This window comes from Neovison vison, chromosome X (genome assembly GCF_020171115.1).
Source record: "Neovison vison isolate M4711 chromosome X, ASM_NN_V1, whole genome shotgun sequence".
Classification (NCBI taxonomy): Eukaryota; Metazoa; Chordata; class Mammalia; order Carnivora; family Mustelidae; genus Neogale; species Neogale vison.
The window spans coordinates 44,129,972-44,202,060 of NC_058105.1; the positions used below are offsets into that span (position 1 = coordinate 44,129,972).

Here is a 72,089-nt window from a genome sequence, read left to right on the forward strand (position 1 = left end):
TTATGGTTGTGTGGTAAGTTGGCTTCATGCTTTCTGGGTCTAGCTGATGTTTAAAGCAGACTTTCATCTGAGGCTCCCCCACTGCAATGCTTGTGTCAAAAGCTAAACATTATATTGCTGTTTCCTCTTCAGCTCTGGGTTTTCCAGCTATCCTTTCCATATAGTTTCTCTGATGGAATCCTTAGCACCCCCAAACAGTTCTCTTCATCAGGCCCCTCAATACTAAACATTCTCCTGCATGACCCACTTTCGGTACATGAGAAACACCCATATATCTTTTGCCCCCAACAAACTGGAAGTATAGATATCCTAATAGTCACCTTTCCTTTCCTCCCACCATCACCATAGTTGCATTTTCTCTAGTCCATAATATTTCTCATGCGGATCCCATTTCACTGTGCCTCCAAACTCCAGGAGATAACATATCAAGCTTCTTGGGATCCAGCTGAAACCTTGGGGTAAAGGAAAAAGCACCCCAACTCTTCCCCGCTTAGACGCGCATTCCAAAGAAATCCTCCTCACAAAAATTCCTTGTCCGTATCTCCTCTCTCTTGACACTTTTAGTCCTCCTTATAAGTTTTAGGGCTGCTTGGTTATTTCCTTTGAAAACCTGGCTTTAGAATTTCATATCTGTTCAATCTTGGTGCAAAAGAGGAAACTTTCAATTTAACATCCCTTATGCATATTTAAACCAACCAATCTCCCAGTCCTGGAAGGTTACCATCTAAAGTTTAAAAAAAATTAAATGGAAGGGGTGTGGATTTTGGGAGTATAATGAACCTAGGTTGGAATACAGCTCCACAACTTACTAGACTTAGGGCCTTGGAACATTCCCCAAGTTGTTTCTTCTTCATGTAAGGAATTATTTCTACCTGCCTTACAGGGTTCTTTTTTTTTTTTTTTTTAAAGATTTTATTCATTTATTTGACAGAGAGAGATCACAAGTAGGCAGAGAGGCAGGCAGAGAGAGAGAGGGAAGCAGGCTCCCTGCCGAGCAGAGAGCCCGATGCGGGACTCGATCCCAGGACCCTGAGATCATGACCTGAGCCGAAGGCAGTGGCCCAACCCACTGAGCCACCCAGGCGCCCCTGCCTTACAGGGTTCTTATGGGTTTTTTATTTTTTAGGATTTTATTTATTTGGAGCAGGGGAGGGACTACGAGCGGGGGTGGGGGTGGGAGGCAAAGGGAGAGGGAGAAGCAGAGTCCCCACTGAGCAGGGAGCTCAACATGGGGCTCGATCCCAGGACCCTGAGATCATGATCTGTGCGGAGGGCAGACGCTCAACTGACTGAGCTACCCAGGTGCACCTCTCATAGGGCTCTAAGAGACTCAAACCAAAACACCAAACACTGCATATGCCCCTTCGTGGGCATTCAAGCAAATGTTAGGTCCCTTCCCATCTTGCCTTTTCCATACCTTTGACACTCTCTACCATAAAGAACGTTCGTAAATGTAAAAAGAGGAGATACAAGTATGCTCTTCAGTGCCACTTCTATATTCCAGAATAAGCTGTCTAATGGATACAAGATAGAAAAATCATACCGATGATTTTTCTATCTTGTATCCATTAGACAGCTTATTCTGGAAAAAAAAAAAAGAAAAATCATACCGTTCTTATTTTGGGAGTTACCCATCCAATGGAGTTGAAGGTAGGGGACACAATCATGCCATTGAACTAGTTCACTGAACTTGAATTTTAACTTCTAGGTTAAAAATCAATAAAGCATACATACTTGGAGCTCCAGAACTTTAGTTTGAAGAGTTCAGTGCTCATGAATGGCTATAAAATCTGGTAATATCCTTCCCTTCTGCCTTCATCAGTCAAAGATGGTAAAATAGCTGATATTATTTAATATGTGTGAGACACTAAGTGGTCTGTACAATAATTCACATAAACCTCACAACAGCCCTAAGAGATAGTAATGTGACCATACCCTTTTGAGAAAAAGGGCACAGAAGGGCACCTGGCTGCCTCAGTTGGTTGAGGGTCTACCTAGGGTGGGGACGCGATCTCCGGGCCCTGGGATCGAGCCCAGCATCAGGGTCCCTGCTCGGTGAGGAGTTTGCTTCTCTCTCTCCCTCTGCCCCTCCCCACCACTCATCCCCTGTCTCTCTCAAAAAATAAATAAATTTTAAAGAGAAAGAAAAGAAAAAGGGCACAGAAGCCAAGGACACAGAGCTAAAAGTGGGAGACCTGGGACTTGAACACAGTTAAAGCTCTTTATTATACTAGCCTGCCTCTTGGAAAAGTAGTATAACTACTGAGAAATGTGAAACTTGAGATCTCATCTGTGAAAGTACCCTGACCATGTTACCACTTCAGGCCCTCCTAGCAGCAAATACCAAGACAAGAGTTGACATACAAGAGATTTACTGGAAAAAATACCTATAAAAGCTACAATGGGAAGGAGCAGGAGATGGGGAGAGCCTTCAGATTGTGATGCATGTCTCACACCTGTGAAAAGAGGGGTAAGGAGGGAGGTTTAGGCAGGAAGAGTCCCAGACTGTGGTGCAATAAGGAGAAAGTCTCTACCAGGCCAATAGAGAATAAGCAAAGATTAAAGGAGTCCGCCAATGAGCAGAAAAGGCCCAGCTCTAGCTGCACAACTGTCCTCAGTGATAGTGTGGGAGCAGTATGGGGAAAGTGTAGCTTTAGTGTAAATGTCAGGGGAGCTCCAAAGGTTCTTTTGAGGAAACAGCTGTGTGACTCCATGGCCCCTGCAGACCTGGTGACTTTTTCTTGACAGTCATCCACATACCTTCTACTGATTAGAGCCTAAATTTTTGCAAGGAACCTGAAGTTGACCTCTTCTATACTAAGACGCTGGAGGAGCTCCTACTCTTAAGCACTGTCACCTAAAAACCTGGGCATCCTGGTTAGCAGAGGGCTCCCTCCAGGAACTGGGATCCTCAATGCTTTCTGCTCTGGAGTTGGCTAGGCAAGTCACTTCTTGGACATGTGATGGGGATACCAGCCTTCTTTGTGAGCAGGGAAGTGGTGAGATCCCCAGAGAACCAGGCTCTGGTTGCTGCTGACCACCCATCACTAATGCCTCCAAAAGCATCTTCACACCAATTTACAATTGGGTGATGGCCCTGGCGCTCAAGCCATGGGCAGGGCCTGCAATGCATAGGGATGCTCACACAGGAGGTGAAACCCCTTTTCTCCTAAGTTGTTGTTGGACCACATACTTTTTGCAAGTTCTTTCTACCTGGAGTCTCTGACCCTGGGCCTAGGCTGACACAGACCTCAGAGGCACTGCAGGCACAGAGCAATGTTCAGGGCAGAGTCACCAACACAGGCTGGGGCACATCTGAGGCCCTCTGGGGAGTCTGTGCAAGGTGGGTCAAAGAGGGATGGGTGAGGTCTTGTCTGAGGTCTAACCCCATTTGTGGAAAAGCTAGTTCAGTAAACTCAAAAGGAGAGCCACGTGGCCTGGTCAGACCCAGGTCAGACATCTGCCCACTCAAAGACCATCCCAACCAATGTTTCCAGTTAGGAATCCTTGGAACTTTATCTCCTCCCCTACAAAAAGTTCCCCAAAAGAGAAGGGGGAAAGGAGGGAAAGGCAAAGTGCTCTGACCTGCAAGGGGGATCGTTCTTGCCCTCCAGGTAAGTGTGTCCAGGACAATTTGGCCACCAGCCTCAGAGGATCTGGTGCCGGCTGCAGGCTGGAACAGAGAATCCAACATCAGACCCACCCTAGAGAGAAGTGTGACTTGGGTGAGCCTTTCCACATCCTACCTGAGCACCGCCCCTCTGGAGTGGGGGTGGGGGGTGGATTCATTCTGTCTTGTCAAGCTGGTATAGTGAGCCTCTGGAAACTTATCTCACTCCAACTGGAATCCAGCCCAACCAGCGTCCATCAGGCTGCCATGACCTTGATGTGGTAATGTGAAGATCTCCCAAGACAGCATCATAGTGAAAACCAAGAGCGAAGGGCACATTCATTCTTGCTTTGCCTCATAGAAAATATTCTTATATTACACGTGTCACTTTTTCTTGTCATTACAATTTAATTTAATTTTCTTAAAATTACAATTTGTAATTTTTGTTTCAGTGCTTTGGAAAAAAAAATCCCTCTTGAATTCTTATGAATATTCCCTCTGGGCACACAGAAAACCATACTTCCTATCCCCATAGCACCCCCAGCCTCTTGCTGTTGGATAAAGCCACACGACTAATTTAAGCCAGTCAGCCCTATGCAGCAGTGATTTTTATTACTTCTAGACTATTATTTTAAGGAGTGAGAGATCTCTATGACACTCTCCACTTGCCAATGACCAGCAATATTCCAGGTAGTGGAGCCTCTGTCAGCTGGGATCCCTGGCAGACTATGGGAAGCAGAGCCCTCTCACTCCTGGAGTTCACCAACATATGTTGAGCATTTATTGTGTCCTAGACATAAACCTTTGCTTTGCTAAGCCACCGGGATTTGGGAGGTGGTTACCCCAGCATAAGTTTAGCTTAACCTGACAAATACAGCATTGACTCTCAAAATTTAGAGTGAAATAGTCACCTGTGATACTTGTTAAAATGCCTCTTGTGTCACAAAAATATACTGGGGAACAGATTTATGGCCTAGTGATGATTACTCTTTTAGCTGATTTAATAGATCCTTTAAAATTGTATACATTTTCATTTTTAACCTAATAGTATTTGTTACTCAGGTAATAGATATTTTCTTTGGAAAAACAAAAGACACAGTAAAAAAAAGGAAAGATTAACCTAAAAATCCAGAATTCTGCCACACACAGATACCGCTAACCTTCTGATGTTACTGTGTCAGGAATTTTCTTGTGAAAAATAGGAATGGAAAAAAAAAGTCTATAGTACTCCTTTCAGGAGAGCTGTATTAACTCTCCCTAAACAACCCCCACCCCCGACCTCGCTCGGGTAGCGCGCGCGCGCGCGCGCGCGCACACACACACACACACACACACACACACGGCAGGACACATACACACGCACGCGCAGGAGTGTACACCTCAGGGCGGGAGTGTAGGGTATGCTGTCCCAGAAAGAATTTGTCCGCCTGCCCCCACCCGTGGGGGCTACAGCTACCAACCACGCTTGCGCCCATCTGCTAGTATCCGGGGTGCTTACCTCACTTTCTCCATCTTTCGCTCGACACGTCCACATCCTCCGCATTAGGAAGCTGACACCCACGTAGGGTTCCCGCCCACCTCCCCAGCATTCCCCATTGCCCACCATTTTCTGAATCTAAATTGATAGAGGGTGTGGCTGTGGTGTGAGCAGTGCCGATCTTTACCTGCTGGGGTCCTTTTACCCTCCCTTTTCCTCTCCAGTGACTTGCAGGTGGCTCCCACCTTCACACTGACTTGCAGGGAACCCGGTCATTTTCCTTCTCTTTACCTGGGCCAGAGACCAGTCTGCTTTCAGTGCAATAGGGAGCTGGTACCCAATCCTGACCGCCCACAGCTCCCTCCCGAGCTCCCGCACCCAAGCCCACATTTTTTCTCCCAAATTAACCCGAGCAGCAGCAGAAAAAGGGTATAGGCAGTGCAATTCTGGACTCGCTTTGATGTTCGCCCTCGCCTTTGGATATCCTCTGCCCTTTCAAACCTCCTTAGATCCAGGGCAGGCGGTAGTCTTCTCCTATTCTGAGGCACAGAAGCACACCGCCTGCCTCAAAGGTAATAGGGAGATGGTGCTCAGGCGGGAAACAGGACTCAGACTATAGTGACTTAAATTCACGTCTGCCTTTTGCCCAGCGAAGCCAGTGTTATCAGTGAGCTCAGGGTCCCCCCTCCCACCGTTAACCCTTCCTACAGCCCTGCAGCTGAAGCCAGGTTGCCCCTCCCCAGCAGCCCCAACACCACCACAATCTGTTAGTCTCTTTTCAGTCTTTGCCAGAAACATGAAAAGTGTATCATTGCCCTGGAATTTATACTTTCCTTTCTCAGATTATGAGGGAGGATCAACCAGTTGAGGTTAATCGACCATGTCTCCTTTTCTTCTCTCCTGCTCCCTACACTGTCCACCTCCCCTCACCCAAGACCCAGAGATCTGCCATGTCGCTTGCAGTCCTGCCCAGGCACTTAAATGGGATTGAGGAAAAGAGGCTCAATGTGAGAGTGAGAGATTTATATTAGGTTTTTTTTTTAATATTTATCAGTTCTGTTCTGTATGATTATTATCATTACTGATAATAATATCCACCTACATCCAGTTTGTCATTAGAAAATAGAAAAGAGGGGTGCCTGGGTGGCTCAGTTGGTTAAGTGACTGCCTTCAGCTCAGGTCATGATCCTGGAGTCACATGATCCAGTCCCACATCAGGGAGAGGCTGCTTCTCCCTCTAACCCTCTTCCCCTCATGCTCTCTCTCATTCTCTCTTAAATAAATAAAACTCCTTTTTAAAAAACTACTTTAAAAAATAAAATAAAAAAGAAGAAAAATAGAAAAGGGCTATCTGTTGTAATTTGGGAAGCAGGCAGTAGATTCAAGTGTGTGGGGTGGGTAAACAAATAATCCAACCACATGTTTTCCCTGCTCAGTAATAACACAAATATAGATCCTTTAGGCAGCCACTTATTTAGGAGTTTGAAATGTACAGAGCAGCTGGAGGTTCCCCTTGTGGGGGAGGGGTGGTTTTCCATGAAGTCAGCCTCTGAGGTCCTATAATCTCATAACACCAAGGACACCTTAAAATACCTGGGTGGCTCAGTGGGTTAAGCCGCTGCCTTCGGCTCAGGTCATGATCTCAGGGTCCTGGGATCGAGTCCCGCATCGGGCTCTCTGCTCAGCGGGGAGCCTGCTTCCTCCTCTCTCTCTCTCTCTCTCTGCCTGCCTCTCTGCCTACTTGTGATCAATTTGTGTCAAATAAATAAATAAAATCTTTAGATCTTGTAAAAAAAAAATTTCAGATTTTAAAAGCTGGTCACAATGTTCTGGTCTTCGAAATTATTATTAATTCAATCTATGTCCCACTTGCCTACCACATTCACCTCCCTATTAACCCTTTACAATTGCAAACAAAAATTTTCTACTGCTTCTCCCCAGGGATTAGATCTAGGTTGCAGGGGCCTGAAACTTACAATTTGGGGGATGCTCTTTAAGAAAAGAAGGATTAGGGGCACCTGGGTCGCTCAGTCTTAAGCGTCTGCCTTCGGTTCAGATCATGATCTCAGCGTCCTGAGATAAAGCCCTGCATGGGGTTCCCTGCTCAGCAGGAAGCCTGCTTCTCCCTCTCCCAGTAGCCCTGCTTGTGTTCCCTCTCTCACTGTATCCCTCTCTGTCAAATAAATAAATAAAATCTTTAAAAAGAAAAAGAAAAGAAGCATTTAAAGAGTATGCATGATGTAACAATTAGGTACCAAAGTTAATATTTATTTATAATGAGCAAAGAAATGACAAAATTTGGACAGCTGACATATGTGAAACATCCCAATTTCCATAGAAATGTTGACACAAAATGAACAAACTTTTTAGAATTTATAAAAGTAAAGAAGAGTTATTCAAGCCCAAGTTAGGATGGCTGCTTGGGAAACACGCTCTTTGCAGGAAAGAAAGTGTTTAGGAGAATGAATAGTTTTTACAGGGTTATATACTTTTTACATCTTAGAAAAACTCAAAAGACTATATAGCATATTGTCAGGAATCATGAGTTTTATTGCAAAGGAATGCAGGGAGTAGGAGCAATGATCAATATCTCAAGGACAAGATGGTTTTTCCTTTAGGCTACTCGTTCACAAAGCAGTTGTACAATGCATGCATAGTGGGCCATAAATCAGGCTTTTGGTTTGAACAAAGTTTATATAGTCATGTTGACTTAGAAATCTAAAATGATTTCCCTTGTTTATCAGACTTTTAAAGAGTTTTTCTTTCATCCCAAATAATATTTTTATTAATTGCCTAGTACACTTCTGATTTTTTTCCCTACAATTTTATTGCTACAAATCCTTTGATCCTCTCTTCATATGACATCTTTGTAACATCATTTTCCCTAGAGAAAAATGTTAAGATAATTCAATCTTTCCTTTGCGTGGAAATCAAATTATTATGATTACATGATTATAATCAATTTATTATGATTGTTGGTAGAAGTTTCAACTTTACTACTCATTATTGGTGAAGGCAAATTTTTACTATTGTCAGATTTGAATAGATTGCTGCCAAACTCAAGTTTTTCTTATGTGGGCTTAAGATTTATTTTAAATTTTCTTGCGCAGATTTTATTTATTTATTTGACAGAGAGAGAGTGGTCACAAGTAGGCAAGCAGAGAGAGGGGGAAGCAGGCTTCCTGCTGAGCAGAAAGCTTGATGTGGGGGGTGCATTCCAGGACCCTGAGATCATGACCTGAGCCAAAGGCAGAGGCTTAACCCACCGAGCCACCCAGGTGCCCCTTATCTTAAATATTCTTAAAAATAATATTAATGATGCAGGGTCGTGCCAATGTCCTGAAAGGGAACAGAATTTGCCAAAGAATATGTCTCTTCGGCATATTTGGCATAAGTATTATTTTAAGCTGATTATTCTTTTAAAAAACAGTATCCACAGGAAAAGCTCTGAAAACTGAATAGAAGTTGCCCTTTTGAAAGAGGTATTTACATTTATAAGGGAAATCTCCATTTGTAACGGTGTCTCCCTCTGTATACCACAAAAAAACAGGATGACTAATTCTCTAAAAACTCTTGGGATAGTTGGCTGACTAAATTGGCGGAGCATGACAATCTAGGGGATCATGCGTTTGAGGCCCATGTAGGGTGTAGAGATTACTAAAAAATGAAAAAAAAAACCAAAAAACCCAAAACTCTAGAAACTCTTATCAAAGGGGAAGGCAAAGACCTAAATCTGCATCTGCGTAACAACCTTATCCTAGTTTACTCTGCTTTGCCTGGTACCCTCCCTTAAATGACTCCCCCACTCCCAATATTTCCCTTTTTCTTTAGCTGGAGTTGGTATTTAAGGTGATGACTTGGGCCATTTTGGGGAGTTACTCTGTTTTCCTGGGCTTCTCCCATGTATACAGGAGAAGATACATGTTATTAAACTTATTTGGTTTTCTCCTGTTAATCATTTATTACAGGAGCTGGAGGAGAGGGGTTCTCAGCCAAGAACCCAGAAAGGTAGAGAGAAAATTATTTTTCTTCCCCTACCCCCTTCAAGGTCATCCAGCTGGACTAAGAATTAGATTTACATGAGACAGATTAACAGGGGGAAAATAAAAGCTTTATTATGTGCACACAGAGGCCCAGTAATGAAAGTGAGACCTAAGGAAATGACCAAAGCAGCTACTTTTTATATTTTTTAGACAAGAAGACTAAATAAATCTGTGAGGAATTAATAGGACAAAGAAAACAACTTAGGGAGCTTCAATTAGTAAGGAATTCTAAATAGAATTTGGGCTGAGGTAGTAAATTAGTAAAAAGTAACAAGCTTTGTTTCTGTAGCCTTCTCAACGCTGAATTCCCTATCTCGTGATAAGGATGTTTCTTTACCTCCTGGAGACTTTCACGTGGGAAATTTATTTCCTGATACCAGAGGGAGAGAGGAGGATCTGAGCGTCCTTCTTGCACAGGCTGTTTCTTAAGTAACTTTTATTTAAAATAATCATATGCCAGGGGTGCCTGGCTGGCTCAGTCAGCAAAGCATGTGACTCTTAATCTTGAAGTCTTTTTTTTTAAGACTTTTTTTAAAAGATTTAATTTATTTATTTGAGAGAGGGACAGAGAGAGACCGGGAGCCAGGATAGGGGCAGAGGCAGAGGGAGAGAGAGAAGCCCATGTGGGGCTCCATGCAGGGTTCAATCCCCGGATCCTGGGATTACGACCCGAGCCAAAGGCAGACAGACACTCAACTGACTGAGCCACCTAGGCACCCCTTGATCTTGGGGTCTTGAGTTTGAGCCCCATGTTGGGAGTAGAGTTTCCTTTTTTTTTTTTTTTTTTAAAGATTTTATTTATTTATTTGACAGAGAGAGATCACAAGTAGGCAGAGAGGCAGGCAGAGAGAGAGAGGAGGAAGCAGGCTCCCTGCTGAGCAGAGAGCCCGATGCGGGACTCGATCCCAGGACCCTGAGATCATGACCTGAGCCGAAGGCAGAGGCTTAACCCACTGAGCCACCCAGGCGCCCCTAGAGTTTCCTTTTTAAAAAAAAAGAAATAGATAAATCAATCAGTCAATTATATGCATATTTTGGGGGCAAGCTGCCCTTGGTCCCCACAATGGTATTTTAGTCAATGTCAGTATTTCATGCCAAATCACCAAGAAATTAATGTGAACCTGTGTAGATATGATTGGGCAAAGCCACAAACATGGATGGTGTAGGAAAGACAGGAATCCATTTTTGATAAATTGTATTGTAGGACAGCAATGGAAGTCAAGACAAAAAAAATATCTTGGAGTCAGCTAATGAAGTAAGAAATAGTGTCAAATGCTGGAAAATGGCTGGTATTAAACAGTTATGCCTTTAATGTGAACTATAAGATTTGCTCATGGTGGGGTGCCTGGGTGGCTCAGTGGGTTAAAGCCTCTGCCTTTGGCTCTGGTCATGATCCCAGGGTCCTGGGATCAAGCCCCACATCAGGCTCTCTGCTCAGTGGGGAGCCTGCTATCTCCTCTCTCTCTGCCTCTGCCTGCCTCTCTGCCTACTTGTGATCTCTGTCAAATAAATAAATAAAATCTTAAAAACAAAAAAGATTTGCTCATGGTTCACTAAGCATACGAAATGGATTAAGAACACAGTTCATTAGCCTTAGACTCATACAACCCTAGTTTGAATCCTAGAGTTTTTACTCACCACCTTGTGAAGCCTTACTAGTAATTAATTAATTATATCTGGAAAGGACTGAGAAGCACATGGATAAATTATCCAGTTAAACCTAAATGAAATGTAATTCCAAATCATTACCTTTCAGTGTGGCACAAGACATACCCACATTCATCTCACCACCAAAAATGTGACAAGAAGACAGTAGTCTTAAATTGCAGTCAATATTCTTGCTTCAAGTAACTTTACAAAAATATATGAAACATTATTAGTTTCCTATTGCCATTTAAACAAAATACCAAACTTAGCTATTTGAAGTAACACCTGGGTGACTGGGTGGCTCAGCTAGTTAAGTGACTGCCTACCGCTCAGGTCATGATCCTGGAGTGCCAGGATCAAGTCCCAAATCAGGCTCCCTACTCAGCAGGGAGTCTGCCTTCTCCCTCTGACCCTCCCCCTTCTCATGCTCTCTCTCTCATTTTCTCTCTCAAATAAAAAAATAAATAAACACCTATTTAACTTGGCTCACAGTTTGGTAAGTCAAAAGGCCAGATGTATTAGGATTGGGTTTTCTGCTCAGGACCTGTTAAGGCTGAATTCAAGGTGTCAACCAGGCTGCACTTTCATATGGAGCTTAGAGCCCTTTTGCAAGCTTACATGACTATAGCAGAATTCAGTTTCTTGTGGTTGTAGAAACTTTGCTCTTAGCCAGTAGCTGGAGCCATTCTTAGCTTAGATGTCATATTCCTTGCCACATGGCCCCTCTATTTTCAAAGCCAAAAGTGGAAAAGCCCCCTCATGTTGAATCCCTTTCATAGTTCAAATCTCTCTGACATGAGAATGGGCCGTCTCTTTAAGGGTTCATCTGATTAGATCAGGCTCACTTAGTGACTGCCCTTTGATTAACTCAATGATTTGAGATTCTGATAGCATCTGAAAAATCTCTTTTGTCATATAATGTAACATAATCACAGGTGTGATATCTCATATTCACAGGTTCCATCTAAAATCAAGAGGAGGGAATTATTTAAGTGTGAAGGTCACTGAAAGGACCACCTTAGAATTTTGTTGACTATAACCCTTCCCAGAGGCTTTATATGTTGCCCATATGAATCCAGGGGCCATGAAACATAGGCTTCATTAGTTTCAAGGTGAATTCACCTCTGTATTACCTCTATCCATTCCGAGTTTTCACTTCACTCATATAATTGTATTCTGCCGGGGCGCCTGGGTGGCTCAGTGGGTTAAGCCGCTGCCTTCGGCTCAGGTCATGATCTCAGAGTCCTGGGATCGAGTCCCGCATCGGGCTCTCCGCTCAGCGAGGAGCCTGCTTCCTCCTCTCTCTCTGCCTGCCTCTCTGCCTGCTTGTGATCTCTCTCTGTCAAATAAATAAATAAAATCTTTAAAAAAAAAAGATTTAATTGTATTCTGCCAAAGGGACCCCTAAACCTCACAACCATACACAATCATAAATTAGTTACTGCTTATGGTTCTGACAGAAGTTATAAACTAAATTGACTAATGCCGATTTTGCATTTAGCTAGCCTGGGATGATAGAGGCTTACATCTTGGGCATGCAATGAAAGGCAATCATGATTTCTGGTATATCCAACAGAGTATGTTAGATTGAGGCTACATAGTTTGGGGGAGCCACAAAGGCCAACCACAAAGAAATGGTACTTGTTCTCTAGAGACCTTTGGGAACCTCATTACTTTGCCTGCTATGTGCCCCACATGAGGATTGTTGCTTTGAATAAGCTAGTGGGCTATTCCACACATGCCCTCTCAGCAGCCATGAGGTAGGGATTATTAGCAAGTCTCCAAATAAGAATTTGGAGAGAACAGTGTCCAGTGTGGATTGGAGTTATAAGAGAAAAACTGAAAGAAGCAGTAAATGACCAACTCAATCTTCATGCTGCCATTCTCAAGTTCTCTGGATGGTAACCCCACAACTCACTGAATAATCTTGGATTCTATATCTTGACATTCAGGGCTCTTCAGGATCCAACCTGAGTCACATATTCTCAGCTTTGTCAACCATTTTTCCTCTGCTCTGGCCAAATCAGTGTGCCCCAAACATGCTTTATACTTACCCACTCTGTGCTCTTGCTGTACCATTATCCTAAAATAAGAAATTCCCTCAGATCTGATAGTATAAAGGAAATGGAATAGGCAATATAAAGAAAAGTACATCTCGTAAACAAATTGTTCTTTGGGATATTTCAGGAACATACAAGTAGACCACAAGTCTGAGAGCCATGAGAAGCCAGCTCTATGACAGCAAAGGCTTCCCACCACCATTGCTTGTAGAGAAAACCAGCAGGTTTAGTTCAACCTAGAGAAAAAGGGATTCTTTCAGAAAACTATAGACCCAGTGCTTGGTTTGTAGTCTATGTCTGATTTAATCACTTATCGTGATACATACATGATTTCTTTCACTTTGAACACTTTTTTTTCTAATATTTTTATTTATTTGACAGAGATCACAAGTAGGCAGAGAGGCAAGCAGAGAGAGAGAGAGGAGGAAGCATGCTCCCTGCCGAGCAGAGAGCCCGATGCGGGACTCGATTCCAGAACCCTGAGATCATGATTCGAGCTGAAGGCAGAGGCTCAACCCACTGAGCCACCCAGGCGCCCCTCACTTTGAACACTTTTGATACCTTTTTCCATCCTTTCTCATGTCTCCCCTTTCGCTATAAGTTTCTCAATTTGTTTCCGTGCACTTTTTGTTTTGTTTTGTTTAGATTTTTTTATTTATTTGACAGAGAGAGATCACAAATAGGCAGAGAGGCAGGCAGAGAGAGGGGGGCAGGAAGCAGGCTCCTCGCTGAGCAGAGAGCCCAATGCGGGGCTCGAATCCAGGACCCTGAGATCATGACCTGAGCCAAAGGCAGAGGCTTTAACCCACTGAGCCACCCAGGCACCCCTCCGTGCACTTTTTGAATAAACATTCTAGAACTTTTCTTCTGCTGAACTGTGTATAGTTGGAAATAATTCTCGTCTCAGTGAAGTAGATCTTCACCAGCCTTGCTTACACACAAAAAAAGCCCCTAAGTGGCCTGCATTGAAATCTCCCTCTCTGAAGAGCAAACACAGAAGAGAGAGAGGCATTCCCAGTGCAATCTTAGAGAGAAGCTCAAAGCTAATGGCCTGGGGCACCCGGGTGGTGCAGTTAAACATCCAACTCTTGGTTTGGACTCAGGGTCCTGAGATGAAGTCCTGTGTCAGGCATGCTTAAGAGTCTTTTCCCTTCCCTCTACCCCTCCACTGTGTTCTCCCTCTGCCCCCATCTCTTTCTCAAAAAACAAATAAATCTTAAAAAAAAATGCTTACAGCCTGGATATTAGGGCTTGGTGAAGTGGCTCACTGAATAGCGGATGTGTTACCTTGTAGGTTAGTCCAAAATTCTTTCCCAGAGCTGACAGGATTAGGAGCTTAAAAAGCAGTGAACCTCCAGTTCTGTGCTCATCTGACTTAGTGAGAATTTCATGTTACAGGGGCTGTCAAGACCACGGAGCTTTAGCCTTAAATTGGGACATACAAAGCACAGAATGGGTTGCTGCATTCAGTCTCATGCACTATCACCTCTTTTATATCCTTTACATTGTATATTTGCTACTTTAGTAGTAACCAACCTCATACCACTTTGAACCAAATCCAAATCGTCATTCTTGCACATCTCTGAATTTAGACTAGATTTAAATTTTTTAAAAAAATATTTTATTTATTGATTTGAGAGAGAGAGCATGAGCAGAGGAAAGGGGCAGAGGGAGAAGTAGACTCCCCACTGAATAGGGAGCCTGATGCAGGAATCGATGCCAAGACCCAGGGATCATGACCTCAGTGGAAGGCAGATGCTTTACCCACTGAGCCACCCAGGAATCCTAGACTAAAAATTTAGAAATATAGGGTGGCTGGGTGGCCCAGTCAATTAGGCATTTGCCTTTGGCTCAGGCCATGATCCCAGGATCCTGGGATCAAGTCCTGCATCAGGCTCCCTGCTCGGTGGGGAGTCTACTTCTCCCTCTCCCTCTGCCTCTGCTCCTGTTGTCTCTCTTTCTCTCATTCTCTCTAAAATAAACAAATAAAAATTAAAATAATAAAATCTTTTTAAAAAGAAATATAAATTTGTAAATGCTATATGGATACAATTTTATTAATCTGCTTTTGACCTCATTTACAGATAAGAAAATAGAAACAGAGGAAGATTAAATATACCCCTAAATTCATCTAGCAAGCCAGAAAAGAGATTGGCTTTGGAACCATGTCTGTGGAATCCCAACAATTCTTACTAGATTCCTTTACTAGCCTATATTATTCAGGGCACACATCTCACCTTCAGACTTTTTCAGACTATGTTACAGTGGTCTTCCCCTGGTGACAGCTGCTGACGGAAAAGTGGGCTCCGGGCCCATTTACATGCATCCAGGGTGGACAGTACAGGCCTTTTCAGACAGCAGGAGCTGAAGGGATCCGAAGGCAGGCAGGGCAGTGCTGCAGGCAAGGGGGAGGGCAGTCAGCCCCTGGCAGCTGCTGCCATGGCAACAGTCTCCAGGGCCCTGGTCTTTCTCTGTGGGATCTGAGGAAGCCAAGGGTGAGCTCCTGGTTTAGGGATTCCTGATCTCTGGTGAGGCTGCACCTCGTGGCAGAAACAGAGCCCACTCCATCTGAGCCTCTCTAGAGCACAGATTCCATGGAGGTCTGGTTTCACTTTGCAGGGCCTGTCTGCCTGGAGTCCAGGAGGAATGCCCTCTCCAGCTCAGAGGTTCCCCCCGCTGCTGCAGCCTCTGCATTCTTTCCTAATGACACCTATGGCAGCATTTTGGTCTCAAGACTAGCTGCTGTGGATTGCAGAAGGCCCTGTCCAGCCTGTAGCTCTCAGGCTCTCTCCCACTTTCGCCCCAGGGGAAATAACTAAGTGGGAAATGCAGTGACAAGAGCCTTCTCTTTTCTGCTTCTGGCCTCATCCTGACTAGGGCTACACACACACACACACACACACACACACACACACACAGTCTCACACACAAACACACACTCTCTCTCTCTCTCTCCCTCCCCCTTCCTTATGCCCAGAGAAACAAGGAAGGGGCTCTGAGGAAAGGTGGGGTAGCAACTTGGGCTGCTGGGGAACATTCAGGGACTGGGAAGGCAGGTCCAACCTGGGCCAGAAGAAGGCAGTACCAGGCTCTGGGCTGGGCAGGACCCAGGCTGTCACTTACTTGTTGGAGGGCTCTGGAGGCCCAGGAGGCTTCTATCCCTTTTCAGGCCTCTGTTCCTGTCCTCCTCCTTCTCCCTAAAAGGCAGGGCAGGAGGTTGTGGTAGAACAATGATCAAGGTCCCTTCCAGCTCCAGGCTGCCTACCATGGTGAGGAGGGCTTCTCTTAGGAACACCGTTTGGTCTGAGGGGGACCTCTCTAGACTGTGGCTGCTGCAGCTGCTTTTCCCAGAATCTAGACAAGGTCAGAGCACAGAACTTGTGCAATGCTGGCCTTCCCTGCTGGACTCCAACATACACACTCACAGCCTAACTCTTGGCCTCAGACACCCTCAGAAGGGTCCAGGACAACCCCAGTCTGAGGTCTGGATGACAGAGGTTGGAACAGAGCAGACAAATTCACAATCTTGGACTATGCAGCCATCAAATGAAATGAAATCTTGACATTTTCAAGGATGTGGATGGAACTAGAGGGTATTATGCTTAGGGAAATAAGTCAATCAGAGAAAGACAACTATCATGTGATCTCCCTGATATGAGAAAGTGGAGATGCAATGTGGGGGGCTTGGGGGACAAACCATGAGAGACTCTTAATCTCACAAAAGAAACTGAGAGTTGCCCGGGGGAGGGGGGCAGGGAGAAGGTGGTGGGGTTATGGACATTGGGAAGGGCACCTGTATCCCTGGGGCTTCTAATACATTATATGTTTATAGAAAACATAAAAATAATAAAATATATATATATATATATAAAATTTCACAATCTTGGATAATTGGTTTAAAAATCTTATATTTAAAGAGTGTTTTTCTGTCTTCTGTCCTGTATATGCTGATTAATGAGACACAAATATCTCTGAGGAGTTCATTGACTTATGGGAGAGATAGATGTCTAGATGTATTTTTTTAAGATTTTATTTATTTATTTGACAGATAGAGATCACAGGCAAACAGAGATCACAGGTAGGCAGAGAGGCAGGCAGAGAGAGAGGGGGAGGCAGGCTCCCTGCTGAGCAGAGATCCCGATGCCTGGCTTGATAACAGGATACTGGGATCATGACCTGAGCTGAAGGCAGAGGCTTTAACCCACTGAGCCACCCAGGCGCCCCTAGACGTAGTTTTTTTTTTTTTTTTTAAGATTTTATTTACTTGTCAGACAAAGAGAGAGAACAAGCAGGGCGAGTGGCAGGCAGAGGGGGAAGCAGGCTCCACCCACACCCTCCACCCCCTAAACATAGTTTTAACACATGATAATAACAAAGTCCGAGTCACCTGGTGATTTAGGAGCACCAGGAAAGGACATCTAATTCAGCTTGCTCTGGTGACTGTCAGGGAAGTCCTCTGGGAGGAAATGATATTTTAGTTGAGTTTTAATGACTGAATAGGATTTTGCTTAACAGAGGAAGGGAGGCCAGTCTAAACAGAAGTGGCAGGAAAAAAGCTTGAGGCAATGGCGCAGAGGCTTGGCCTCAAGGGTCTGACTGCACCAGACCAGTCAAAGTCTGACCAGAATTCAGATGATAAATGTCCATTACAGAGGACAGTTTGGCAGTGTACCCTAAATGTACCAAATAACCCCACAGTCCCCCTTCTAGTCACTAATTCCTGAGAAATACTTACACATATGCACATTAAGGCATGCAAAAAACATGCCATTGCCCCATATTTGTTATAGTAAGGCATTGGAAACCATCTTAGTGTCTATCGTTAGGGAATAAACTTAATGATTTGTTCATTCACACTATGCAATGTATGCAGCTGTTACATATGACCTAAATCTATGGGTCTAATGTGGGATTTTTTAAGCAAAGCAAGCAATTAACTCAATTCTGACATCGAGGGAGTGTCTGATCCCACAAATTAAGGGCTCAGTCCCATAAGACTGCACCCCACCCCCTTCAATGCCAACCTTAAGTCCAGGTTGTCATTTATGCTTCTCACCTACTAGATCAGAGGTTCCCACGACTCCATCCGGGGATTCAATTAACTTGCTAGCTTGGTTCACATTTAGTTATGCTTTCTAGTTTATTACAATGGATGTTATAAAGGAGACAGATAAATAACTGGATGAAGAGGTACAAGGGATGAGGTCCAAAAGGGTCCCAAATGCAGGACTTTCTGTCCTCATAGAACTGGGGTGGGCCACCCTCCCATGATATGGATGCATTCACCAACCTGGAAGCTCATCAAATCTTGCTGCTCAGGTGCCTGGATGGCTCAGTCGGTTAAGCGTCGGCTCAGGTCATGATCCCAGGGTCCTGAGATCGAATCCCTCATCGGGCTCCCTGCTTATCAAGGAGTCTGCTTCTCCCTCTGCCTGCCACTCCCCCTGCTTGGGCTCACGCACACGTTCTCATTCTCTCTGACAAATAAGTAAAATCTTTAAAAGAATCTTGCCATCCAAAAGTTTTCATGTAGCTTTGTCTGCAGCCTTCCCCACCTTTCCCTTCCTAGAAGCTGGTGAGGGGGGTCTGAAAGTTCAACTTGGTCTTTCTGGTAACCAGTGCCATCTTGAGGCTATCCAAGGGCCCAACCCTAAATCATCTTATTAGTATAAACTCAAAAGGGGCTCTTCATGAATGACAAAACACATTTCTACCACTCAGGAAATTCTAAGGGATTGAGGAGCTTTATGCTAGGAACTGGGGGCAAAAACCAAATATATTTCTTGTTATAAATTACAACAGGTACCAACATGGACAGATGGATAGATTTCCAAAACACACAGCTGAGTAAAACAAAAAACCCCAAAACATTTGTCAAATGAAATGTAAGTTAAAAATGCCATTTATATAATGTCATTTAGATTCTATGAATATGTATGTATGTGTGTGCACGTGTATGCAAGCATGTGTGCATGTGATTTGTGTCTTTTCATGTGAATTACTTCTCCACGTACTTTGCTCATTTTCTATTGTGTGAGTAGAGATTTATATTTTTCCAAGATATCTCTAAATCTGTGGTATGTTTTAAATATTTCATCCCTGGGGCACCTGGGTGGCTCAGATGTTCAAATCTGAATTAGAACATAGATGTTAACTTTGGCTCAGGTCATGATCCCAGGGTCCTGGGATCAAGCCCCATGTCAGGCTCCCAGCTCAGTGGGGAGTCTGCCTCTCCCTCTCCTTCTGCCTCTCCCCCTGCTTGTGTTCTCTCTCTGTCTCTGTCTCTGTATCTCTCTCAAATGAATACAATACGTTAAAAAATAAAATAAAATAAAATAAAAAATAAATACTTCACCCCAATTTCTGTTCCATTTAATATTCTTTGAGATTTTTTTAATCTTCACTATAGACATCACCATCAAGGGGTGTGGTTGATGGAATACCCATATAGATGAATGTCGTGGCACATGTGCAAAGAAAAATAAAGGAATTAATAAAATATATGCTATAAGATAAAACTACAAATATGTAAATAACACATAAAAGTATCAGAATAATATGTTTTATTAACATAAAAGGAATATACACACAATATAAGCACATATCTGTCAATATTAATAATTTCTCTAGGGAGAGGAACTATAGGTAATTTATATTTTGTTTTATACTTTCCTACATAAAGTATATTTTCCAGATTTTTCTGGAAGAAACATATAACTTCCACAATCAGAAAAAATTCAAAATAGTATAAGACCTTTCAGTTTAAACTTACACACACATGCACACATACTTATCTTGACTTGAGACAGAGAAAAACCGTCTAAGTATACGTTGCTTCTTGTGCTACTTCACCCCCCAAGAATAGGCTGATACTGGGTCAGTCCAGTGTGAGTCAGGGTTGAGGTATTCCCCTCCCCAATATCAAGTCTTCTCCCACCCCCCAGTAGTTTCTCTCCTTCCCTCTTTTCCTTTGTTAACTGTATTCATTCAACTCGTAGTTCTGTCTCCAGACACCAGATGGCGTGCTTACTTCTAGTTTTTAAATACTATTTAAAACCAGTATTGTCTGGTTTTAGAGAGCGCACAAGAGGTTTAAAGAATAAATTCATTTTTTTTACACATAGGGTATGCATCAGTACATTCAGTATGGTCCCACTTTCGTTTTAAAAATACATATTTATAGAAAAACGTAGAAGGATATACCACTGGATTCTTCATTCTTTTAATTCAATAAATATTCAAAAGGCCCTTACTACATGTCAGGTACCACCAGCCACAATCCATATTTCCATGCCAATCTCTTTCAAACTCTAGACACTTACATCTAACTGCCTACTGGACAGTTCCATCTGGAGAAAAATAGTAATGCAAAAACTCACCCAAATGCACAAACCAACAAGGACACAGTACTTGGTAAGTCTAACTCAATTATACCTTAAGTCCTGAAAAACTACAATCTAAATTGGAGGCAGTCTGGGAAACCTGGCTGGCTCAGCTGGTGGCACATGTGACTCTTGACCTCAGGATTGTGAGTTTGAGCCCCAAGTTGGGTACAGACCTTACTTTTAAGTAATTAATTAAATAAGTAAATTGGAGTGTGTAGAGTGGGGAGAACACAGAATTTGATTCAGACAAATCTGAATTAGAACATAGGATCTGTCTCTTCTCTATCTCTATAATTTTATTCTTTATTCATAAAAATAATTGAGTTTGGGTTAGTATTTCTGAATGGGAGAGGAAGGAATCTCGGATATTTTACAGGGAAACTGAACCTGATCTCTCAGGTATGCTATCTCACACTGAGGGGCTCCCACTCTCAAGCACTGTTTCATAAAAACCAGATCATTCTGATTAAAAGAGGGCTTTCTCTAGGGTCTGGGACCCTAAATGCTTTTTGCTCTGGGGTTGACCAGACAAGCTGCTTCTTGGATATGTGATTGAGATGCCAGCCTTCTGTCTGGGCAGGGAAGTGGTTAAGAGGCCCAGAGAGCCAGGACCTGGATTCTGCTGACCGTCTACCAACAATGCCCTTGGCGCTCAGAGAGCCAGGACCTGGATTCTGCTGACCATCTACCAACAATGCCCTTGGCGCTCAAGTCATGGGCAGGGCCTGCAATGCATAGGCATTGCAATGTGATGCTCACACAGGAGGTGAAACCCCTTTTCTCCTAAGTTGTTGTTGCACCACATGCTTTTGCAAGTTCCCTCTACCTGGAGTCTCTGGCCCTGGGCCTAGGCTGACACAGACCTCAGAGGCACTGCAGGCACAGAGCAATGTTCAGGGCAGAGTCACCAACACAGGCTGGGGCACATCTGAGGCCCTCTGGGGAGTCTGTGCAAGGTGGGTCAAAGAGGGATGGGTGAGGTCTTGTCTGAGGTCTAACCCCATTTGTGGAAAAGCTAGTTCAGTAAACTCAAAAGGAGAGCCACGTGGCCTGGTCAGACCCAGGTCAGACATCTGCCCACTCAAAGACCATCCCAACCAATGTTTCCAGTTAGGAATTCTTGGAACTTTATCTCCTCCCCTACAAAAAGTTCCCCAAAAGAGAAGGGGGAAAGGAGGGAAAGGCAAAGTGCTCTGACCTGCAAGGGGGATTGTTGTTGCCCTCCAGGTAAGTGTGTCCAGGACAATTTGGCCACCAGCCTCAGAGGGTCTGGTGCCGGCTGCAGGCTGGAGCAGAGAATCCAACATCAGACCCACCCTAGAGAGAAGTGTGACTTGGGTGAGCCTTTCCACATCCTACCTGAGCACCGCCCCTCTGAGCACCATGGGGTGGGGGTGGGGGTGGGGGGTGGATTCATTCTGTCTTGTCAAACTGGTATAGTGAGCCTCTGGAAACTTATCTCACTCCAACTGGAATCCAGCCCAACCAGCATCCATCAGGCTGCCATGACCTTGAAGAATGGTCTGGAGACATGAAGATCCCCCCAAATGGCATCATACAGTGGAAAATAAAAAGCAAAAAGGTCAAGGGCACAGGACTGGCTCACCATTTTGTGAACTGAACACCAAAGAACTTTAAATTTATTTCAGATCCATTTTACTTCTTATAAGGAAGGAATGCAAGACATTACTTAATGCCAGTTGTGAAAAATATATCTTGCTATTTTATTGTCCTCAGGTTTTTATTCTGTATATGGTCTTGCTTTGTGGCAAGCAATTTAAATTTTATGGAGTAAAACTGATGAGGTGGTTTTTAGTTTCTTAAAAATATGCTTGGACAAAACTTTCGCTCTTTTTTAAGTAAACCCAATACCAGTGTAGGGCTTGAACTCACAACCCCCACGATCAGGAGGCAGCCAGGTGCCCCGAACCTTGCACACTTTTAAATTCTGATAAAATCATCTGCATTTTATTCTATTTGTGTCATAATTTATTTTTACTAAAACCAGGAGTATATTGCATATGGAAGTGGATTTCTAAATTGTGTGCTAATTGACAGAAAATGAAATTTAGTGGGTCTGGGATAGAGCCCGGGTCCCTGCATATTTTTAATAAGAGAAATGCTGATATTTAAGATATGTAAATAATTTCAATGTTGAATTTGGGGTAGCAATTCTTCCCCTAAGTGATCCTTCTAGAATTGCAAATCATACTTTCTAGAGAAGTAAACACAATGAAGCTACACAGTCAATTAAAGAGAAACTCAGTGTTCATGACTGGGTCACAATTTTTAAAAATTATTAACCACTATCCATGTTTCTAGAATTAATAGCATCAATAAAACAAAATCTTAGGTGTTATAAGGGTAGTTTGAGAAATCATAATATCTGGTACATGCATATAGAGCTGTATGTATATACATATACAGTACTTTAATGACTTACAAAGTACAAAGTACTTTTGAATGCTTCTTTCTTGGTGATGTGCGGTGGGGAAGAAGGGAAATGCCCTAGCTTTAACCTAAGTCTTACTTTCCTCTTCAACTTATACAAGCTGAGCAAGTCAGCTGAATTGTTTAAGGCAAGTCTGCCAGAAAACCCTTGGGAGAGAATTCACCCTAGGGCAAATGTTAGGCACCTAAAACCATAGTCATTCTTGGAGAATATTTTGGGAGGGAGGTTTCAATTCAGAATACACAGCATTATGGCTGGCACAAATTTGTCTCCTATCCCATATCTCAGTGAATTCATGTTTGAATCCAGGGAGGAAAAGATGAGACTTTCGGGGGGGGGGTACTATTTTGTTAAGAATTCTTTAAGACTTTGAGGTTTAAGCAGGACTGGGATGATATGCAGCTGGATAAGTATAATATAATAGCTGAAGGAGAAACATTTTCCATTTATCTGTAGGTTCTTATTTGGCCTAGAATGGACTCCAGAGCAATCAGCAACCCAGGCACCTTAGCTGCGGGTAGGGGGGACAGGGCATGGAAGAAGAAGGACCCAGGAGAAGAGGCAGCCCTGAGCAGCAGATACGACAGTATCCAAGGGAAGAGAATAACAGGGCAGGAGAATGTGGCACTCAACTGGAATCTCACAGGAATTATTTGTGAGTGTAAGTGAAACCTCCTTTTGGGTTCTATCCCCTAGATTTGAAGGGTATCTATAGGGGTTTGGGGTCCTTCATGCACAGGTGGGAGAAAATCAGGCAGCTCTAGGATCTTCATTTCATTTGGCTCCACAGCTGCCTTATAAGTCAAGCATTATTCCTCTTTAAATGGGAAAAGAATGACTGTGAAATAGAGGTACCTGGTTTGTTCTTCTGCCTGGGATTTTAAAAAAAGTGGGATTGGGGCAACTGGGTGTGTCAGTCTGTTAAGCCTCTGGCTCTTGATCACAGTGTTGTGAGTTCAAGCCCTCATTGGGTTCCATGCTGGGCACAGAGCCTACTTAAGAACAAACAAACATGGGATTTACTTTTCTTTAAAGTTCTGACAAGAATTTATTAAGTGCCACATTGCCTTTATAAGCTGATTGACAATTTTAAAAGTTTTTCCCATTATATTTTTTTCAACAAAAGTAAAATGTTTGTCTTGAAAGACATTCCGATGAAGCAAAAATGAAAAACAAACCAAAACCCCTATTACCGCACAGATAGCCACTGTTAAGCCATTTAAGATATACTGCTCTTCTTTGCATATTAATATATAAATATACATTCTTTTTACAAAATGGGATACAACATATACTTTTCAAAAATTTCACTTCACAATATATAATGTACATCTTTTCATGCAAATGGATGAGACTCATGATTGAAAAAGTGAAAGTTGCAGCTTGCGGGTGGGGAAAACCCAATTTAATGCCAGTTACAAGTAAAACACCTAGAATAAAGCCACGCGAAAAGTTATAATTGAGATGGGGAAAGGTATATAAGAAAATGCAACGTTCAGGTGGCAATACTTATATCAGGCAAAACAATTAAAGGCAGAACACATTAAATAGGGTAAGGGCGGTTCCGTCTCGCCTTCCAATGCATAACCATCAATTTGTTGCGCACTCTTTTCATTTCTTCCATCTCCTCTGCTACCTTTATCATCTCCTCATTGCTTAAATTTCTGCCGTGTATGTCCCCTCTAAATTGAGGGCGAGAGCGAGCCAGCCTCTCTTTAAAGCTTCCTTCTTCTAGCTTATGTTTTCCCACTCCACAAGGAGGCTGCTCCATGGGAGGGCGCTCCTCAAAAAGGTCCCTTCTAGAAAGGCGCTCCTGAGGAGGGCGCTCCTCTGACACGAGCATCTCGGGAAGGAGCTCGGGAAGGAGCTCCTCGGGAAAGAACTCCTCCTCCGAGGACTGCTCCTCGGAAGATGGTTCCTCTGGAGACTGCTTTTCGGGAGAGTGCTCTACTGGAGGCTGCTCTTCGGAAGATGGTTCCTCTGGAGACTGCTTTTCGGGAGAGTGCTCTACTGCAGGCTGCTCCTCAACTGTCTTGGGTGCGCTCTGTGGCTGTTCTTCATTTTCTTTGCAGGATTTTTCCATGTTCAGGATGGTCTTTATAAATACAGTTATTTACAGGAGATAACCAAGGCAGAGTCGAGTCAACACACTTGGGAGCTGAATCAAAACCCCAGCCCCGCGTTCCCAAACCTGCCTTCTCCCGAGTCGGGGCGCAGGTTCCTCAACCTACGCTCGTCGAGAGGCTCTGCGGCGCTAGGGACCCCCGCCGTGTCCCACCCCTCGCAGCGTCCCTTGCCCCTCCTTCCCGAAAGCCCACCATTTTCCCAGCAGGCCTTGCCACAGGCCTCTCCCGCAGTGGCAGGGGCGGGGCGGGACGGTGGTGCTACCGACTCTGTTCCCATCAGCGTCCTCCCACGCACCCCATCCCGCGCCACTGCCCACCTTGGCGCCGACCGGGACCTCTCCTGGAGGTTTGCTCTAAGCGTCCTCTCCTCGAGGCGCTCCGCTGTGACCTGCAGAATTGCAGACCTGCAGACAGACGCAGGACAGGGTAGGGGGCGGGGAGTGGGGAGGAGGGAAGGTCTGACTGACACACACGTTCCTTTCCTAGGCACTAGCCGCCGCCCCCACGCCAGCCCCTTCTGCTTCCCCTCCCCCACGCCCCACCTCAAGCTTAGTCCTCTGTGCCCCACCACCCTGCACCCTGCAGTGCTCGTCATTTCTTTTCGGGCGGCAAGTGGAAGAGAAGGATTACTTAGAAACTGTGTCTGTGTTCCCTAGGGGCCCCCACTCATTTCCCCACCTCACCCCAAGACCACCATTTTCTGCACGAAAATGTGGGCGCAGGGGGGCGGGGCTGGGTCTAGGGAAAGGCCTGGTACTCTCTGCCATCCCGATCCCAGAGGTTACTGGGCAACATCGACACTCATACCGATTGAAGAAGACCAGGGGGACTTACTTCCTTCTGCTCTTCCCCTCGACCGAAGGGCAGGAGGCAGACGGTGTCTGGACAGGCAAAAAGGACCAGGAGAGCGGGACTTGGGCAGACATAGGCTCCTGGTCACGTGAGGGCCGCGCGTCACCGCCGAGCTCAGATCCCCAGTTACCACTTTGACCGCGGGCGGCCGTGCTGCCGCCGGACAGTATTTCCTAACGCGCAACACATCAGCCATCGTCACTCAACCCCTTTGTTTATATTTACCTTTTCCTGGTTACCAGAGACGGTCAGTATGCAGTCTTTGTGTTACTGCTTCTCCGTTGCTTACCCTGATACCACCTCTCTCCCTATTCTCCCGTTTTCAGCCAACAAGGCCCATTATTTCCGCTAAAGTCCAGATCCTCCACTGAAATTTGACTGTTTTTCCTTAATGAATCAATACCATATGTCAACTTTCCCAGCTTTAATCCACATCCCTAACTCCATCATGGCCGTTTAGGCTCTATCTTGTCACTTTTATGGAAGATAAGCTTTCAGCTTTCCATGACTGAAGGATTTTTTTGAGCCCCCAAACCTGTATTACAAATAGAGGCTCCAGTCTAAATTAGTAATCATTCAGTTCTAGAACTCTAGAAAGAGTTGTTTGTAAAGTATGTAAATTAAAAACATGAATACTTTGATTTTCACAAATCAAAATACAGATTTGTCTAAGTGCAAATAGTCTAAAAATGTATTTATTACCTGTAATGGGAGTATTTTTGGTGGAGAGAGTGGCATTATTATATATGTACATACATGTATACGATTTTTAAAAATTTTTAAGTAAACACACCACACATGGGGCTTGAACTTAATGACCCCAAGATCAAGAGTCGCATGCTCCACTGACTGAGCCAACAAGGCAACCCTATATATACTATTATATGTGTGTGTGTGTGCATGTGTGTGTAAAGAGATTTTTCTGGGATTCTAAATCCTTAACCAGCCACCTCTTGGTGTTGCTGGTCAAGAAAGTGTATATTAATTCATTAAATCAGCGAATATCTGGGTCCTGGGACTGCAGTACCCAAAAGATTCAGCATGGAAGATAATCGTATCCAACTATCCAATAATTCTGTTGATCACACACTTGAGCAGTAGGATTAAAATCATATTAACAGGGCGCCTGGGTGGCTCAGTGGGTTAAGCCGCTGCCTTCGGCTCAGGTCATGATCTCAGGGTCCTGGGATCGGGTCCCGCATCGGGCTCTCTGCTCTGCAGGGAGCCTGCTTCCTCCTCTCTCTCTCTCTCTGCCTACTTGTAATCTCTCTCTGTCAAATAAATAAATAAAATCTTTAAAAAAAAAACTTTAAAATCATATTAACATACTTAATTGTCATTACAAGTATGTGTATTTGGATCTAATGGTGTTTTATGATCTTCAACCTCATGCCTGCATTTTATCTACTCAGATCAGCCTGGATGTTACTTTCTCATGCAGGTGCCCTTTCTTCCAGAGAGCAAACTATACCTATCCTCTCTGTATTTTATACTTTCAGGATTGGTGTCTATCAAATCTGTGAGGATCCTGGGATCATTTTCTTTTGCAAACCCAGGCTGTCTAGTACATTTCCAAACAAGTTCATATGGAAATTTTCCTATTTTTGGAGCTTTTTGTCACTTTTCTCCATCTAATTTACTTTGTGTTGAGATAGGAATATAAATATTCATTTTTGTGTCTTTTCCATGCCTGTTTTACTTTTAAATTTTTCTGTAATGTGTATCTTTTAAAATCCAAGTTTCACAATGCCTTCTTTACTCTTTTCATGGAAGGTTGGCTTCATCATTTGTATGGTTTCTTTCCAAGAGAACCCCCATTTTATTCATTTCTTCACTTCTACCCTTTTTTCCCCTTAAATCCTGTGGTGTGAAATTTCATACAGTTTTAATCATTCAGAGTCGCTTTTTCTTTTATTGAGCTGATACCTGCCTCCCAGTAGTTTACATACATTGGTGCTGGTTTGGCCCTCTGGAGTGATAAAAAACAAGAATAAAGTAACAAGAGTGCCTTTTACCCTTGAGAGCCTGACACTGCCAGAGTTAATGTTCTTTCTCCTTCCCATCTGTGAGGCACACTGGGCAATCTACTCGAACTTTCTGTGACTCAACTTTCTCATCTGCAAAACTGGAGACACAATAGGTGTCTCATGGGTTTGGGAAAATGAGTAAATAAGTCTGTATATGTAAAGGACTTGGAAAGGTATGTAGCACATAGAGAGCACTCTGTAAGCATTAATTGTACTAACAGAAATAGTAATAACAATAACAACAATAATAATAATAGTATGACCTCACACTAATACTGCTATGAATTATTGTTTATTTTTATTTTTAAAAAATTTTAAATTATTGTTTTTTAAATTAACATTAATTGAGCACTTATGCCAGGTATTGTGCAGTATGCTATCTCATTTAAAAGCAATCATATTCTTTTTTATAAACTTTATTTTTTTTTCAGTGTTCCAAGATTCATTGTTTATGCTTCATATCCAGTGCTCCATGCAATATGTGCCCTCCTTAATATCCACCACCAGGCTCACCCAAACCTCCACCTCCTGCCCCTCCAAAACCCTCAGTTTAAAAACAATTATATTCTCACCAAGACTTATTTATTTAGCCTTAACCTCCCGTTATTTCAGTTCTTTCTGATATGACATACTTTTTCAAAGTCTCTCACCATCCTACATGCTCCTGAATTTATAAATGCCTCTGAAAGTACTGCATGTTTTGCCTAGTGTAGAATGGAGTGATCTTATCACACCTTCATTCTACAATAGCCACAATACATCTGTAGATGCATAGTAGATTTTGTGGGCTCCATATCACAGTTAAATCCACTTTAATTGCAATCACCTGACACCCCAAATCTGTTTTCACACATCCCTGTTAATACACTTAACATAAATTGTTTTAATTTTTAAAATTTATTTCTAACATACAGTGTTAAATTACTTTCAGGTGTACAACAGAGTGATTCAACAATTCTATGTATTACTTTGTGCTCATCAAGATAAATGTACTCTTAATCTCCTTCATCTATTTCACCCATCCCGCCAAACCCTACCCTCTCATAACCATTCTTTTGTTCTCTATAGTTAAGTGTGTGTTTTTTGGTTTATCTCTTTTTCTTTTTTACCTTTGTTCATTTGTTTCTTAAATTCTGCATGTGAATGAAATCATATGGTATTTATCTTTCTTTGACTGGCTTATTTCACTTAGCATAGTACTCTCTAGCTCCATCCATGTCGTTGCATATGGCAAGATTTCATTCTTTTTCGTGGCTGAGTAATATTCTATTGTGTATATATACCACATCTTCTTTATACATTCTTCTATTGATGGACACTTGGGCTGCTTCCATAATTTGGCCATTGTGAATAATGCTGCAAGAAAACATAAGGGTGCATGATACCTGGGTGGCTCAGTCAGTTAAGTATCTGCCTTCAGCTCAGGGCATGATCCCAGAGTCCTGGGATCAAGTCCCACATCAGGCTCCTTGCATCAGGCTCCTTGGAGCTTGATCTCTCTCTGCTTGCCACTCCACCTGCTTGTGCTGTCTCTTTCTCTCTAACAAATAAATAAATAAAACATCAAAAAAATAAGGGTGCATATATATAAATCATTGTAATTTTATTTTTTAAAATATTTTATTTAAAAGAGAAAAGATTTTATTTATTTATTTGACAGAGAGAGACACAGCAAGAGAGGGAACACGAGCAGGGGGAGTGGGAGAGGGAGAAACAAGCTTCCTGCCGAGCAGAGAGCCCAATGCGGGGCTCGATTCCAGAACCCTCAGATCATGACGTGAGCCAAAGGCAGATGTTTAATGACTGAGCCACCCAGGTGCCCTAATCATTTTAATTTTAACCCAAGTATAGAAACTTCTGTTTTTCTGGGCTAAATGTTGTATTGTTAGGTTCACTCCCTTAGTCTTTGAATCCAAATTCTATCATTCAGTACATTAGCTACAAAATATTAATTTAAGTCATGCCATTAGTACTAAATAGGATGATAAATTCAGCAAGCTCAGGAAAGATCTAGGGGAGATCTCAGCAAAGAGCTCTAAATACAAATGAAAAAATTCCTTTCCCCTGTGGGGTTTGGCACCCAGGGGTGTGCCCTGCCAGGCCAGTTCCCCTCCTTTCATCTCTCAGTGTGACCTTGTAGGATGGGATTACTTTCTAGTGCTGCTGAGAGTAAGAGACACAGTTGCCCATGAAAGCACCCAAACTAGTATAAATTAACCATTGTTGAGAACTTGGTAAACATAGGGGTCAGACAAGGGAGGTATAAAGAACCAGAACCAGGAATGAAAGGAAGAATGAAGACATTTGTGTTGGCTCTAAGTCTCTGCCTGACAGTAACTGATTTGGGGTTCCTTTGAGAGAAGGGGCTCTCAAGAGGAAATAAGGTGAAGTTGGTTCTGCCATGGTGACAACCATCTGTTACAAAGGAATGTGGTCTGCTACTTGTTTGTGGTTGCAGTGGGTGCTATGAAATAACCCTTCTTATGGATTTGATTCAATACTTACTGCTGACATAGGACTTGTGAGGATGTGTTGCTTAGCTCACAATTGCTAGGGAGGCTTTAAGTCTAAGAAATGCCATTTTAAAGGTGAGATAATGAAAAAAAAAAAGGTGAGATAATAAAGGCTCTGGGAGGTCACAAACTGCTCCGATGGAAACAGAGATGATAGTAGCCGAGATGGGATTGAAATCCTGGCAGTGTGATGTAAGATTTGGAACTTGTAACCGCCTTGTAAAACTGCTCCTGGGCAGTGGGCTCCAGGCCTGTTTACATGCATCCAGGGTGGACAGTACAGGCCTTTTCAGACAGCAGGAGCTGAAGGGATCCGAAGGCAGGCAGGGCAGTGCTGCAGGCAAGGGGGAGGGCAGTCAGCCCCTGGCAGCTGCTGCCATGGCAACAGTCTCCAGGGCCCTGGTCTTTCTCTGTGGGATCTGAGGAAGCCAAGGGTGAGCTCCTGGTTTAGGGATTCCTGATCTCTGGTGAGGCTGCACCTCGTGGCAGAAACAGAGCCCACTCCATCTGAGCCTCTCTAGAGCACAGATTCCATGGAGGTCTGGTTTCACTTTGCAGGGCCTGTCTGCCTGGAGTCCAGGAGGAATGCCCTCTCCAGCTCAGAGGTTCCCCCCGCTGCTGCAGCCTCTGCATTCTTTCCTAATGACACCTATGGCAGCATTTTGGTCTCAAGACTAGCTGCTGTGGATTGCAGAAGGCCCTGTCCAGCCTGTAGCTCTCAGGCTCTCTCCCACTTTCGCCCCAGGGGAAATAACCAAGTGGGAAATGCAGTGACAAGAGCCTTCTCTTTTCTGCTTCTGGCCTCATCCTGACTAGGGCTACACACACACACACACACACACACACACACACACAGTCTCACACACAAACACACACTCTCTCTCTCTCTCTCCCTCCCCCTTCCTTATGCCCAGAGAAACAAGGAAGGGGCTCTGAGGAAAGGTGGGGTAGCAACTTGGGCTGCTGGGGAACATTCAGGGACTGGGAAGGCAGGTCCAACCTGGGCCAGAAGAAGGCAGTACCAGGCTCTGGGCTGGGCAGGACCCAGGCTGTCACTTACTTGTTGGAGGGCTCTGGAGGCCCAGGAGGCTTCTATCCCTTTTCAGGCCTCTGTTCCTGTCCTCCTCCTTCTCCCTAAAAGGCAGGGCAGGAGGTTGTGGTAGAACAATGATCAAGGTCCCTTCCAGCTCCAGGCTGCCTACCATGGTGAGGAGGGCTTCTCTTAGGAACACCGTTTGGTCTGAGGGGGACCTCTCTAGACTGTGGCTGCTGCAGCTGCTTTTCCCAGAATCTAGACAAGGTCAGAGCACAGAACTTGTGCAATGCTGGCCTTCCCTGCTGGACTCCAACATACACACTCACAGCCTAACTCTTGGCCTCAGACACCCTCAGAAGGGTCCAGGACAACCCCAGTCTGAGGTCTGGATGACAGATGTTGGGGCAGAGGCAGGGTGGGCTACATAATTTGTGAGGCCCTTTGTAAAATGATAATGCAAGGCCCCTTGTTCAAAGAGCAAGGGAGGAAGTACCTTTAAAGGGACTAAAATATAAAGCTTGTCTTTCTTCTGTGGTCTCCCTTTTGACTTCTCTTTCTTTCTTTCTTTCTTTCTTTTTTGATAGACTTTATTTTTTAGAATGGTTTTAAATTCACAGAGAAATTGAGAAGATCTAGAGAATTCAAATATATTCCACACCCAGGAGAAGCTTACATTAATATAGTACATTTGTTATAAATAATGAACCAATATTGACATATTGTCATTAGTTGAAATTTATACTTTATTAAAATTTCCTTTGTTTTTTTACCTAATGCCCCTTTTCTACTCTTGGACCCCATCCAGAATGCTGTGTTTCTTTTAGTTGTCGTATCTCCTTAGGCTCCCCTTCTCCACTCTTTCTCTGATTTTGATGATGTTTACAATATCTAATGGGATTTGGCTGGCGTTTTTCTCTTGATTAGACTGGGAATATGGGGGGCGCCTGGGTGGCTCAGTGGGTTAAAGCCTCTGCCTTCAGCTCAGGTCATGATCTCAGGGTTCTGGGATCGAGCCCCGCATCGGGCTCTCTGCTCAGCGGGGAGCCTGCTTCCCCCCCCCCCCCGCCTCTCTGCCTACTTGTGATCTCTTTCTCTGTCAAATAAATAAATAAAATCTTAAAAAAATGTGTAGACTGGGAATATGGGTTTTGGGGAGGAACATCACAGAGATAAAGTACCATTTCATCACAGCATAGCTGCTTGCTATCAGTAGGATTTATGACATGGATGTTGACCTTGACATGGTGCTTTTTATTTATTATGTAAAATTTTATATTATTAGCATGAATTCTATAGTTCATTGTTGTATTCTTTGATGCTGGTTTTAAATGCAAACACAAGAGCATGTGACTCATATGCAGAATCACCAGAATTGCACAATTCGTCTTCTGTAGCTTGTACATGCACTCGTACTTACTTCTTACCAGAATAATGGAAATGCTGCACAGACATAAACTTTTTTCTTTTCTTGATATGTGTACATATGTACATTCTACAAAAGGAATGAAAGGTGAAAAACTGTGTGGTGGTCTCTCCTTTCCTTCTTTTAAAGTTTCATTTTAATTTAAGTAATCTCTACGCCCAACATGGGGCTTGAACTCATGACCCCAAGATCAAGAGTCACAGGCTCTTCTGACTTAGCCAACCAGGTGCCCCTCCCTTTCCTTCTTTGTAGTCAGTATAAGTGGTTGGCAAATACAGGGAAGTTACACATGTCAGAAAGGATGTGATTGGGTTTCTTGGTCATTTGTGTTTCTTAGAATGCATTCTGTGTTGGAAGTAAGTTCTGAATGGAACCAAAAGGGTAGCCTCTCCTGCAAGTTAACAGTCATAGAAGTAACATGCTTACCATTTCCTTGCTCAAATACATCATGTAGTGTCTTTGTATGGTTTTGGCAACAGGATAATAGTGGCCTCATAGAATGAGTGGGGAAGTATTCTATTTTTTGGAAAAGTTTGTGAAGCATTAGCCCTCATTCATCTTTGTATGTTTAGTAGAATTCACCAGTGAAGCCATCTGGAACTAGATTTTTCCATTTCAATAACTTTTTGTTTACTAATTCATTCTCTTATTATAGTTGTATTCATATTTGCTATTTCATCTGGAGTCAGTCTTGATAATTTGTGTCTTTCTTGGAATTTGTCCATGTCATCTAAATTATCTAATGTACTGGCATACAGTTATTCATAGTATTCCTTCCTAATCCTTTTATTTCTGTAAAGTCAGTAGTTATGTCCTCTCTTTCATTTCTGACTCTAGTAATTTGAGTTTTCTTTCTTTTTCTTTTCCTGGGTCATCAATCTATCTTTTTAGAACATTTAATTAATTAATTAATTTGTTTATTTATTTATTATTGACACAGAGAGAGAGAGAGAGAGCACAAGCAGTGAGAACAGCAGGAGAGGAAGAAGCAGGCTCCCCAGCCCGATGTGGATCCCAGGACCATGGGATCATGACCTGAGCCGAAGGCAGAGGCTTTAACCCACTGAACCACCCAAGCGCCCCGTTAGTATTATTTCTAATCTTTCAAGTTTATTGTGGTTTGTTTTATTGCCTAAATACTCTTCTGGAGTATGTTGTTCCACATGCACTTGAGAAGAATATATATCCTCTTGCTGGTGGGTGAAGTTATTCTATAGATGTCAGTTAGGTCTAGTTGGCTATAATGTTCAAGTCTTCTGTTTTCTTTCTTTCTTTTTTTTTTTTAAGTAATCTCTACAACCAATGTGGCTTAAACTCATGACCCTGAGATCAAGAGTCTTATGTTCTACCAACTGAGCTAACTAGGTGCCCCAAACCTATTTTCTTGTTGATCTTCTGCCTTAATGTTCTATCCATTATTAAAAGTTGAACTGTTATCATTGAATTGTCTGTTCTTCCTTTATTTTTGTCAAATTTTCTTCATGTATTTTGATAGTCTCTGTTAGGTGCATATATATTTATGACTGTTATATCTTCCTAGTGGATTGACCCTTTTATTATTAAATGTCTCTCTATAAAATTTTTTATCTCTATTAAAAAAAAGGTCTAAAGTCTATTTTGTCTGATTACTATAGCCACTCCATTTTCTTGTGGTTGCTGTGTGTGTAGCATTTTTATCCTTTTACTCTCAATCTATTTGTATTTTTTAATCTAAAATGTGTCTCCTATAAAGAGCATATTATTAGGTTTTGTTTCTTTATATCCAGTCTGACAACCCTGCCTTTTTTTTTGAATAGCTTAATCCAGTCATACTTTATTATCACTTAAAGAGTTGAATTTAGATCTGCCATTTTACTTTTCGTTATCTATATGGCACATATCTTTTTTGTCCCTTTATTCCTCTTTTGCATTAAGTGAGTGCTTTCTAATATTGCATTTTAGTTTTATTAATGGTTTTTTTTCCTATATATTTTAGTTATGTCCTTAGTGTTTGATCTAGTTACTTACCATATATGTATTAGCTTATCAGTTTCAGCTTCAGATTCATACTAATTTAATTCTAGTGATATCCAGAAATATTACTCCTATGTAACTCTATTCCACTGATTTTATTGTTATATATTGTTATATATAATATACCTATACCTCTTGCAAACTCAACAATACACTGTTGTAATTATTGCTTTGTGTAATTTTACATATTTTAAAGGTTCAGAGGGAAGAAAAGAAAGCAAGTATATGTTTCTAACTTTTGCTATGTTAATCTTTTTTTGGGCAAAGATTTTATTTATTTATTTGACAGAGAGAGAGCAGAAGCAGGGGAAGCAGCAGAGGCAGTGGGAAAAGCAGGCCTCCTGCAGAGCAGGGAACCCAACACTAGGCTCCATCCCAGGACCCTGGGATCATGACTTGAGATGAAGGCAGAGTCTTAACCAACTGAGCCACCCAAGCACCCCTGTTACGCTGATCTTCTTACATATAATTTCTGGATCTCTTCACTTCGTTCCTTGGGATTCAAGTTACTATTGGGAGTAATTTTCTTAGCTAATATAGAACTTTGTAGTATGTAACATTTCTCTGAGGCTTTGTACATTTTTCTTTGGCCTTTTCCTTTCTGTTGTTCAGATGGCTTAATCTCTATCACACTGTCCTTGAGTTCACTAATTGGTCTTCCAGTTCAAACATACTGTTGAATTTTTCATGCCAGTTATTGTACTTTTCAACTCCTGAATTTCCGTTTGTTCTTTTAAAATTTGTTTTAATTTTTAAATTATTTTTAAGATTTTATTTATTTATTTATTTGAGAGAAAGAATGTGCATGAACAGGGGGAGGGACAAAGGGAGAGGGAAAAGCAGGCTCCCCACTGATCAGGGAGCCTGACACCAGGGGTTGATCCCAAGACCCCAAGACCATGACCCGAGCTGAAGGCAGTTGCTCAACTGACTGAGCCTCCGAGTGCCCCATTTGTTCTTTTTTAAAAAATAATTTCTCTCTCTCTTTTTAAGATTTTATTTGTTTATTTGATAGGGAGGGAGAGAGAGAGAGAGAGAGAGCACAAGCAAGGGGAGCAGCAGGCAGAGGGATAGGGAGATGTAGGGCTCCACCCCAGGACCCTAATAAGATCAGGGCCTGAGCCGAAGGCAGACACCCAACCATATGAGCTACCCTAAAAATAATTTCTCTTTATTGATATTCTATATTTGATTTCACATTGTCATCATATTTTCCTTTCTTCTTCAATCATGGTTTCCTTTAATTATGGAATAACATTTATAGTGGCTACTTTATAAATTTTCTTTTTTTTTTTTTAAAGATTTTATTTATTTATTTGACAGAGAGAGATCACAAGTAGGCAGAGAGGCAGGCAGAGAGAGAGAGAGGAGGAAGCAGGCTCCCTGCTGAGCAGAGAGCCCGATGCGGGACTCGATCCCAGGACCCTGAGATCATGACCTGAGCCGAAGGCAGCGGCTTAACCCACTGAGCCACCCAGGCGCCCCTATAGTGGCTACTTTAAAGTCTTTTTTAATCTGGTGTCTGGTCACTCTTATAGGCAGTTTGTGTTGCCTGCTTTTTTTCCTGATACATGGGGCATACTTTCCTATTTCTTTGCACATCTTATAGTATTTTGTTGGAGACTGGACATTTTAGATAATGTATTTTAGTAACTCTGGGTATTAGTTCCTTCCCACAAAGGGCTTGTTTTTGTTATTTTTCTGTTTGTTTAGTGACTAGCTGGATTATTTTAGATAACTTAGATTATTTTAGATACTTCAGCTGGTCTCTAAACAAATAATGTCTGTTCCACACACAGTGTGATACCCCTAGCTTGTTCCTCAATGGGCTCAGCTTTAGGTATGCCCACAGTCACCCTGGAATGACACAGTTTTGGCAGGGCTTTCTAGGTCTATTTCCCTGACCACACGTGCCTGTTAAACACCACTAATTGTGTGCTGATTGCTCTATTGTTTTCAACAATGCCCTGAGGCATAAATTGTTCTACAGACAGAAATTAGTTCTGCTCCCAGGTCTTCTCTTAGTGCTCTCTGTCAGATTTTCTCTGGTGAATGAGCTGACCTCAGTTTAGTCTATCTCCAATGAATCTACCAAAGTCCTCTCAATTGCTTTTCACGATGTGTGGTGTTATCTGGCACTACTTCTGACACCAAAGGCATTATGTTTTTCCACACCAACCAGTTCTCTGATTCTCCAACACCAGCTGGCTTTCCTACAATTCAATCCAATTCTGGCACTAACTCACTAGTTAGAGCAGACCTTATAGTTTAAGGGCTCAGTTTTGCAAGACTGCCCCCACTTCAGACACTTGCCACAAATGGGGTGCCTGGGCTACCCATGCTTCCGCCCAGCCAACTACAAATTTGTAAGTTCCCATGACCCCCTCTTCAGTTTTAGTACTTTACTAGAACAACTCACAGAACTCAAGAAAGTGCTTTTCATTTTTTTTCCAAAAATAAAGTGCTTTAGTTACTGGTACTGGTTTATTTTAAAGGATGCAACTCTGAAACAGCTAAGTGGAAAAGAAACATAGAGCAAGGTATTGGGGGGTAGGGAGTGGTGCAGGATTTCCATGCTCTCTCCAGGCACGCCACTTTCCCAGCACATTAATGTGTTTACCAACCTGGAAGCTCCCTAATCCCTTTCATTTAGGGAGGTTTATGGATATTTCATTACATAGGTACAATTGATTAAGTCATCAGTTATTGGTAATTGAATTCAATCTCCAGCTCAATCTCATTCCTGAGAGGTTGGGAGAAGGGAAATTGGACTGAAAGTTCCAACCTTTTAATAATTTGTTTGGTCTTTCTGGTGACCAGCCCCCATTCTGAAGCTATGGTGACCCTGTGAATCACCTCGTTAGTATAAACTCAGATGTGGTCAAATGGGGCTCATTATGAATAACAAAAGACAGTCCTATAATTTAGGAAACCCCAAGAGCTTTAGGAGTTCTGTGCCGGGAACTGGAGACCAAGACCAAATATATATATTTTTTATTATACCACACAGTACAACCTCTACTGTTTTCAAGAGCTCCTTGAGGCTCAATCTTCTCCACACACTGTTGCAAATGAAATCATTTCCTTTGAGAAGAAATTTAAAGCTCTCTGTTTGACAATGTGCTTCTCCCCCCAGATAAAAAACAGCCATTGCTCTGGAGTTTGCAGTTATTTATTTTATTTATTTTGTATTATCACAAAATACACCTTCAAATAATATTATATGACTTCATGATTAATGGAAGAAGTTTACAACCATGTATTTCCCTCATCATCCTTTTTCTGTTAATTTTATTTCTTTCTTTCTTTTTTTTTAAAGATTTTATTTATTTTATTTGACAGAGAGCGATCACAAGTAGGCAGAGAGGCAGGCAGAGACAGAGGGGGAAGCAGGCTCCCTGCTGAGCAGAGAGCCCGATGCGGGCCAGGACACTGAGATCATGACCCGAGCCGAAGGCAGCGGCTTAATCCACTGAGCCACCCAGGCGCCCCTGTTAATTTTATTTCTATAGATGGTATAAACACACAGTACATTAGTGTTATTTTTATTGTATAATCATTTCTTATTAACAGTGTTATTGAGATATAGTTTATATGCTATATAATTCACTCATGTAAAGTGTACAAATCAATGGTTTTTAGTATATCCATAGGGTTGGGTATCCGTCACCTAATCTAATTTTAGAACATTTTTATTATCCCGGGGCTACTGGGAGGCTCAGTCAGTTAAGCATCTGTCTTCAGCACAGGTTATGATCCCAGGGTCCTGGGATTGAGCCCCACATTGTTGTCGTCCTCCTCGTCTGTTGTCTTTATCATCAGGCAGAGAGCCTGTTTCTCTCTCTCCTTCTGTGGCTCACCCTGCTTGTGCTCTCTCACTCTCTCTTTGTCAAATAAATGAATACAATTCTTTTAAAAAAGAACATTTTTACTATCCCAAAAAGAAACCTGGTATTCGCTACCAGTTATTTTCTTTCCCTACCCTACTGCCAGCCCCAAGAAACCACTAATCTATTTTCCATCTCTACAGGTTTGCTGATATGGCAATTTCTTAGAAATTGAATAATACAATATAGGTTCTTCTGTGGCTGACTTCTTTCACTTAGCATATTGTTTTCAAGGTTTATCCATGTCATAGAATGTATCAATACTTCCTCCTTTTTATTTAGATTTTATTTATTTATTTGTCAGAGAGAGAACATGCACAGGCAGGGGGAGTGGCAGAGGCAGAGGGAGAAGCAGATTCCCCACCGAGCAAGGAGCCTGATGCAGGACTCGGTCCCAGAACCCTAGGCTCACCACCCAAGCCAAAGGTAGACATTCAACTGACTGAGCCACCCAGGTATCCCTATACTTCTTCCTTTTATTATTAAATATATTTTATTATATGATATACCACATTTTTTCCTTTTTTAATTAACATATAGTGTGTTATTAGCCCCAGGGGTACCACATATTGTTTAATCTACTCATCAATTGATAGACATTTGGGGTTTTTCCAATTTTTCTATTGGCTATTATAAACAATGCTTCTATGAACATCTGTTTTAAGTTTTAGGTAGCCATATCTTTTTATTTCTCCTGGGTATATACCAAGGAATAGAATGGGTGAGTCATATGATAAATCTGTGTTTAACATTTGGAAGTACTGCCAATCTATTTTCCAAATTGGGAGCAGCATTTTACATTCCCATCAGCAATGTTTAAGGGATCCAGTTTCTCATTATTTTTTCTAAAGCTTATTTCCCATCCTTTTCATTTTGCTATCATATTGTCTGTGAATTGTTATCTCCTTTTGGTTCTGATTCACATTTCCCTAATGATTAATGATATTGAGCTTTTTTTATATGTGCCTATTGGTTATCTGTTTATCTTTGGAGAAATGTCTATTCAAATAACTTGCCCATTTTTAAATCAGGTCATTTGTCTTTTTATGGCTGAATTTCCAGAGTTCTTTATATATTCTGGAAGTTAGTTCTTTATCAAATTGATTTGCAAGTATTTTTTTCTCATTCTTTGGGTTTTCTCTTCACTTTCTTAATGGTGTAATTGGAAGTTCAAAACTTTCTCATTTTGATAATGTCTAATATATCCTATCTTTTGTCACACATACTTTTGTCATATCTAAGGAAGCATTATTAAACCCAAGGTCATGAAGATTTCCTCCTATGTTTTAATTTATAATTTAAATTATACTTTAATTTAAATTATAATATTTATAATATTTAAATTATAATTTAATTTATAATTTTGGCTCTTATATTAATACTTATGACCCAGATTGAGATAATTTTGGTATACTTATGAGGTAGTGGTCTAAATTCAATCTGTAGCTTGTGGATATCCAATTGTTCCACCACTTTAGTTTCAAAACTATTCTTTCCCTTTCAGTTATCTTGACACATTTGTCAAAAATCAATTGAGCTTAAATATGAGGGTTTACTCTTAGGCTCTCAGTTCTTTTCCATTGATCTATAATATCTGTCCTCATACCCATACCACACTGTCTTGATTATTGTTATTTTGTAGTAAGTTTTGAAATTGGGAAGTATGAGATAGTTCATATTATTCTTTCTAAGATTATTTTTTATGTTCTAGGTCCCATGAATTTCAAATTATCTTGTCATTTTCTACATAGATACCAGATAGAATTTTGATAGGGATTGCGCTGAATCTGTAGATCAATTAGAGAATATTGCCATCTGAACAGTACTTTCTTTCAATTCATGAACATGGGATTTCCCTTATTTAGGTCTTCTTTATTTATTTTTTAATTTTTTAAAGGTTTATTTATTTATTTGAGAGAGAGAGAGAGCGCAAGCCCAGGGGAGGGGCAGAGGGAGAAAAAGAGAGAATCCTGAGCAGACTACTTGCTGAGCATGGAACCAACACTGAGATCATGACCTGAGCCAAAATCAAGATTTGGACATTAACTTACTGAGTCACCCAGGTGCCCCTTCTTTATATTTTTTAAATAATATTTTGTGTTTTCAATTTATAAGTCTGGCATTTCTTTTGTTCGATATATTACTAACAATGTTTTTTTTAAAGATTTTATTTATTTATCAGAGAGAGAGGGAGAGAGAGCGAGCACAGGCAGACAGAATGGCACGCAGAGGCAGAGGGAGAAGCAGGCTCCCTGCTGAGCACGGAACCCGATATGGGGCTCGATCTCAGGACACTGGGATCATGACCTGAGCCGAAGGCAGCTGCTTAACCAACTGAGCTACCTAGGCATCCCATGTTTTTGTTTTTGATGCCACTGTAAATGGAATTATTTTCTCAAGTTCACTTTCAGATTGTTAATTTCCAAAGTAAGGGAATACAGGGACAACTGGGTGGCTCAGTTTGTTAAGCAGCTGCCTTCAGCTCAGGTCATGATCCCAGGGTCCTGCGATTGAGTTCCACATCGGGACTTCTCCCTCTCACTGTGCCTGCTGCTCCCCCTGCTTGTTCTCTCTCTTTCTTTTTCTCAAATGGATAAATAAAATCTTTTTTAAAAAGAAGAAATACAATTAATTTTACATATTGATATATCCTGCCACAGTATTATGCTAATATATTTAATATTTAATGCATTCCTTAGGATTTGCTCTATGTAAGATTATATTGCTTTCAAGTAGAGATCTTTTTACTTATTTATTTCCTAACTGGATGCCTTTTTATTTCCTTTTCTTGACTAATTGCCCTGGCTGGAACTTGTAGTACAATTTGTAAAAATGGCCAAAAAGGACATCTTTGTATTGTTTCTGTTCTTAGAAGGAACACTTTCAATCTTTCTCCCTTAAGTGTGATGTAAGTTGTGTGTTTTGGTAGATATCCTTATCAAATTGAAGAAGTTCTTTTGTATTGCTAGTTGGTTGGATATTTTTATCATGACAGGGTGCCGGATTTTGTCAAATGTTTTTTCTGTATCTATTATATTGAGATGATCTTGTGGTTTTTGGCTTTCATTCTGTTAATATGGTGGCTTATATTGACTGACTTTTGTGTATTATACTAAATTTACATTTCTGGGATAAATTCTACTTGGTCATTGGGTATAATAATTTTTATATATTGCTGGATTCAATTTGGTAGTAATTTGTTGAGGGTTTTGCATCCAATTTATAAAAGGTATTGGTCTGTAGTTTTCTTATTATACTTGGTCTTGTTTTGATATCAGGGTGATACTAGTCTCATATAATTAATTGGGAAGTGTTTCTCCCTCTTCTGTAATGTAATCATAATCATATTGAAAAATTTACTGTGAAGAAGAATACACTTCTAGAAATTATGAAATATATTTATAAATTTGCCAACCCATACAATGTTAGTGTAATAGGCAGTCCACAATTGCTTCCTTCTTAGTTTTCATTAGAAATTACAGCTTCTGGGGGCACTTGGGTGGCTCAATTGGTTAAGAGTCTGCCTTTGGCTTAGGTCATGATCTAGGGGTCCTGGGATCAAACCTGCATCAGGCTCCCTGCTCAACAAGGAGTCTGCTTTTCCCTCTGCCCCATCCCCCTGCTTGTGTTCTCTCTCTCTGTCTCTGTCAGATAAATAAATAAATTCCTTAAAAAACAAGGAAGGGGGTGCCTGGGTGGCTCAGTATGTTAAGCAACTGCCTTCAGCTCAGGTCATGATCCCAGAGTCCTGGTACTGAGTCCCACATCAGGCACCCAGCTCCATGGGTAGTCTGCTTCTCCCTCTGACCTCCCTTCTCTCTCTCTCTCTCTCTCAAATAAATAAATAAAATCTTAAAAAAAAACCAACAGGGGGGAGGAGTCAAGATGGAGGAGAAGTAGCAGGCTGAGGCTACATCAGGTAGCAGGAGATCAGCTAGATAGCTTGTCTAAACATTGCAAACACCCGCAAATCCAACGGGAGATCAAAGAGAAGAAGAACAGCAATTTCAGAAGCAGAAAATCATGGGGCGCCTGGGTGGCTCAGTGGGTTAAGCCGCTGCCTTCGGCTCAGGTCATGATCTCGGGGTCCTGGGATCGAGTCCCGCATCGGGCTCTCTGCTCAGCGGGGAGCCTGCTTCCTCCTCTCTCTCTGCCTGCCTCTCTGCCTTCTTGTAATCTCTCTCTGTCAAATAAATAAATAAAATCTTTAAAAAAAAAAAAGAAAAAAAAAAGAAGCAGAAAATCAACCACTTTCTGAAAGGTAGGACTGGCGGAGAAGTGAATCCAAAGTGACGGGAAGATAGACCGTGGTGGGAGGGGCCGGCTCCCGGCAAGCGGCGGAGCAATGGAGCACAAAATCAGGACTTTTAAAAAAGTCTGTTCCGCTGAGGGACATGGCTCCAGAAGCTAAACCGGGGTGAAGCCCACGTGGGGTCAGAGTGGCCCCAGGTCCCGCAGGGTCACAGAAGGATCAGGAGTGTCTGAGGGTCGCAGAGCTTGCAGGTATTAAAACGGGGAAGCCGGCTAAAGAGACAGAGCTGAGGAGTGAGCTCTGAGCTCAGGGTTACCTTGAACCAGTCGCAGCCTGGGTCAGCTCGGAGTGCGGCCAGAGGCCAGGGAGACGGGAGTTATTGGGCGCTGCTCTCTGAAGGCGCATTGAGGAGTGGGGCCCTGAGCTCTCGGCTCCTCTGGGCCAGAGACTAGGAGGCTGGCATTTTCATTCCCGTCCTCCGGAACTCTACAGAAAGGGTTCAGGGAACAAAAGCTCCCGAAAGCGAACCTGAGGGGATTACTCAGCCCGGCCCTTGGTAAGGGTGGTGCAATTCCGCCTGGGGCAAAGACACTTGAGAATCACTACAACAGCCCCTCCCCCAGAAGATCTACAAGAAATCCAGCAGGGACCAACTTCACGTACCAAGGAGTGCAGGTTCAATACCAAGGAGAGCAGCATAATTCTGGAGGAGGAGAAAGTAAAGCACTGAACTCATGGCTTTCTCCCCATGATTCATTAGTTTTGCAGTTAATTTAATTTGGTGTCTTTTTTCCTTTTTTTTCTTTTTCAAATTTTTTTCTTCTTCTGCTAAATTATTTTTTAACTTTTACCCTTTTCTTTTTTAACGTTTTTAACTACTTTATCTAATATATATATATTTTTCTTTTTTAATATTTTTTCTTTATTTGTTTTTTTTTAATTGTTTCTTTTTTTTTTCTGAACCTCTTTTTATCCCCTTCCCCCCCCCATGATTTGGGGTCTCTTCTGATTTGGTTAAAGTGTATTTTCCTGGCATCTTTGCCACCCTTTTAGTATTTTACTTCCTCCTTCATATACTCTTAGCTGGACAAAATGACAAGGCAGAAAAATTCACCACAAAAAAAAGAACAAGAGGCAGTACCGAAGGCTAGGGACCTAATCAATACAGACATTGGTAATATGTCAGATCTAGTGTTCACAATGACAATTCTCAAGGTTCTAGCCAGGCTCGAAAAAGGCATGGAAGATATTAGAGAAACCCTCTCGGGAGATATAAAAGCCCTTTCTGGAGAAATAAAAGAACTAAAATCTAACCAAGTTGAAATCCAAAAAGCTATTAATGAGGTGCAATAAAAAATGGAGGCTCTCACTGCTAGGATAAATGAGGCAGAAGAAAGAATTAGTGATATAGAAGACCAAATGACAGAATAAAGAAGCTGAACAAAAGAGGGACAAACAGCTACTGGACCACAAGGGGAGAATTTGAGAGATAAGTGACACCATAAGACGAAACAACATTAGAATAATTGGGATTCCAGAAGAAGAAGAAAGAGGGGAGCAGAAGGTATATTGGAGAGAATTATTGGAGAGAATTTCCCTAATATGGCAAAGGGAACAAGCATCAAAATCCAGGAGGCGCAGAGAACCCCCCTCAAAATCAACAAGAATAGGTCCACACCCCGTCACCTAACAGAAAAATTTACAAGTCCAGAAAGAACTGGCATGATATATTCAGAAGACTTAATGAGAAAAGCATGCAGCCAAGAATACTATATCCAGCTAGGCTATCACTGAAAATGGAAGGAGAGATTAAAAGCTTCCAGGACAAACAAAAACTGAAAGAATTTGCAAACAACAAACCAGCTCTACAGGAAATATTGCAAAGAGAGAGCCTTAAAGTCGTAGATCAGAAAGGAAAAGAGACAATATACAGTAACAGTCACCTTATAGGCAATACAATGGCACTAAATTCCTATCTCTCAGTAGTTACCCTGAACGTTAATGGGCTAAATGCCCCAATCAAAAGACACAGGGTATCAGAAAGGATAAAAAAACAAAACCCATCTATATGTTGCCTACAAGATACTCATTTCAGAGCCGAAGACACCTCCAGATTTAAAGTGAAGGGGTGGAAAACAGTTTACCATGCTAATGGACATCAGAAGAAAGCAGGGGTGGCAATCCTTATATCAGATCAATTAGATTTTAAGCCAAAGACTATAATAAGAGATGAGGAAGGACACTGTATCATACTCAAAGGATCTGTCCAACAAGTAGATCTAACAATTTAAAATATCTATGTCCCTAATGTGGGAGCAGCCAACTATATAAACCAATTAATAACAAAATCAAAGAAACACATTAAAATAATACAATAATAGTAGGGGACTTTAACACTCCCCTCACTGAAATGGACAGATCATCCAAGCAAAAGATCAACCAGGAAATAAAGGCCTTAAATGACACACTGGACCAGATGGACATCACAGATATATTCAGAACATTTCATCCCAAAGCAACAGAATACACATTCTTCTCTGGTGCACATGGAACATTCTCCAGAATAGATCACATCCTGGGTCACAAATCAGGTCTCAATTGGTATCAAAAGATTGGGATCATTCCCTGCATATTTTCAGACCACAATGCCCTGAAGCTGGAACTCAATCACAAGAAGAAATTTGGAAAGAACCCAAATACATGGAGATTAAACAGCATCTTTCTAAAGAATGAATGGTCAACCAGGAAATTAAAGAAGAATTGAAAAAATTCATGGAAACAAATGATAATGAAAACACAATGGTTCAAAATCTGTGGGAAACAGCAAAGGCAGTCCTGAGAGGAAAATATATAGCCGTACAAGCCTTTCTCAAGAAACAAGAAAGGTCTCAAGTACACAACCTAACCCTACTCCCAAAGGAGCTGGAGAAAGAACAAGAAAGAAACCCTAAACCCAGCAGGAGAAGAGAAATAATAAAGATCAGAGCAGAAATCAATGAAATAGAAATAAAAAAAAAACAATAGAACAAATCAATGAAACTAGGAGCTGGTTCTTTGAAAGAATTAATAAGATTGATAAATCCCTGGCCATACTTATCAAAAAGAAAAGAGAAAGGACCCAAATAAATATAGTCATGAACGAAAGAGGAGAGATCACAACTAACACCAAAGAAATACAGTTATAAGAACATACTATGAGCAACTCTACGCCAACAAGTTTGACACTCTGGAAGAAATGGATGCATTTCTAGAGACATATAAACTATCACAACTGAACCAGGAAGACATAGAAAACCTGACCAGACCCATAACCAGTAAGGAGATTGAAACAGTCATCAAAAATCTCCAAACAAACAAAACCCCAGGGCCAGACAGCTTCCCAGGAGAATTCTACCAAACATTTAAAGAAGAACTAATTCCTATTCTCCTGAAACTGTTCCAAAAAATTGAAATGGAAGGAAAACTTCCAAACTCATTTTATGAGGCCAGCATCACCTTGATCCCAAAACCAGACAAGGATCCCATCAAAAACGAGAACTACAGACCAATATCCTTGATGAACAGAGATGCGAAAATTCTCACCAAAATACTAGTCAATAGGATTCAACAGTACGTTAAAAGGATTACTCACCACGACCAAGTGGGATTTATTCCAGGGCTGCAAGGTTGGTTCAACAGCCACAAATCAATCAATGTCATACAATACATTAATAAAAGAAAGAACAAGAACCATATGATAATCTCAGTAGATGCTGAAAAAGCATTTGACAAAGTACAGCATCCCTTCCTGATCAAAACTCTTCAAAGTGTAGGGATAGAGGGCACATACCTTAATATTATCAAAGCCATCTATGAAAAACCCACCGCAAATATCATTCTCAATGGAGAAAAACTGAAAGCTTTTCTGCTAAAGTCAGGAACACAGCAGGCATGTCCATTATCACCACTGCTATTCAACATAATACTAGAAGTCCTAGCCTCAGCAATCAGACAACAAAAGGAAATTAAAGGCATCCAAATCAGCAAACAAGAAGTCAAACTATCACTCTTTGCAGATGATATGATACTATATGTGGAAAACCCAAAAGACTCCACTCCAAAACTGCTAGAACTTCTACAGGAATTCAGTAAAGTGTCAGGATATAAAACCAATGCACAGAAATCAGTTGCATTTCTCTACACCAACAACAAGAAAGAAGAAAGAGAAATTAAGGAGTCAATCCCATTTACAATCCCATTTACAACTGCACCCAAAACTAGGAATAAACCTAACCAAAGAGGCTAAGAATCTATACTCAGAAAACTATAAAGTACTCATGAAAGAAATTGAGGAAGACACAAAGAAATGGAAAAATGGTCCATGCTCCTGGACTGGAAGAACAAATATTGTGAAAATTTCTATGCTACCTAAAGCAATCTACATATTTAATGCAATTCCTATCAAAATACTTTCCATTTTTTTCAAAGAAATGGAACAAATAACCCTAAAATTTATATGGAACCAGAAAAGACCTCGAATAGCCAAAGGAATATTGAAAAAGAAAGCCAAAGTTGGTGGCATCACAATTCCAGACTTCAAGCTCTATTACAAAGCTGTCATCATCAAGACAGCATGGTACTGGCACAAAAACAGACACATAGATCAATGGAACAGAATAGAGAGCCCAGAAATAGATCCTCAACTCTATGCTCAACTAATCTTTGACAAAGCAGGAAAAAATGTCCAATGGAAAAAAGACAGCCTCTTCAATAAATGGTGTTGGGAAAATTGGACAGCCACATGCAGAAAAATGAAATTGGACCATTTCCTTACACCACACACGAAAATAGACTCAAATGGATAAAGGACCTCAATGTGAGAAAGGAATCCATCAAAATCCTTGAGGAGAACACAGGCAGCAACCCCTTTGACCTCAGCCACAGCAACATCTTCCTAGGAACATCGCCAAAGGCAAGGGAAGCAAGGACAAAAATGAACTATTGGGATTTCATCAAGATCAAAAGCTTTTGCACAGCAAAGGAAACAGTTAACAAAACCAAAAAACAATGGACAGAATGGTAGAAGATATTTGCAAATGACATGTCAGATAAAGGGCTAGTGTCCACAATCTATAAAGAACTTATCAAACTCAACACCCAAAGAACAAATAATCCAATTAAGAAATGGGCAGAGGACATGAACAGACATTTCTGCAAAGAAGACATCCAGATGGCCAACAGACACATGAAAAAATGCTCCACATCACTCGGCATCAGGGAAATACAAATCAAAACCACAATGAGATATCACCTCACACTAGTCAGAATGGCTAAAATTAACAAGTCAGGAAATGACAGATGCTGGCGAGGATGTAGAAAAAGGGAAACCGTCCTACACTGTTGGTGGGAATGCAAGCTGGTGCAACCACTCTGGAAAACAACTTGGACGTTCCTCAAAATGTTGAAAATAGAACTACACTACGACCCAGCAATTGTACTACTGGATATTTACCCTAAAGATACAAATGTAGTGATCCGAAGGGGCACGTGCACCCAAATGTTTATAGCAGCAATGTCTACAATAGCTAAACTATGGAAAGAACCTAGATGTCCATCCACAGATGAATGGATAAAGAAGAAGTGGTATATATACACAGTGGAATACTATGCAGCCATCAAAAGAAATGAAATCTTGCCATTTGCAACGACATGGATGGAACTAGAGGGTATCATGCTTAGCGAAATAAGTCAATCGGAGAAAGACAACTATCATATGCTCTCCCTGATATGAGGAAGTGGAGATGCAACATGGGGGGTTAAGGGGGTAAGAGAAGAATGAATGAAACAAGATGGGATTGGGATGGGGACAAACCATAAGGAACTCTTAATCTCACAAAACAAACTGAGGGTTGCTGGAGGGAGGGGGTTTGGGAGAGGGGGTGTGGTTATGGACATTGAGGGGGGGGTATGTGCTATGGTGAGTGCTTTGAAGTGTGTAAACCTGGTGATTCACAGACCTGTACCCCTGGGGATAAAAATACATTTTATGTTTATAAAAAATAAAATTTAAAAAAACCCAACAACAAAACAAACAAACAAAAAAACTCTGGTAAATATCACTGAGGCCATAGGTACACAGCAAAAATCCCTAGGCTTTCTTGCTTTGGTGGCTTTAGATAATAGAATTGCTTTAGATTGCTTGTTGGCTGTACAAGGAGGAGTTTGTGCCATAGCAAATGCCTCCCACTGTACCTGGATCAGCACCTCTGTTATTGTAGCAATTACAAGGAATTAACAAGCCACTTAGCTAAAACAGATTGATGTCTCTTCAGGTATATTTTTAAAATTTATTTGCTATCAATTGGTTTGGTTCGTGGGGCCCCTTATTAAGGAGCATACTTCAGTCTTTGGCATTATCTCCTGATAGTCATCACTGTAGTCTCCCTGGTATGCTGTGTTCTCTCAAGGGTCTGAAGTACATATTCACAGTCATCAGCATACAGCAGATGGTCTCACCATACTTGGAGAAACAAACAAGATGAACAACAAAGTGGAATAGCAAAAACAATTCTTCCACAAAACTGACATCATAACTTAATGAGTTTCATGAAACAAGACTAGTTTAAACCTGATGCCGATGGAGTGACACTAATACCAAAATTTTGGTTAATCTCTCATGAATGAGAGAATTACCAAAAGGAAGGAATTATTAAAGTAATTGAGCAAGGTCATCATTAGACTGAAGTGGCACTAATGACTTGGTAGACTAAAGCAAACCAAAACCTAAACCAGAGTCAATTCCTATAACTATCTCAAGGTTAAGAAGAACAACTGATCACAAACAGCTAACTAGGCTTCCCAGGATAATGCAATCACTTAAGCTATCCAATTAAATAATTTCCTCATTTTGCTTCTGTATCTTCTCTATAAATATCCTGCCCCTATTCCTGCGTGGCTGAGTGGGTTAAGCTTCTGCTTTCTGCTCAGGTCATGCTCCCAAGTTCCCAGGAAGCCTGCTTCTCCCTCTCCCTCTGCCTGCCACTCTCTATGCTTGTGCTCTCTCCACCCCTACCCCTGTTAAGTAAATAAATAAAATCTTAAAAAAAAATCCAGCCCCTAGCTCCTGACTGTGGAGCATTCCTAACCTCTTCCAATTTGGCACTGTTGAATTTGAGCTGATGTTTGCTTAAACCCTTAATATTGTTAATATGCCTCAGTTTATCTTTTTTTTTAAAAGATGATTTTATTTATTTATTTGACAGACTGAGCAGAGAGCTGAGCAGAGAGCCCAATGTGGGGCTCAATCCCAGGACCCCAGGACCATGACCTGAGCCAAAGACAGAGGCTTTAACCCACTGAGCCACCCAGGCGCCCCGTGCCTCAGTTTATTTTTAACAATTCTTCAGATTTGTAAAGTATTGGCATTTACTCTTCTTTAAACACTGGTAGATGGAAAGAAAAAACACACACTCATGTGTCTCCTCTACTCTCAATACTCTGCTACAACACTGTTTCACTTTGACAGCAGACTTTTGGGTTTTCCACACATCAAGCAGTTCTGCAATACCTGCTGTGTGTTCGCTACTCAGTTCTGACACTGTCTACTAGGAGACAGCATCATATACCACGGAGTACTACAACCCTGTACGCATTGCCACTTCAGATGCCAATTACAAGTGAGGATACCTGTACTTCTGACTGACTGGCTGGAGATTGGAGGTTCCCATGACCCACACCTCAGGTTTAATTAATTTGCTAGAGCAGCTCTTAAAACGCAGGAAACCATTTTACTTACTAGATTACCAGTTTATTGTAAAAGGATATAACTCAGGAATGGCCAAATAGAAGAGATTCATAGGGCAAGATATGTGTGAAAGGATGTAGAGCTTCCATGCCTTCTCTGGGAGAGCTACTCTACCAGAACATCCATGTTCTTGCTAACTGGTAAGCTTCTTGAACCCCATATTCAGGGATTTTTATGGAGGTTTCATTACATAGGCATGAGTGATTAAATTATTGTTCATTGGCAATTAATCTCTAGCTCCCTTTCCCTCCCCTGAGTTGGGATGGGGGAGGGAAGGATGAGCTGAAAATTCCATCCCTCTAATTATGGTTGGTTCTCTTGGTAACTAGCCTCAGTCCTTAGGTTACCTAGGGACTTTTCAAAGGTCATCTCATTAATATAAAGTGGTATGGCTGAAAAGGGCTTGTTATGAATAATAAGACACCTTTATTGCTCTCATCACTTAGGAAGTTCCAAGGGTTTTAGGAGCTCTGTGCCAGGAACAGGACAGAGAACAAATACATATTTCTTTTTTAAAATATTTTATTTATTTCTTTGGCAGAGTGAGAGAGATCACAAGTAGGCAGAGAGGCAGGCAGAAAGAGAGAGGGAAGCAGGCTCCCTGCTGAGCAGAAAGCCCAATGCTGGCTTGATCCCAGGACCCTGAGATCATGACCTGAGCCAAAGGCAGAGACCTAACCCACTGAGCAGCCCAGGGACCCCCCCCAAATATATACTTCTTGTTATAAACCACAATATCACAGTAGAATTCATCAGTGCAACTATCTGAACCTGGGGTTTTCTTCACAGAAAGTTTTTGGTGTTTTATTTTTTAAGTAACAAATTTCATCTCTTTACTTGTTATAGGTATATTCAGACTTTGTATTTCTTCTTGACTTGGTTTTGGTAGTTTAACTCCTTCTAGGAATGTCCATTTCATCTAGGTTATGTAATTCATTGTCATACAATTATTTATAGTATTGTCTTACAATCCTTTATTTGTGTAAGGTTGACACTGGTGTCCCCTCCTTCATTCCTGATTTTAGTAATATGAATCTTCTCACTTTTTTCTCTCTCTTGTTGTTCAGTGCAGTTAATGATTTGTTGCCTTTGTTGTTCTTTTCAAAGAACCAAATTTTGGTTTCATTGATTTTCTTTACTTTTTTTGTATTCCCTGTCTCATTAATTTCTATTCTAATCTTTATTATTTCCTGCCTTTAACTTGCATTGTGTTCAGGTTGGTATTCTTTTCAGTTCTTGAGGTGGAAGTCTAGGTTATTAAGATCCTTCTTCCTTTTAAAATATAGATGTTTACAGCTACAATTTTTTTCTCTAGGCTCTGCTTTAACTGCATCCCATAAGTTTTGGTATGTAGTGTTTTCAATTTCTTTCATCTCAAATTATTGTGTAATCCCACCCCTCTTTGACCTATCACCTTTTTAGGAGGTGTTTTTTTTTTAATTTCCTGAACATTTGTGAATTCCCCACATGTGCTCATTTCTAATTTCATGACATTTTGGCCATAGAATATATTTGTAGATTGTAGATTCCAATACTTTTAAATATTTCGAGACTTATTCTATGGTTTAACACAATTATTGGGGAAAAAAATAGAACAAACTAAACCAAAGCAAACAGAAGGAAGGAAAGAATAAATACAGATTAGTGTGAAAATAAATGTAATAGAGTACAGGAAAATAGAGACAATTAAATCAAAATTGGTTCTTTAAAAAGATCAACAAAATTAACAGACTGATAGCTACACTAAGAAAAAGCAAGTAGGTTCTCATTACTAAAATCAGGAACAAAAGTGGGGACATCATTGCTGACCTTACAGAATGAAGAGAACTGTAACGAAAATCTATGAATCTATGAATCTATTGCAAGTCAACAAACTAGACAATCTACAAGAAATGGACGTTTTTCTAAAAAGATATACTATACTGGAGCTGACTCAAAAAGAATTAGAAAATCTGAATAGACCTATATCAAGTAAAGAGATTGAATTAGTAATAAAAAAACAACCTCATAAAGAAAAGCCCAGGCCCAGACAGCCTCATTGGTTTATTCTACTATCTATCTATTTATTTATTTATTTGAGATTTTATTTATTTGACAAAGGGAGAGACAGCAAGAAAGGAACACAAGGAGTGGGAGAGGGGGAAAAGCAGGCTTCCCGCTGAGCAGGGAGCCTGAGGCAGGGCTCTGTACAAGGACCCCGGAGTCATGACCTGAGCCAAAGGCAGATACTTAATGCCTAAGCCACTCAGGCACCTCTCTACTAAACTTTTAAAGAAAAATTAATAATAGGCCTTTAATATTCTTTTAAAAATAGGAGAGAAAACACTTTTCAACACATTCTATAATATGAGCATTACCCTGATACCAAACCAGATAAAAATATCAAAAAAGAACAATAAAACAATATGCCTTATGAATATAGACACTAAATACTAACAAAATAATCCAACATCATATATAACAATACCATGACCAAGTGGAATTCATCCCAAGAATGCAAGCTTATTTTTTTAATTTTTTAATTATTTTATTTATTTACTTGTCAGAGAGAAGAGAGAGAGCACAAGCAGGGGGATCAGTAGGCAGAGGGAGCAGCGGACAGAAGGATAACCAGGCTCCCCACTGAGTAGGGAGCCAAACAAGGGACTTGATCAACTTGATCGCAGGATCCCGGGATCATGATCTGAGCCGAAGGCAGACGCTTAACTGACTGAGCCACCCAGGCATCCCCAACCGAATGCAAGCTTATTTGATGTATGAAAATCAACCAATATAAAATGCCATATTAATTCAATAAAGAAAAAAAATCTCATGATCTTCTCACTAGATGCAGAAAAAGCATTTGACAAAATGGGAACTTCCTCAATCTGATAAAGATACAATGTAACTATACCACCTTACATTATACTTCATGGTGAAAGATTTAATGCTTTTTCCTAAGATCAGGTACAAGGCAAGAATTTTTTATATTCATACTTTTATTCAGTATTATACTGGAGGTTCTAGCCAGGGCAATTAGGCAAGAAAAAGAAATAAAAGGCATCCAGATTTGAAGCAAGAAGTAAATCTATATTCATAGTGTGATTTTGTAAATAATATTCCAAAGGTATGCACACACTAAAAAGCTTTTAAAACTAATAAGTGCATTCAGAAAGGCTGCAGAATGCCATAAAAATATACAAAATGAGTTATATTTCTATACACTGACAATGAACTATCTGAAGATGAAAATGAAAAAAATGGAGTACCTGGTGAAGACCTGGGTGGCTCAGTCAGTTGAGTGTCTGCCTTCCACTCATGTTTGGATCCCAGGGACCTGGGATAAAGTCCCATATTGGGCTCCTTGCTCAGTGGGGAGCCTGCTTCTCTCCCTCTACCTGCTCTGCATGCTGCTCCCCAACTTGTGCTCTCTCTTTCTCTGACAAATAAATAAAATCTTCTTAAAAAAAGAAAGAAAGAAAAGAAAATGGAGCACCTGGGTAGCTCAGTCGGTTGTGTCTGCCTTAGGCTCAGGTCATGATCCCAGGGCTCTGGGATCCAGTCTCAAGTCGGGCTCCCTGCTCTGTGGGGAGTCTGCTTCTTCCTCTGCCCTTCCTCCCCAATCATGCTCTCTCGCTCTCTCTCTCTCTCAAGTAAATAAATAAAATCTTAAAAAAAATAAAACTAAGAAACTGATCCTATTTACAGTAAGGTAAAAAAGAATAAAATACTTGAGAACAAATTTAACCAAAGAAATGCAACCACTGTACACTGAAACATTTTTTAAATGCTGCTTAAAGAAATTAAGAAAGACCTAAATAAATGTAAAGATATTCTGTGTTCATGGATTGGAAGACTTAATATTGTTAACTTAGCACTACTTCCCAAACTGACCTGCAGATTTACTGCAACCTCTATCAGAGTTCCTGCTGACATCTTTTCACAACTTGACAAGCTAATCCCAAAATTCTTTTGGACATCCAAAATACCTAGAATAGTCAAAACAATATTGAAAAAGGAAAAAATTTGAGGCCTCATAGTTTTGTATTTCCAAGTTTATTACAAAGCTACAATAATCAAGACAGTGTGGTACTTATATAAGGATAGGAATATAGAAAAATAAAATATAATTCAGAGTCTAGAACTAAACCTTCATGTTTGTGATCAATTGATTTTTGACAAATGTGCCAAGATAATTCAATGGGGGAAAGAATAGTTTTTTTTAGGAAATGGTGCTAGGACAGCTGGATAGCTACATGCAAAAGAATTAATTTGAGCCCCTACATCACATCCTATGTGAACTCAAAATGAATCATAGTTCTAAGTGTAAAAGCTGAGACTATAAAACTCTTAGGAGAAAACATATGAGTAAACATTTATGATCATAAGTTAGGCAATATGTTCTTAGACATGACACCAAAAGCATAGGTAACAAAAGCTAAAATAGATGAATTGGCGGCTTAGTCAAAATAAAAAACTTTTATGCTTCAAAGGACACCATTCAGGAAATGAAAAATCAACCTACAGAATGAGAGAAAATACTTGCAAATCAAATATCTGATAAGGGACTGCTATCCAGAATATATGAATGTCTGTTACAAGTCAACAATTAAAGGACAAGTAATCAAATCTATTTTTTAAATGGGCAAATGTTTTGCATATACCTTTTTCTAAAGAAGATATACAAATGGTGATCATGCCCATGAAAACATATTCAATAATATTACCTGTTATGGAAATATAAATCACACTACAGTGAGATACCACTTCATATCAACAAGGATAGACAAAATAAAAGACAGACTATAGCAAGTCCTGGTGAGAATGTGAAGAAACTGAAACCTCAGGCATTGTTGGTGGGAATGTACAATGGTGTAGCCACTTTGAAAAACATTTGGTAGTTTGCAAAATGTTAAACATAGAATTACCATACAACCTAGCAATTCTAATCCTAGATGTATACTCCAAAGAATTAAAACGTGTTCACACATCAGCTTTTACACAAATGTTCATAGCAGCATTATTCATTGTAGCCAAAAATGAGAACACCCCAAATGTTCATCATCTGATGAATAGATAAATAAATGTGCTATGCCATTGAATGGAATACTATTAGGCGGTAAAAAGGAATGGAGCACTGATACATGCTGCAACATAGATGAACTTTCAAAACATCGTGTTGAGTGGAAGTAGCTAGTCACAAAGACTGCATGTTGTATGATTCCATTTATATGAAATGTCCACAAAGCCAAATCCATAGAGACAGGGAAGGTAGATTAGTGGTTACCAGTTACTGGGTAAGGTGAGGATGGTGGTAGAGGAGAATATGCAATGTTTGCTCATGTATAGGGTTTCTTTTATGGATGATGAGGATACTCTAAAATTAGATAGTGGTGGTGGTTGCACAACTTTGTGAATATACTAATATAACTGAATTGTATACTTTAAAAAGGGATGAATTTTGTGGCATGTGAATTATATCTTAATAAAACTGGTATCTAAGAAAGTGTAATTATTTCCATTTAAAGACAAACCACTTTTTTTCTGTGGTGGAAGAGGCCCACTGTAATCATCCTTCCCCATGTGAATGTCTGGTACCCCCTGGAAATGTTGCCCTTGGCAGGTTCTGTACTCAGCTGTGACAAGTAGTCACATCAGGTTGGTAAGGGGAGTCAATATTGTTGCACTCTTGCATAGCTCTATTCTTGCTCTCATGGCCACTTTACGGGGGCTCATTGAGCAAACACCAGGATTGCTGGGAGGAAAAACTGAATGATATCTACAGAGATGGTCATTTTTTTCTCCCAATTATTGAGAGCTTTCTCTGCAGTGGCTGTCCCCAGTGGGTACACTTGCTATCTGAATATATAGATATGGACTATTTAGAAGGGAATGTGGTCTAGATGTCAAGATCCTCCCAATGGCTAAAAACATGCAGAAACTTGTTCAGGGCATCCACCATGAAGAATCCCTGTGCCCCTGTTTCTTCATAACCATCCAGATACATTTTGTGAGCTGGTGCCTAAACATTGCCTGATATTTTCTTTCTTTCTTTTTTTTTGTATTTATGTATTTATTTATTTATTTGTTTAAGAGAGAGAGAGAGAGAGAACGAGTGCACACAGGGAGAGAGTGAGAGGAAAATGCAGATTCACCACTGAGTGGAGAACCTGACGTGGAGCTTGATCGCAGGACTCTGGGATCATGACCTGAGCTGAAGGCAGAAGCTTAATCAACTGAGCCACCCAGACACCCCATCTTTTTTTTTTAATTGAGATAACTTAGTTGATACCTTCAGACCAACTGAGCCTGGTCTTTTCTCTTTTTTAAAAGATTTATTTATTTGTTTGAGAGAGTGGGGGAGTGAAGAAGCAAAAGGAGAGACTCTCTAGCAGACTCCGTGCTGAGGGGCATGGGACCTGTTGTGGGGCTTGATCTCAAGATCAAGCTCATAATCTGAGCTGAAATCAAGAGTTGGATGCTTAACCAACTGAACCATCCAGGCACCCTGAGCCTGATTTTTCTATGCTGCCTCTGACAATATTTTCCCAAGAGCCTGTGGAAACTGGCTAGCATAAGGCTCTCTCTCTCTTTGGTCATGAACCCTAAATTTCTTTGAGGTTAGGTGGGAAAGTCCCTCCTTGAAAAAGTAATTGAGAGATAACCAGACTTTGGCACAGACAGGGAGGGGCTTAGAGAGCCAAGCTTTGAACAATTTTGACCCTGTGCCATTGAATAACAATCAGGATGCTTTAACTTTGAAGAACAGCCAGTAGACATAAATGGTCCAGAAAATAAAACCACAAACCAAAAAAAAAATTTTTTTAGAAATGAAGCTCTTTAGATTATTTATTTTGAGAGAGAGAGAGAGAGAGACTGGGGGAGGGGCAGAGGGAGAGCATCTTTCACACAGATTCCCTGCTGAGTGAGGATCCCAGCTCCGGGCTCCATCCCACAACCCATGAGATCATGACCTGAGCTAAAACCAAGAGTTGGATGCTTAACCAACTGAGCCACCCAGGCACCCCCCCCACATTTTTTTTTAAATGAGGGCACAGGCTGGCTTAATCATTTTGTGAGTTGATCACAGAAAAAGAACTTTGAATTTCTGGCAAATTTCAGAAAAACTGAATGGAGGGAATACAAGGCATTAGATGTTCAGTTGCTTAGTTACAAGCCACAGAAGCCAACTCTGGTTAATATGAGCAGAAAGAGACTATTATTAAAGGGTATTGAGTGGCCTTGGGCTGGGGATGGTGCTAGAAGAGGCAGATGATAAGGGTTAAAGTTCCTACAGTTAGGAACAAATCCAGAATACACTTGAGAATCAATCTGATTTCTGTCCCTTTTAGTTTTTGCTTTTTCCAGAATGTCTTATAAATGGAAGCAAACTAGAGTATAGCCTTTTTAAAAAGATTTTATTTATTCATTTGACACACAGAGAGAGACAGTGACAGAGGGAACACAAGCAGAGGGAGGGGGAGAGGGAGAAGCAGGCTCCCCACTGAACAGGGAGCCCAACGTGGGACTCCATCCCAGGAGCCTGGGATCATGACCTGAGCCAAGGCAGAGGCAGACGCTTAATGACAGAGCCAACCAGGCGCCCCCAGAGCATAGCCTTTTTTGGTCTGGCTTCTTTCACCTTAGCCTAATGAATTTGAGTCATTCATGTTTTTGCATGAGCCAGTAGTTTTTTCTTGTTTATCCATTCACCATTTGGGGGATAATTTGGATTGTTTCCAGTTTTGAGCTCTTATGAATAAAGCTACTAAAGTTTTCATTTCTCTTGGGTAAATACTTAGGAGTGGGATTACTGGGTCATATGATAAATGTATGGCTGCCAAACTTTTCTAAAGAGGACATGCCATTTTTTCCCATTTATTTTAAGTAAACTCTACATCCAGCATGGGGCTCAAACTCATGACCCCAAGATCAAGAGTGGCATGCTCTACTGACTTGAGCCAGCCAGGTGCCCCAGGTCATGCCATTTTGTATTGCCACCAACAATGAGAATTCCAGTTGTTCCATATCCTTGTTAAAACTTTTTAATAACAGCCTTTTGTTTTTGTTTTTTTAGTTTAGCCACTCTAGTAGGAGTGTAGTAGTATCTCATTTCCCTGAAAATTAATGGTGTTGAACATGTTTTCATCTGATCATTTGCCATATTCATCTTTTCTTTGGTGAAGTGTCTTTTCAAATCTTTGCCTATTTTTAAATTGTCTAATTTTCTTGTTGTCTTATTATTACTGAGTTGTAATAGTTCTTTGTATATTCTGAAGACAGATACTTTATCAATGATCTTCCAGGTGGAAGCTTGTCTTTTCATTTTCCTAACATGTTAATGGCTTTTGAGGAGCTTTTTAATGAGGAGCCTCCATTTAATGAGGAGCCATTAAAATATAAAAATATTTTAATATTGATGTGGTCCAATTTATATATTTTTTACTAGCACTTAACATCCTTCTGTGAAAGGTTTGCCTAACCCAAGATTATCTCTTTATTCCTATTTTTTCTAACAATATTTAATTTTATATATTTTTAAGGTAATCTCTACACTCAATGTGGGGCTTGAACTCACAACCCCTTTGGGTTCTGGGCCCCAAAGTCCAGAGCATGCACCACTGACTGAGCCAGCCAGGCACCCTTCTAACAATATCTTAAATTCTATTGTCTGCATTTAAATGTTTTATCATTAGCATTTGTCTTTTTCTATTTCTTAGTAGGAAAAACTGGAACTTATTAAGTAGATAGTGGAAGAAAAATAATTTCAAAAGTCTTTAAACCACTATAACATTAAGTAAGCAATATTTTACTCTGCAGATTATTCCCTATTTTTTCTATTTTTTAATGAAGTATTAATAATTTTAGTTTTTGCATTTTGACCTATGAGCCATTTTGAGTCCATATTTTGTATATGGTGTGAGGCAAGGGTACTTTTTTTTAAAAGATTCTATTTATTTATTTAAAGATTTTATGTATTTGTTTGAGAGAGAGAGAAAGCATGAGAAGAGGGAGGGTCAAAGGGAGAATCAGACTCCATGCTGAGCAGGGAGCCCGATAAAGGATTCAATCTCCAGACTCCAGGGTCATGACCTGAGCTGAAGGCAGTCACTTAACGAACTGAGCCACCCAGGCACCCCAAAGATTTTATTTATTTGTTTATTTGACAGAGAGAGAGGGGGGGGGGAGATCACACGTAGGCAGAGAGGCAGGCAGAGAGAGAGGGGGCTTGATCCTGGGACCCTGAGACCATGACCTGAGCCGAAAGCAGAGAGAGGCTTAACCACTGAGCCACCCAGGTTCCCCAAAGGTACTCTTCTTTTTGTATATGGATGTCTTCTATAGACTGAATGTATAACCCTCAAATTCATATTTAAATCCTAACATCCAATGTGGTGGAATTTGGAGGTGGGATCTTTGGGAAGTGAATAGGCCATGTGGTGGAACTGTCATGAATGGGGTTAGTTTCATTATAAAAGAGACCCCAGACTGTTTTTTCAGAGTCCATAGTCTCTCATGAAGTGGCGGGGGGGTGGGAGGTTGGGGTACCAGGTGGTGGGTATTATAGAGGGCACGGCTTGCATGGAGCACTGGGTGTGGTGAAAAAATAATGAATAATGTTTTTCTGAAAATAAATAAATAGGAAAAAAAACTGTTAGAATGCATGCTAAAGGGAGTAGATCTAGATTTTGATTTTTAAAAATTTTATTCCCAGGAAATTAAGGTATTCATAGTGCTGGAATTAAAGTTTTTGAACTTGTACTTGAGGTATATGAATTTTTAAACTTGGTATTTGTTTAATAAATCCCTCCAGGGAAATGAAAAAGAAATAGAATGAAAAAAAAAGAGAGACCCCAGAGAGTTGCTTTGCCCCTTCTGTCATGTGAATACATCTCTTTATGAACCAGGAATCAGGCCTCACCAGATACCAAATTCATCAGTTAACAGTATTTTTACCATTAAGCCACACAGTTAACGGTATTTTTGTTATAGCTGCTAGAACATCTGATTGTTCCAGAATCACTTGTTGAACAGTTTATTTTTCTCCATTGAATTACTTTGAGATCTTTTTAAAAGATGAATTATCTATATACATATAGACCTATTTCTGGAATGTCTGTTTTACTCTATTGACTGTCTGTAGTCTATAGAATCCTGCATTGGGCTCTCTGCTCAGCATGGAGTCTGATTCTCCCTCTGACCCTCCCCCTTCTCATGTTATTCTTATGCCAATATTACACAGTCTTGATTACTATAGCTTTATAGTTAGTCTTGAAGTCAGGCAGAGTCCTCCAACTTTGTTCTTCTTTTTCAACATATTCTGGCTATCTTATGTTCTTTGCTTTTCCATATAACTTTTAGAATCCCAGTTTGCTGGGATTTCTATTGGTATGACATTGAATTTATAGATCAGTTTTAGAGAGAATTACCATATTAACACTACTGGGTCTTCTAATCCATGAATAGTTATCTCTCTAAATTCAGGGCCCCATATTCAATCATAATTTTTAAATATATGTGTCAAGGACAGTGTAGGGGATATCAGGATGAATAAGAAAGTGTTTTGTTAAAGGAAAATACTGGTGGGTTAAATAAAATACCTAACACTGAAAGTTTTTAATATTTTGAGTACTATTACCCTTTTCAGTTGGAACTGGGTTTGCAATGGAAAGGGATATTTTCAGCTTGAAACTCAGTTGCATAACCCTCTCTGATTATGTGTGGACAGGTCCCTTAATTTTGTATTGTGAGCCAGCCAGGAGACTTTAGAAAACTCAGACTAAGAAAGGTATGTAAATTTAGATATGGTTTTTTTGGGGTACTGTGGTATAGTGTTCAATTCAAATCACCATCCATTGTCTGGTCCATAGATTAGTCTCAGGACACAGCCCCCAGTAGACCCCAAATATCCGAGTCCTCTGAAGAGAAAAGGAGCTATAAGCAAATATAAAATGAACTGAAAGTGGTAATGACTATGCTAAGAACTGTGGAATACAGGGCAGCCCAAGGAGCTGTGGGGCAGTACCACCTGAGTGGGCATGACTCTGAAGCTGGGAGAGAGGCTTTATCCACATTCGTACAGCAGTCAAGTAGGGGCTTTGGCCCTTTGGGGATGACAGGGAATCAGAGGGGCTTTGTCACCACAACTCCATATCAATAGTTGTTAGCAGAGGATACAGGGCAGAGCAGAACAGGAGTGCCCAGCACATATGGTAGTATCAGAGAATGGTGGTACCCTCTTCTCGGCTGCTTGGTCTTATTCCTAGGTACAGGTGAGACCTACCTTTGGCCTTCCTCTTAGTGTTTGACAGTCCAGGGTCCTACTATTACCAAGGTGCCAGCCCAGCATAGCTCACATACTCAGTATCTAATCTGACCCACTCAGCAGTATGGGAGTTTAAATTTTATTCCCATTTCACAGATGACAAGACTGACCCTTACAGCACTGGTTCTGTTGCTATAACCACCAGTTGATTTCTCTAGCTGGGAGTCTCAGAGATAATGTGAGTTTTACTTATCATTTTACATTCTGACAACAGGAATTTTAAGTGTCTTTATTATCCTCATATACTCATTGAACGTTTCAGTTGTTTATCACGTATTGATTCCTAGGGTTTTTGAAATTATGGCAAACGTAGTCCATCCTTTAGGAAAAAGTGGTTAGTGAGAAAAGCGAATAAAAAGAATCACACATGGTGGCAGTCATAGGATGGTAGAGGACTCAGAAGAAGGAGCAGCAGTGCCCGAGGATGGCATGGGGATGAGTAATGCCTACCGAATGGCATAAAGGTACTTAACCATAAGGTGACTGGACTCATGTTTGAATAAAAATGAGACCTTTTTTTTTTTTGCTACCATACAGGAAAAACCATCATCTGTTTTTTAGTATACACATTTTCAGAGCTTTATCTATGCACAAATGCATTATGCAAACATTTATATTTTTACAAAAATGGTCTGATACTGTATATGTGGTTCTGAAAACTGTATTTTCTTTATTGTTATTTTACAGTGTACCATGAACATTTCTTCCATGCACATGGGTGAAAATTCCCTACTGAAAGACAGAGAACATTGTAGTTGGATCAAAAGGCTGCTGGTAACAAGAGTGACACCTAAAGCAAAGTATCAGCTTAAGGTTAAAGCACATAGCCTGGCAAATGCCTGTCAGGGAAAGCATGGTCAGCAATATTCTCATTAGAGAAGTTAAAATTGAAGGCCAAAGGCATTAAAGATATGGGATATCATGTAAACCCTTTTGGCCCCTACCTCCGCCCCTCACGCCCCTGACACCCCGCTGCCCCCTTGGGGCAAACGGATCCTGTACATCTCTTTGCATCCAATGAAAACCACCCATTTTCTGTTTTTTTCTTAGCTCTTCCTGAGCCCTTGACATATCTCCACATTCTCTCATCATCTCCTCACTGCCCAAGTGCCTTTCTTGTAAGTCCTCCTGATAGTCCTTAGGGGAATCATCTGTCCCCCTGTCTGTTTTTCTTTTTGCTTTCCTGGGCACATAATCTTCAGCTGGGCGCTTTTCAGCAGCCCGTGGCTCACTCTCAGGCTTTGCCAGGGATTCTGGCTTGCCCTCACCGTGTGGTTTTCCCTCATTTTCAGACTTGCCCTGCTTTTCTTGCTTTCCCTCATCTTCTGGTTGTCCCCCATTATCTGGCTGTCCCTTATTCTGGAGCTTTCCCTCATGACCTGGCTTCCCCTCCACTTCCAGCTTCTCTTCCTCATCTGATTTTCCTTCATCTTCAGGCTCTACTTCATCTTCAGGCTTTCCCTCAACTTCCAGCTTTCCTTCATTTTCATTGTAGAGTTTTTCCATGTTGAATTTTCCCTTCTTTTCCTTGTCCTGGGTTGGGGGGTAGAGTGGGAGAGCGGGGGTAAGAGAAGTCAAAGGAGACAAGGGAGACTGAGGACTTGGAGGTGGAATGCAGGTGCTGATAGTACTGGCATCTTTCCCCTTGGCTGGGTTCCCCTGACGTGCTTAAGCCCTCCAAGTTTGTCTTCTCCCCACCTTTGACCCCATAATTCACCCTACACCTGAGAGCCAACCATTTCCCTGGCAGGTCCTACCACCTTTTGTACCATCCCTCAGTATGGTGGGGTGGGTGCAACATACATGGTGGTGAGATGGACAGTGGGGACCTCAAATTCTGCCCCCACGGTGCCCTCTACACCCTCCCCCTACCATTCCTGTCCAGTGCCCCTCCACCCTTTCACTCACCTGAAGGGATTCTAAACAGGTTCTTCCTCCTTTTCTAGAAAGCCTTGCAGAGTGCAGGGGACAGACAGACAGACCTGCAGACAGACAGGAGACACGGGCAGGGCCTGTGTGCTCAGCCAACTGAAGTTTCTTTCCTGAACCTGGGCTTTCCTCATGCAACATTTTCCTCTCCTACCTCCCCCGCATCCCAGCCGCCATTACTTTTCAGGCCTCAGGCACCAAACCAGGATGCTTTCCAAACTGTTTAGGTTTCTGTGTTCCGCCTTCCCTGCAGGCAAGCCGCCCACCCTACCCCCTTTCCGCGGAGGGCAGTATTTCCTCTTTGGTGCAGAGTGTGAGGGGGGTTATTTCTAAAATGTCTACATTTCGCTGTCGCACTGCAGGGGCGCCCCCCCCCCATTTCAGGTCCAAAAATGGATGGAAGGCGCACAGGAGGGGCGTCGAGGAGGCGGTGGTGGGGTGCTCCATCCCCACCTGCCCACGTCCACGCTGCATCCCCCTCCTCAGCGACCTCCCAGACCCCCATTCCACTCCGCGCTGCTCCGGGTTCCTACTCCCATCCACCTCCACCCCTGCCCACGGCAGCCAGCAGTGCCCACCTTTACACTGACCTGTGGGGCCCGGGCAGGCCTGCGCCTCCTCGGGCTCGCCGAAGCCCGCTCGCCCCTCGCCGGCCACCCAGGCAGCTCACGGAGCTGGTTCTGCGCAGGCGATGGGAGCGGACAGCGCAGGGACCGGACCGCAGGGCGGGCGAGCTGGCGGGCGCGGGGGCTGCTGCCCACGTCGGCGCCCAACCGGTCACGTGAGCGCCGCGTCACGGAGCTCGGTCCCCCACCCCGCCCCCCTTACCCCTATCCCCAAGGGACCAAGCAACCACACGCGGTGGAGGGCCGAGTGGCAAATGGGGAATCAAGAGGGCAGAAGCCGGGAGGCTTCCGGACCGCAGGTGCTTTACCTGGCGCATCTCAGTCCCTCGCACTGCATCCCTCTGCGATGTACGTCATTGCCAGGTGTGACCGCTGTTCACAGGGACGGTACCCGACTTTGCCAGGAGCGCTCAACAACCGAGTCCCACAGGCTGCTTTCAAGACCGGCTCTGCCTGACTCCTGAGCCCAGACAGTAGTACCTACAGGGAGCGGCACTGCCACCTTGATTAGCTGTGTTTCTGGACCTCTTCTCTATACCCATGTTCTCTCACCCTGAATGATTTCTGTTCATTAACCTCTAAGCACAGATGATTCTCAAATCTCCATCTCCAGGCTGTTCCCTACCCCCGAGCCTTAGATCCACTTTTTGCTTTCTGATCCATCAGCAGCATGGGAGAGTGCTTGATTCTTCACACGTTTTCCACCATGTGTTGGAATACTTTTTCATTTTCACTAACATGATAGGTGAGTAGTAGTATCTCAATGGCATTTTATTTTGCAATTTTTTGGACACTTTAAATACCACTGTAAATTGTCTGTTAACGTCTTTCCACATTTTTGTTGGGTTGTTGGTCTTTCTCCCATCATTTTCAGTACCCTGTATACATTAACAGTATGAGGCCTCTATGTTTTACGTTGCAAATATTTACTTCCAGTTTGTTGCTTTTCTACTTTGTATATGGTGTATTTCTGCCATGCATTAAAAAAATAGTCCAATTTATCAAATGTTTATTGCATCTAGATTTTGATTCATAGTTAATAATTCTTTTCCTACATGAGGCCAGAGGAATTCACCCATGTCTTCTTTTAGTACTCGTATGGTTAACTGTATTTGTCCTGAGGGCATCTGTGGTTAGGAATAGAGGTTAAGTAATACACCAGTGCCAAACTGAGTTGAATCTACTGCTGACTCAAGGCAGCAAATCAAAGCCCCAAGACTCATTAGAAGGAGAGGGGTTTCCTAACAAACCAGCACCCATATAATGCTGGGAACCTCAAATGTTTCAGTTTAGGGGTAATTAAAAACTGGAAATAAACTAGCTCTCACAAAGTCTTTTAGTTTGTCCTTGCAACATCTAATTGGACTAGTAAACTTTAAGCTTTGGACATAGATTATGGTGGTTCCAGACTGGAAGAACCCTTATAAGTCCTGACCAACGCAAACAAAATCTTCTCTGGAGTAAGTGTCCATCATCCTAGGCCCCAAATTATTTCAACAAACAATTGCTCATGTACAATGTCCACACAGAAAGATAATCGGGAATACAAATTTTTAAAAAGGCATAAGTAAGAAGCAGTAGAGACAACAGCTAACACAAACAGATCCATTAGTTTTGAATTATCTGAATCATCAGATACAAACTACTAACCACAATGCTTAGTGTGTTCAGATAAATAAAATCCAATCTTGAAAATTTCAACAGGGTGCTAGAAATCAGAAAAAGTGGAAAAAAAAGAGGAATTCTAAAACTACAAAAAAAAAAAACCCCAGCTGAAATTAGAAACTCAATGGATGGCTTTAACAGCAGATTAGATGCAGCTCAAAAGAGAATTAAAGAACTAGAAATTATGTTCAGAAGAAACTATCCATAAGGCTGCACAGGTAGTAAAAAAGATGGAAAATTCAGATGGGAGGGCGTAAGATCTAACAAATGTTTACTTGGAATTCCAGAAGGAAAAGAGAAATGGATGTGTTCAGAGGCAACCTCTGAAGAGACAACTGAGGATTTTTCAGAACTGATGAAAGACATTGATCCATAGATCGAAGAAGTCCAAGATATCCCAAATAAGATAAAAAGAAACTCATGCAGAGATGCATAATAGTAACCTTGCAGAGAATCAAAGACAAAGGGAAAAATCATAAAAGTAGCCAGAAAAATAGAATACCCATTGAAGGAACAAAAGTTAGGGTGATTGATGGCTTCTCAATAGAAACAATGGAGGTATGAAGATAGTAGAATGATATCTTTAGTAACTTTTAGGAAAATAAATGCCAGACAAAAAAATTGAGAACCAGTAAAAATACCCTTCAAAATTAAAGGTGAAATAAAGACCTTTAAAAATAAAAAGAGTTTCCCATCGGCAGGCATAAACCAAACGAAATACTGAATGCTACAAGGCATTTTTCCCATGACAGAAAAATGATCCCAGATGGAATACTGGAGATAAGAAAGGGAAAAACAACAATTAAAAAGACAAATGTATGTAAACTTAAATCAATACTACATAAAACTAGTAATACCTTGTTAATTCATATCAAAAAATGACATAGGAGTCAAGAGGGCTGAAGTAAAAGTACAAAATTAATACTAGCCTTTGATAAGTCATGATTGTACGTTCTAATTGCCAGAAAACATTAAGGTAAAACTTCTAAGCTAGTAGAGGGGCAAAAATAAGAAAATAATCCTAAAGAAGAGAAAACTAACATACATTAGATGGGACATAGAGAAGGAACTTGATACAATGGTTAATTTATATCTATTAATACCAGTGAGTACATTAAATATGATTTACATGAAGCAATTAAAGATTTTCAGACTGGAAAAAACACAATGTTATACTGCTTATGAAAGACATCTGAAATACAAAAATACATAGAGACTGAAAGTAAAATATAGAAGAAAATTATAACATGAAAACTAACCAAAAGGAAGACATTATAAATAACAAAATAGACTTCAAAACAAAAAGCATTACAAAACATAATGAGTATCACTTTATGGTATTTTTAAAATTTGTATGCATTTATTAGATTGACCTCAAAATAAATAAATCAAAATTTGACAGAACTACAAGGAGAAATAAACAAAGCTTTTAAGCATTATAACACTCCTATTTCTGTAACTGTGTAAATATTTAAAGTGTTGAAAGGAAAAAAAATCACCAAATTAAAATTTTATATCCAGCAAAATTGTTCTTCAAAAGTGAAGGAGAAATAAAGATTTTTCTCAAAAATCAAAACAAAAACTGATGACCAGCAAACCTTCCATTAAAGAAACATTAAAAGATTTTCTCTAGAGAAAAGAAATTTTTAAAAATTTTATTTATTTGACAGACAGATCACAAGTAGGCAGAGAGGCAGGCAGAGAGAGAGGAAGAAGCAGGCTCCCTGCCAAGCAGAGAGCCCTGATGCGGGGCTTGATCCCAGGACCTGAGATCATGACCTGAGCCAAAGGCAGAGGCTTTAACCCACTAAGCCACCCAGGTGCCCCTAGAGAAAAGAAATTTGATCAGAAACACAAATTAGTTCAGCAACTTGAATATTCATAAAGAGCAGTAGGAAGGAATATATGAAAGTATAATGAAACTGTTTCTTTTTCTTATTGATACAAAAGATAAATATCTGAAGTATTAATGTTAACAATATATTTAGTGATTATAGCATATGGATAAGTGAAATGAATGAATATTCTGTAGTAAGGTATCTACACTACATGTAAGTGAAGCAGAAGAATATTCTTTGAAAGTAAACCTAGTGAAAAATACATATTGTAATCTTGAGGGAAATCACTAAAACTTTTTAAAAAAGAAATATAATTGATACAATAAAAGAAAACAAAAGGAATCATGTAAAATACTCAAAACTGAAAAAGAACTCTTGGAAACAAATGGAAAACAGTTACACATGGTTGATACTAATCCGAATGTATCTCAAGAATCATTTTAAATATAAATGCTCCAAATACACCCATTTAAGACAAATTGTTAGAATGAACACATAAAAGCCAACTATACGTTTTAGACAAGAGGCCCATTTTTAAAAGAAAGACTCTGGGCACCTGGGTGGCTCAGTTGGTTAAGCATCTACCTTTGGCTCAGGTCATGATCCCAGGATCCTGGGATCAAGTATTGCAATGGGCTCCTTGCTCAGAGGGGAGCCTGTTTCTCCCTCTGCCTGCTTATCCCCTTGCTGTGCTTTCTGGCAAATAAATAAATAAAATCTTTAAAATAAATAAAGACTCTGAAAGGTTATAAGTAAAACAATGGAGGAAGATATATACAACCATATAAACTAAATCAAAGAAATATGGACAAAAGAAGGATGATGGAGGGGTGCCTGGCTGGCTCAGTGGGTACAGCATTTGACTCTTAATCTTGGGGGATGAGTTCAAGCCCCACAGTGGGCACAGAGCCTACAAAAAAAATGCTGGAATAGCTATCCAATTTCAGATAAAGAAGACTTGAGAACAATTCAAGTATCAGATTAAAAAAAAAGAGGCACTACATAATGACAAAGGGATCAATTATGGAAAAAAACAAATACATAATAATCTTAAATATATATGTACCTAACAAAAATATCAAAATATATGAGGGAAAACTGATAAAACAGACAAATCTATTAACAGAGTTACAGTCTTCAACCACCCCTAGTCAGTAATTGACAGATTAAGAAGGCAAAATATCTGTAAAGATATAGTTGACCTGAATGGCACTATTAATCAACTTGATCCAAATGGCATTTACAGAACATTACATCTAATATCAGAACACTTTTTATCAAGTTCATATAGAACATTCACTGCGAGTCCATATTCTAGGCCATTAAATACACCTTGCCAAATTTAGAAGAACAGAAATCATAAAAAGTAAGCTCTCAGTGGAATTAAAGATAAAAACATACATAAACATGCATAGATACACACAGGTTATTATATATCAATAGATCTCCTTGCTCTATCAACTGCAAGGACCTAGAAGCAATGATACCCCAATAGTAATGAGTACTCTTAGCACCCAGATCTTGGTTTTTATGCCATTCTCTAACCAAAGGTACCAGGGCCCCTTGGGTAAATGGCAAATTCTAGGACTTGGACAGGAAATATACAAGACTACCTCATCTTGTAGTGCCAGAAAGTGTTACACACACACATACATGTGCACACATATGCACACAGGGATGGAAGGAGGTATGTTAAATAAATACAAGTGCCAAGTGAAAGAGCTTTCAATGGCCGAAGTTGGAACTAGAGCAATGAAAATATGTGAAGTAGTATTAGATTATAATCCAAAGTATATGATAAACATTGACTGCTGGATTTTAAGGTAGTTATATTTTAACTCTTTGAAGAACAATGGAGTATTATTCAGCCATAAAAAGGAATGAAATCTTGCCATTTGCACCGACAGTATAATGCTAAGTCAATCAGAGAAAGACAAATACCATATGCTTTCACTCATATTTAGAACTTGAGAAACCAAACAAAGGGAAAAAATAAGAGAGACATAGCATGAAAACAGACTCTTAATTATGGAGATCAATATGATGGTTACCAGAGGGGAAGGTGGTGTGGGGATGGGTTAAATAGGTGATGGGGATCAAGGAATGCATTTGTCATGATGAGCACTGGGTGATGTATGGAACTGTTGAATTACTATGCTGTATACCTGAACTAATATAACACTGTGTGTTAACTAACTGGAATTAAAATTAAAACTTAAAAAAAGGATCCATACCAATACCCTCAAGTGGAACCTAACATCCCAGTCTTTCCTAAGACTGTACATAGTGACTTTCTTCCAAAGAGGACAGTATGGAAAGGGAGGAATAAGAGTAACTTTACCATAGAGAATCCTGACAAACCCTACCTCAGCCCAGGTCACAAGAGTTTACAACAGTGGTAATATTGATAGTATACACCCTTTTCTGAAAAAGTAAACTAGACGGGGTGTCTGGCTGGGTCAGTGTTAAGCAACTGCCTTCGGCTCAGGTTATGAACCCAGAGTCCTGGGATCCACCCCCACATCAGGCTCCCTGCATGGGGGAGAGCCTGCTTTTTCCTCTCCCACTCCCCCTGCTTGTGTTCCCTCTCTCACTTTCTGTCAAAAAAAAAACAAAATAAAATCTGGGGTGCCTGGGTGGCTCAGTTGTTAAGCAACTGCCTTTGGCTCAGGTCACAATCCCAGGATGCTGGGATGGAGCCCACATCAGACTCCCTGCTCAGTGGGAAACCTGCTTCTCCCTCCCCAATTCACCCCCCTTGTGTTCCTCTCTCTCAAATAAAATCTTAGAAAGAAAAAAAGAAATAAACTAGATACCCAACATGGGGCTTGAACTCACGACCCCAAGATCAAGAATGGCATGTTCTATGGACCGAACCAGTCAGGCACCCTGATAACATGTACCCCTTATAGAAATGTGGTGACATAGCACTTACCTCTCTGGTCCTCTTCCCAAAAGCACTTAACGACTGTGTAACCACGAGGAAAAAAGCAAACTGAAATTGTGGGACATTATACAAAATACCTGACCAGTACTTCTCAAAAGTGTCAAGGGCATCAAAAACAGGGAAAGTGAGAAACTGTCACAGCCAGAAAGAGCCTATGGAGACAAGATGACTAAATATAAGGTGGTAACCTGGATAGGATCCTGGAATAGGAAAAGGGCACTAGGGAAAAACTGAGGGAATTTAATAGGTACTCTGGTAAATAATTTATTATTTGGTCAATATTGGTTCATTTGTCATATGAAGACAAATGCAGCATACTAATGTAAGATGTTAATAGAGAATATTGTGTATGGGGTATATAGAAACTCTGTACTATTTTGCAATAATTCTCTAAGTCATTAACTTCTAAAATAAAAGTTCATTCAAAAAACACTAAAAGCAAATTAAAGGATAATGAAGAGCTGGGGTGGGGGGGCGCAGGGGAAAGGGGGAATCACATAGGTAGATGGATCTGTTGAAATGGTAAGGCAGGACTTAACAGGAACTTCCTGAGAGACAATTCCTCCTAAGAAAAAAGTGTCAGCAGACATGAGATTAACAGGTGAGAATAGCACAGCATCTGGTCACTCAGATTTTTCTGGCTCAACCTCCAGCATCTACATCCAGTGGAGATGGCACTGTATGCAAAAACACAGACTGACAAAAATTCTGGAAAAGAGTGTTTTTTAAAAACTTTATAAACTATCAACACCCAATGACAACTGGGTACTACCCACCTGAATTAGGGTAACTCTGCTGTAGGTAGAGAATTCTCCACCTTTCTGTTGAGACAGTGTTGCTTTAGTCCATCATGGTCTCCAGACCACCAGTAGCTGTGGGAGCTTCAGGCGATTACAGAGCCCCTGAGAAGGGGCACAGTGCCCAAGAGACATGGCATTACCCAGGGGACAATGGCACCCACATTTTATCTGACTTCTTTCTGAGACCTCTTATACCTCCCCTAAACATCTGAAAGAATTCTGGTTCTGCTACTGCAAGGCAAAGGGTAGGAGCCAGCCCAACACAGGTCACACTCACTACCTCATCTATCTTCTCCATGACCCTGGAAGGCAAGTTTTACCCCATTCAACAGATGACAAGGCTGTTTGTTACAGCAATGGATCTGTAATATCGGCCAGGTTGTCTTCCAGCTT

The 72,089-nt window shown here is 41.1% G+C and overlaps 2 protein-coding genes across 3 annotated transcripts; both read right to left on the reverse strand.

Moving 5' to 3' along the window:
* Nucleotides 1-23,702: 23,702 nt before the first annotated feature.
* On the reverse strand, nucleotides 23,703-25,777 carry TCEAL1 (transcription elongation factor A like 1). Its single transcript, XM_044235446.1, has 3 exons — nucleotides 25,635-25,777; nucleotides 25,118-25,204; nucleotides 23,703-24,769 (listed from the first exon to the last, which is right to left on the reverse strand). Exon 3 carries the CDS (start codon nucleotides 24,755-24,757, stop codon nucleotides 24,218-24,220), a length of 540 nt encoding a protein of 179 aa, XP_044091381.1. The 5' UTR covers nucleotides 24,758-24,769; nucleotides 25,118-25,204; nucleotides 25,635-25,777; the 3' UTR covers nucleotides 23,703-24,217.
* A 36,759-nt stretch (nucleotides 25,778-62,536) lies between these two features.
* On the reverse strand, nucleotides 62,537-64,822 carry TCEAL3 (transcription elongation factor A like 3). Of its 2 annotated transcripts, none has more exons than XM_044234812.1 (3): nucleotides 64,755-64,822; nucleotides 63,800-63,873; nucleotides 62,537-63,424 (listed from the first exon to the last, which is right to left on the reverse strand). In XM_044234812.1, the coding sequence occupies exon 3, from the start codon at nucleotides 63,395-63,397 to the stop codon at nucleotides 62,795-62,797; it is 603 nt and encodes a 200-aa protein (XP_044090747.1). In that variant the 5' UTR covers nucleotides 63,398-63,424; nucleotides 63,800-63,873; nucleotides 64,755-64,822; the 3' UTR covers nucleotides 62,537-62,794. The 2 variants fall into 2 exon arrangements, with proteins under 2 accessions (XP_044090747.1, XP_044090746.1); XM_044234811.1 differs by lacking the exon at nucleotides 64,755-64,822 and adding an exon at nucleotides 64,411-64,494.
* Nucleotides 64,823-72,089: the final 7,267 nt, after the last annotated feature.

Bases quoted from the DNA above. Each gene is read 5' to 3' on its own strand.
- TCEAL1 (XM_044235446.1), bottom strand. From the start codon at position 24,757: ATGGAAAAATCCTGCAAAGAAAATGAAGAACAGCCACAGAGCGCACCC.
- TCEAL3 (XM_044234812.1), bottom strand. From the start codon at position 63,397: ATGGAAAAACTCTACAATGAAAATGAAGGAAAGCTGGAAGTTGAGGGA.